This window comes from Chiloscyllium plagiosum, unplaced genomic scaffold (genome assembly GCF_037043375.1).
Source record: "Chiloscyllium plagiosum isolate Xiang-an unplaced genomic scaffold, Cpla_swu_hap1 HiC_scaffold_14, whole genome shotgun sequence".
Taxonomy (NCBI): Eukaryota; Metazoa; Chordata; class Chondrichthyes; order Orectolobiformes; family Hemiscylliidae; genus Chiloscyllium; species Chiloscyllium plagiosum.
The window spans coordinates 12841880-12913968 of record NW_028270152.1 but is presented as its reverse complement, the minus strand read 5'-3'; the positions used below and the strand labels follow the sequence as shown (position 1 = coordinate 12913968).

General features: G+C 41.5%; 1 protein-coding gene across 2 annotated transcripts; it reads left to right on the top strand.

The window, feature by feature from the left end:
- Window positions 1-28557: 28557 nt before the first annotated feature.
- Window positions 28558-62303, top strand: ip6k2b (inositol hexakisphosphate kinase 2b). Of its 2 annotated transcripts, XM_043707637.2 has the most exons (6): window positions 28558-28689; window positions 56271-56578; window positions 58791-59013; window positions 59552-59712; window positions 60131-60306; window positions 61531-62303. In XM_043707637.2, exons 2-6 carry the CDS (start codon window positions 56377-56379, stop codon window positions 62020-62022), a joined length of 1254 nt encoding a protein of 417 aa, XP_043563572.1. In that variant the 5' UTR covers window positions 28558-28689; window positions 56271-56376; the 3' UTR covers window positions 62023-62303. The 2 variants fall into 2 exon arrangements, with proteins under 2 accessions (XP_043563572.1, XP_043563571.1); XM_043707636.2 differs by lacking the exon at window positions 28558-28689 and having other exon boundaries at window positions 56146-56578.
- The last annotated feature ends 9786 nt before the right edge of the window (window positions 62304-72089 follow it).

The following is a 72089-nucleotide window of genomic DNA, read 5'->3' as shown; positions in this document are numbered from 1 at the left end:
TCTTCCGTGAAAACACTTGTTAATGACTAAAGACTGAAGAAGCTAATTGTCTGAGGAATGATTTCACTGTGAGCTCAGTGGTCAAGTGTTAGTGTTCCAAAAAAGTACTGGACCCTGTCAAGTTTGGAGCCTCCTGCTCCTTGACCTTACCATGTATAGTATAACAATAAATGTAGTTTAACAGTTACAAAATCTGGCCTGAAAGAATTTGTATCAGAACACAATCAAACATTCTTGTCTAAAGCTTAATGTCTCCATATGTTGCTCTGCGTCAGACTTTGTCTTTTAATGCTCCTGATTGCTGATGAAGGGCTTTTGCCCAAAACGCCAATTTTCCTGCTCCTCGATGCTGCCTGACCTGCTGTGCCTTTCCAGCACCACTCTAATCTAGACTTTTTTTTTAGTGCTCTTTTAAAGTGCCCTGGGTGATTCATGACATCAAAGGAATTGTATATTTCTCGGTGATTTTTGTGTGTAAATATAGGTCAGGGTCAACAGAAGAGTGGCCCTGCTGTTTTTTCTCTGCAGTATCTATAATGCTCATTAGGGAAAGGAAATACTTGAGTCTAATTTTTGTTTCTGGTGCAGAGTTGGGAGAAATCCTGTTTCTAACAAACCCAACCATTAAAACTCCGATTGGTAGCTGGAAGGAAGGGTCGGTCAGCGGGATGGAAGGGAGGAGGTGGGGCTCGAAAGGGAGTTGGGGGATGGGTGGCAAGATTATTGGAAATTGGAGAACTCATTGTTGAGTCCTCCGGCCTGTGGGATGCCTAAGTGGAAGATGAGGTGTTGTTGCTGCAATTTGCGGTCTGATTCACTTGGAAATGGAGGAGGCTGAGGATGGTCATGTTGGAGAGGGAGTGGGAAGGGGAATTTAAATGGGCGGTGACCAGGAGGTCAGGCTTGCCCTTATAGGCCCAGCTGAGATGCTGTTCGAAACATGCCCTTCGTTTACGCTTGGTTCCATCCCTCCGACCGATCCCTCCTTCCAGCTACCAACCGGATTCATTCCTCCTATCGACCTACCAGGTTGTACTCACTGTCTGTATTCAGCTATCATCACCTCACCACTCTACCCCTCGCCCCACCCATAACCCTTAACCCCCCTGCGCGCCCAGCCCTACTTTATCTGCAGCTCTCTTACCCACTTCCATCCTGAAGAGTTATCTCTGAAATATTGGACTTCTCCACCTCATGATGCTGCCTGGCTTGCTGTGTTCTTCCAGACTCCTGCTTGTCTACTTTGGATTCCTGCATCTGCAGATTTTTTTGTCTTTAAATAGATCCAGCTGCCGCATTCTGCAATATTTATCATGATGTGAGGAGTGTTAACTCCTATCACTGACTATGGAGATTGTGGTTTCTTCAAGGCTTGAGTTAGTAATCATGTCTGATGGAGTGCTACTGTGTCAGAGTATCTGTCTTTCAAACAAGATTTCAAACAATGGTGCAGTCTGTCCTCTTAATTGGATGTATAAGTTATCAAAGCATTGTATGAAGAATGTCCCTGGCTGATAATTATTACTGAAACAGACTGGTCGTTATGGCAATTTCTGTTAGATTACTGAGTGCAAATTAGATGCCACATTTCTTTCAGTTAGTTATTCAGGCTATGTAAATAGAAGAGAAGACAGATGCACTGCAGGTTTGAATATGCTCTGAAAATTATAATGGAATGCAATTTGAGAATGAATCATTGATCACTCAGCTTGCCAGATGATTATGTTACTATTTTTATCAAAGATAAAAGAGAGAGACATGTTTTCATCAGTATGACAACAACTTGCATTTATATAACACCACATCATTCAGTGAACTATTTCCAAAGCACTTCATGTGCGGGCAATATTGTTAATCAGACAACACAGCAAACACCAACATACTATAAACAATAATATGATTTATGATCATAATAAAAACATTTTTTTTAAATGGGCAGACAATGCCAGCCCATTGAAACTTGTTGGGTTGCACAAAGACCTCTCCTTCTATGGAATGAAATCCTAGTAGTGGCAGGAGAAATGAAATGACCATTATTTGGGAAATTAAGACCTCAGTCAGCCTCCTGTCTGCAGGGGGAACAGATTGGGACTGAAACCAGTAACTGGCACAGTGCTTAATTTGACAAGCCTACCCCATGTCCCATCCCAGGGAGACTGTAAAAGCCAGGCCTGGGATTTTTAAAAGCTCAATCAAGCTATCTCCAGAGAATAGTTTAACCTATCAGAATAATTCAGTTAAGTGCCTCAGTGTTACCTTATACTGTAGTAACTTGATTCTGTGTATCCACCTACATCTTGCCGTAAATATAACAGATCAGGAGGCTCCATAAATATCCCCATTCTCTATGATGGGGAAGCCCAGCACATCAGAGCAAAATACAAGGCTGAAACATTTGCAACATTTTCAGCCAGCAATACTGAATAGATGATCTATCCCACTCTCCTCCTGAGGTTATAGAGTCACAGAGATGTACAACATGGTAACATACCCATTCTGTCCAACTCATCCATACCGACCAGATATCCTAACCTAATCTAGCCCCATTTGCCAGGCCCATAACCCTCTAAACATTTCATATACCCATCCAGGTGCCTTTAAGATGTTGTCATTGCAGCAACATCCACATTGTTGGACTCCACCTCTTCCTCTCGCAGCTCATTCCATATACATTATACCCTCCAAGTGAAAAAGTTGCTTCTTAGGTCCATTTGAAATCTTTCCTCTCTCACCTGAAATCTCTGCCCTCTAGTTTTGGACTTCCCCACCCTGGGAAAAAGATCGTGTCTATTTACTCTATGCATGCCCCTCATGATTTTATAAACCTCTATAAGGTCACCTCAGCCTCTGACGCTCCAGGGAAAATATTCCCACCCTATTTAGCCTCCCCCCATAGCTCAAACCCTCCAATCCTGGCAGCATCCGTATTTTCTAAACCCTTTTAAGTTTCACAACGTCTTTCCTATAGCAAGGAGACCATAGCTGCACACAGTATTCCAAAAGTGGCCTCACCAATGTCCTGTACAACATGACCTCCCAACTCCTATACTGAATGTATTGACCAATAAAGATAAGCATGCAAAATGCCTATGCTGTCTACCCTGCGAGGTAAAAACAATGACTGCAGATGCTGGAAACCAGATTCTGGATCAGTGGTGCTGGAAGAGCACAGCAATTCAGGCAGCATCCGACGAGCAGCAAAATCGACGTTTCGGGCAAAAGCCCTTCATCAGGAATAAAGGCAGAGAGCCTGAAGCGTGGAGAGATAAGCTAGAGGAGGGTGGGGGTGGGGAGAAAGTAGCATAGAGTACAATAGGTGAGTGGGGGAGGAGATGAAGGTGATAGGTCAGGGAGGAGAGGGTGGAGTGGATAGGTGGAAAAGGAGCTAGGCAGGTCGGACAAGTCCAGACAAGTCAAGGGGACAGTGCGGAGCTGGAAGTTTCAAACTAGGATGAGGAGGGGGAAGGGGAAATGAGGAAGCTGTTGAAGTCCACATTGATGCCCTGGGGTTGAAGTGTTCCGAGGCGGAAGATGAGGCGTTCTTCCTTCAGGCGTCTGGTGGTGAGGGAGCGGCGGTGAAGGAGGCCCAGGACCTCCATGTCCTCGGCAGAGTGGGAGGGGGAGTTGAAATGTTGGGCCACGGGGTGGTTTGGTTGATTGGTGCGGGTGTCTCGGAGATGTTCCCTAAAGCGCTCTGCTAGGAGGCGCCCAGTCTCCCCAATGTAGAGGAGACCGCATCGGGAGCAACGGATACAATAAATGATATTAGTGGATGTGCAGGTAAAACTTTGATGGATGTGGAAGGCTCCTTTAGGGCCTTGGATAGAGGTGAGGGAGGAGGTGTGGGCACAGGTTTTACAGTTCCTGCGGTGGCAGGGGAAAGTGCCAGGATGGGAGGGTGGGTCGTAGAGGGGCGTGGACCTGACCATGTAGTCACGGAGGGAACGGTCTTTGCGGAAGGCGGAAAGGGGTGGGGAGGGAAATATATCTCTGGTGGTGAGGTCTTTTTGGAGGTCTTTTGGCGGAAATGTCGGCGAATGATGTGGTTTATGCGGAGGTTTGTAGGGTGGAAGGTGAGCACCAGGGGTGTTCTGTCCTTGTTACGGTTGGAGGGGTGGGGTCTGAGGGCGGAGGTGCGGGATGTGGACGAGATTCGTTGGAGGGCATCTTTAATCATGTGGGAAGGGAATTTGCGGTCTCTAAAGAAGGAGGCCATCTGGTGTGTTCTATGGTGGAACTGGTCCTCCTGGGAGCAGATACGGCGGAGGCGGAGGAATTGGGAATACCCTGCGACTCCACTTTGAAGGAGCTATGAACCTGCACTCCAGGGTCTCTTTGTTCAGCAACGCTCCCCAGGACCTTACAGGACCCACTCTGTACTACATCCTCAGGAGAATTCATACTCTCAACAAACAGTATTTCAATTCCATCTCAAACATCAAAAACTGTAAGTACAACAAACTTTTATCTACCCAGCTCCATAACCAGCGCTCCTTGAACATTCCAGAAGATTCCCCTGGCCTCGGAAACGCCATTAGCCATGCGGCTGATGCAGCTACCACCCCCATGCTGATTGATGATGTCACTTCTGCCCCCATCATGGCCACTCCCACAGCCACTTCTGGCCCTCACATCATCGCCGATGCCACACCCTCAGTGACTTCCGCCACCCCTACTGCCGTGTCTGCCACCACTTCCGCCCCCACCAGCGCCACTCACCTGCATTCTGCTGACACGCCCCCCACAGACGCCACTGTCACTATCCCCACCCCCCAGAACCCTGAGGGGAACACTACCCCTGCTCATGACTCTACCCCCATTCCCCCCACCATCACACCCACTCCAGGTACTGGCTCCGACCCCACTCCCAGCTCTACACCCACACCAGCTCCCAGCTCCCAGCCCTGCCGAGTTTTCACCATCCCCCCAGACCTCCCCCTCACTGAGGACGAACGATCAGTCCTCAGCAAAGGACTCACCTTCGTCCCCGTCCGTCCACGCATCAATGAATTTAATACACGCCGTGACATCGAACAATTCTTCCGTCGCCTCCGCCTCCGAGCTTACTTTCACAATCAGGACTCCCGCCCAGCTTCCGAGGACCCCTTCGCCCACCTCCAACACACTACATCCACCTGGACACCCCGCGCTGGCCTATTACCTGCCCTCGACCTCTTCATTTCCAACTGCCGCCGGGACATTAACCGCCTCAACCTGTCGACCCCCCTCCCCCACTCCAACCTCTCACCCTCACAACGCGCAGCCCTCCAATCCCTCTGCTCCAATCCTGACCTCACCATCAAGCCAGCGGACAAAGGGGGCGCAGTGGTAGTCTGGCGCACTGACCTCTACATCGCTGAAGCCAAACGCCAACTCGAGGACACCTCTTCCTACCGCCCCCTTGACCATGACCCCACCCCCCATCACCAAACCATCATCTCCCAGACCATACAGAACCTCATCACCTCAGGAGATCTCCCACCCACAGCTTCCAACCTCATAGTCCGGGAACCCCGCACTGCCCGGTTCTACCTCCTTCCCAAGATCCACAAGCCTGACCACCCTGGCCGACCCATTGTCTCAGCATGCTCCTGCCCCACTGAACTCATCTCTACCTACCTCGACACTGTCCTATCCCCCCTAGTCCAGGAACTCCCCACATACATTCGAGACACCACCCACGCCCTCCACCTCCTCCAAGACTTCCGTTTCCCCGGCCCCCAACACCTCATCTTCACCATGGATATCCAATCCCTCTACACCTCCATCCGCCATGACCAGGGCCTCCAAGCCCTCCGTTTTTTCCTCTCCAGACGTTCCCAACAGTACCCCTCCACCGACACTCTCATTCGTTTGGCCGAACTGGTCCTCACCCTTAACAATTTCTCCTTTGAATCCTCCCACTTCCTCCAGACCAAAGGGGTAGCCATGGGCACACGTATGGGCCCCAGCTATGCCTGTCTCTTTGTTGGCTACGTAGAGCAGTTGATCTTCCGTAATTACACCGGCACCACTCCCCACCTCTTCCTCCGCTACATTGATGACTGCATTGGCGCCACCTCGTGCTCCCGCGAGGAGGTTGAGCAATTCATCAACTTCACCAACACATTCCACCCTGACCTTAAATTTACCTGGACCATCTCTGACACCTCCCTCCCCTTCCTGGACCTCTCCATCTCCATCAGTGACGACCGACTTGACACTGACATCTTCTACAAACCCACCGACTCCCACAGCTACCTGGATTACACCTCTTCCCACCCTACCTCTTGCAAAAATGCCATCCCGTATTCCCAATTCCTCCGCCTCCGCCGTATCTGCTCCCAGGAGGAGCGGTTCCACCATAGAACACACCAGATGGCCTCCTTCTTTAGAGACCGCAATTTCCCTTCCCACGTGGTTAAAGATGCCCTCCAACGCATCTCATCCACATCCCGCACCTCCGCCCTCAGACCCAACCCCTCCAACCGCAACAAGGACAGAACGCCCCTGGTGCTCACCTTCCACCCTACCAACCTTCGCATAAACCAAATCATCCGCCGACATTTCCGCCACCTCCAAACAGACCCCACCACCAGGGATATATTTCCCTCCCCACCCCTCTCCGCCTTCCGCAAAGACCGTTCCCTCCGTGACTACCTGGTCAGGTCCACGCCCCCCTACGACCCACCCTCCCATCCTGGCACTTTCCCCTGCCACCGCAGGAACTGTAAAACCTGCGCCCACACCTCCTCCCTCACCTCCATCCAAGGCCCCAAAGGAGCTTTCCACATCCATCAAAGTTTTACTTGCACATCCACTAATATCATCTATTGTATCCGTTGCTCCCGATGCGGTCTCCTCTACATTGGGGAGACTGGACGCCTCCTAGCAGAGCGCTTTAGGGAACATCTCCGAGACACCCGCACCAATCAACCACATCGCCCAGTGGCTCAACATTTCAACTCCCCCTCCCACTCTGCCGAGGATATGGAGGTGCTGGGCCTCCTCCACCGCCGCTCCCTCACCACCAGACGCCTGGAGGAAGAACGCCTCATCTTCCGCCTCGGAACACTTCAACCCCAGGGCATCAATGTGGATTTTAACAGTTTCCTCATTTCCCCTTCCCCCACCTCATCCTAGCTTCTAACCTCCAGAAACTCGATCCCCTGACCTGTCCGGACTTGTCCGACCTGCCCAGCTCCTTTTCCACCTATCCACTCCACCCTCTCCTCCCTGACCTATCACCTTCATCTCCTTCCCCACTGACCTATTGTACTCTATGCCACTCTCTCCCACCCCCACCCTCCTCTAGCTTATCTCTCCATGCTTCAGGCTCTCTGCCTTTATTCCTGATGAAGGGCTTTTGCCCGAAACGTCGATTTTGCCTGTCCTCGGATGCTGCCTGAATTGCTGTGCTCTTCCAGCACCACTGATCCAGATCTGGTTTCCAGCATCTGCAGTCATTGTTTTTACCTCATTAAGTGTATTAGTCCTACCCTCATTTGCCTTTCCAAAACGTAGCACCTCACACTTATCTAAATTAAACTCCATCTGCCACTCCTTATCCATTGGCTCATCTGATCAAGATCCCGTTGTACTCCGAGATAACCTTCTTTGCTGTCCACTACACCTCCAATTTTGGTGTCATCTGCAAACTTACTAGCCATACCTCTGACATTCACATCCAGATCATCTCTATAAATGACAAAATGTCTGCAGTATCTGAAGCCAATTTGAATCCCTATATGGGGAAACAGCTGAAGACATCGCAAAGCCTAAGGGTCCGGAAAACATTCCAATAATTGTTTTGAAGACAACTGCTCTAGTTTTTGAACCTTTATGCCACACTCAGTCAAACACTACCTTGATATCAACTCTCACCTCACCCAAGAGTTCAGCGTGTCTTTTCATTTTTTCATCAAGGCTGTGATGAGGTCAGGCAACAAAATTCATAAAAATTGAATGATTTGTGGTAAAATTCAATCCAAAAGATATCTGTAGTTTGGGACATAATACATAGGGATTGATAGACAGTTGTCAGCACCTTGTTATCTTTGTGGTCACAGGAGATCAGTCAAGTCTCTTTGAAGTTTCTTTAAAATTCACACAACACCAAGTTACAATCCAACAGGTTGATTTGGAAGCACTAGTTTTCAGAGTGCTGCTCCTTCATCAGGTAGCTGTGGAGCAGAATTTGCTATAAATTCTGTGACTTATGATCCTGCTCCACAGCTACCTGATGATGGAGCAGCGCTCTGAAAGCTAGTGCTTCCAGATAAACCTATTGGACTATAACTTGGTGTTGTGTGATTTTTAACTTTGTCCAACGTGAGCACCTCCACATCATGAAGTTTCTTTGACATTTAAATGTTACATTCTCTCTCGCTCTCTCTCTCTCCCCAGAGAACCATTTAATTTAAATCCTAGCCATTAGCCAAATTGAAAATATCCACAGTACTTTGAGGGTCTGACCCCTCAATGTAAGAACAGCTTATAAACCTCATTTTGTAACAGTAAGTGCTATTTAAGTAGCCTGTCTCCCTGTTCTTTCAGCAATAACTTGTCCCTGTAACTAGCCAGTACTATCACCCTTGAGTTGGGAGATAATAGCAACAGAGCCAGGCCAAGAATTCAGGAGTGTTTTGTGGTGAGTTATATCTGGTAGCACTTATTTGACACATTATGTACTGTCTACTGCTTTTTCCAATTTTATCCCCTCTTCTTTTCAAAGCACTGACGAAATGCTGGTACTGATAGGTTGAAACCAGTGTCTGGTACTTTGCCAAGTTCTCATTCTTCAGCATCTTCTTTAATCTTAACTCAGTTGAGTTTAATTACTGACCCGTTTTCAGACAAGGAATGTGACACAGACTCATACCACAGGCTCTTTGACAGTCGCCATGGTGCAACAGCTGCCATTCTTTGCATCGTTTGGAAGTGAATCATGAACAGTCAATTCCTCACACATCGAGGAATTCTCTTCCCTTCTCTTTAACTACACTCCCTTCCAACTTCCGTGCCTTCTTTACAAAAGCCACTGGGCTTGTTTGGTGTAGGTTAAATAGATTTGACTCACCATTCATGACATATCCTAAAATTGGAATCAGGCCATTGAAATCAGGAAACACTGCTCTTGGTTTCACACAAAGGGCCATGTCGATCCCCCAAAAGCTGTGGAGCCCAGAGGACAATGGGAGTTTTCAAGATGGAGATAAATAAAATATCTTTGTTATCTAAGGGCTTTAAGTCATTGTGGGGCAAAGAGTCCCAAATAAAGCTGACAGAGAAATTATTCATGATCTAACTGGATGACACTTGAGGGACCACTAGGTCTATCCCTATATCTATGTTTCTCTCTCTTGTGCGTGTACTGAGCATGCAAAGCAACTTTTTTGTCAGGAGTAATGGTAGTGTCACTCACCATAGCGTAATACAGTGCAGTTACAGACCCTTCAGCCCAATTGTCTATGCCGACAGGGTTTCCTAAACTGAACTAGTTCTGTTTATCTGCATTTGGATCATCTCACTCTAAATCATTCCTTCCCAAATACTTGTCCAAATGTGTTTTAAATATCGTAATTGTACCAGCCTCCACTGTTTCCTCTGGCAGCTCATTCCATATATGCATCATCCTCTGTGTGAAAAAGTTACTTCTCAAGTCCCTTTTAAATCTTTCTCCTCTCACCTTAAACTTATGCCTTCTAGTTTTGGACACTGCTACCCCGGGGTAAAGACCTTGGCTATTCACCTTATCTATGCCTCTTGTGATTTTATAAACCTCCATAGGACCATCCCACAGCCTCCTCAGCTCTAGAAAAAGTCCAACCTGTCCAGGCTCTCCTTATGACTCAGACCTTCTAGTCTCAGCAACATCCTTGTAAATCTCTTTTGCACCCTTTCCAGTTTAATAACACCCTCTTAAAGCATGGTGACCAGAATTGCAATACTCTGAATGTGTCCTTACCAACGTCATGTACAGCTGTAATATGATGTCCCAACTCCTGTACTCCGTGCTCTGATCGATAAAGGCAAGCATGCTAAATGCCTTCTTCACCACCCTATCCACCTATGATGCCACTTTCAAGGAATTATGTACCTGCACCCCTAGGTCTCTGTGTTTGACAACACTCATCAGGGTCCTACCATTAACTGTGTAAGTCCTGCTTTGGTTTGTCTTACCAAAATGCAACACCTCACATTTGTCTGCATTAAACTCCTTCTACCATTTCTCGGGCCATTGGCCCAGTTGATCAAAATTGTATTGTACACTTAGATGACCTTCTTCACTGACCACTATACCACCAAATTTGGTGTCATCTGCAAACTTGTAAATCATGCCTCCTATATTCTCATCCAAATCATTTGTTTAAGTGATGATCAACAGTGGACCTAGCACTGATCTTTGTGTCACACTGCTGGAAATGGGCATTCAGCCTGAACGACAAACCTGGACCACAATCCTCTCAAATCTAGCATCACAGATTAGATCCAGGCTAAATTCTCACCAACCTGAATATAAAATATTCAATATATACTATGAGAAATGTATTGACTGAGAATATGTTGCACAGGTTATAATTTTACGATGAAATCATGTTATATAGTTTAGCTGAAACATGTCCACATTTTCTTCATCATATTTTTAGAGAGACTTTTGACTTAATATTTCATGTATGAAGTTAAGAACAACACCAACCACATTTATATAGTCTCTTTCACACAGGAGAACACTTGAAGGCTTTGCAGGCGTGTACCAAACAAAGATGGTCCCAAACAAGAGAGACTGGGGGGGGGGGGGCGTGGGGGGAAGAGGTGGGGAGTGGTGCCGCTGTAACTACGGAAGATGGACTGTTGATGTACATTGATGACTGCGTTAGTGACACCTCGTGCTCCTGCGAGGAGGTTGAGCAATTCATCAACTTCACCAACACATTCCACCCTGACCTTAAATTTACCTGGACCATCTCTGACACCTCCCTCCCCTTCCTGGACCTCTCCATTTCCATTAATGATGACCGACTTGACATTGACATTTTTTTACAAACCCACGGACTCCCACAGCTACCTGGATTACACCTCTTCCCACCCTACCTCCTGCAAAAATGCCATCCTGGATTCTCAATTCCTCCGCCTCCGCCATATCTGCTCCCAGAAGGACCAGTTCCACCACAGAACACACCAGATGGCCTCCTTCTTCAGAGACCGCAATTTCCTTTCCCACATGGTTCAAGATGCCCTCCAATGCAATCATACACATCCCGCATCTCTGCCCTCAAACCCCACCCCTCCAACCGTAACAAGGACAGACCCCCCCTGGTGCTCACCTTCCACCCTACCAACCTTTGCATAAACCACATCATCCAACGACATTTCTGCCACCTTCAAACGGACCCCACCACTAGGGATATATTCCCCTCCCCACCCCTTTCCGCAAAGACCATTCCCTCCATGACTACCTGGTCAGGTTCTCACCTGGCCTGCTGTGTTTTTCCAGCATCACATTTTTCAACTCTGGTCTCCAGCATCTGCAGTCCTCACTTTCTCCTAGTTGATCTTAACCGACTGCGAATCCTCTTGCAAGGATGCCCACCTTGAAGAAGCTCTCCTCCTCCTCTACAAGGATCTCAGTGAGTCCCTCTCTCACTGCACCCCCCAGGTCATCTTCCGCCTAGGAACCCTCCAACCACACGGGATGAATGTAGATTTCTCCAGCTTCCTCATTTCCCCTCCCCCCACCTTATCTCAGTCCCAACCCCTGGATACAGCACCGCCCTCTTGACCTGCAATCTTCTTCCCAACCTCTCCACCCCCACCCCTTCTCCAGCCTATCACCCTCACCCTCACCTCCTTCCACCTATCGTATTCCCAGCACCCCACCCCCAAATCCCCTCCCCCCCACCTTTTACCTCAGCCCGCCTGGCACACCAGCCTCATTCCTGAAGAAGGGCTTATGCCCGAAACGTCGATTCTCCTGCTCCTCGGATACTGCCTGATCTGCTGTGTTTTTCCAGCATCACATTTTTCAACTCAGGTTCTCACCTCCCAACAACCCACCCTCCCGTCCTGGCGCCTTCCCCTGCCACCGCAGGAATTACAAATCCTGCGCCCACACCTCCTCCCTCACCTCCATCCAAGGCCCCAAAGGAGACTTCCACATCCATCAAAGTTTTACCTGCACATCCACCAATATCATTTATTGTATCCGTTGCTCCCGATGCAGTCTCCCCTACAATGGGGAGACTCCACCACCGCTCCCTCACCACCCATCGCCTGGAGGAAGAACACCTCATCTTCCACCTCAAAGCACTTCAACCCCAGGGCATCAATGTGGACTTCAACAGTTTTCTCATTTCCCCATCCCCCACCTCACCCCAGTTCCAGCCTTCCAGCTCAGCACCGTCCCCATGACCTGTCCAAACTGCCTATCTTCCTCTCCAGCTATCCACTCCACCCTCCTCTCTGACTTATCACCTTCATCCCACCCCCATCCACCCATCGTACTCTTTGCTACCTTGCCCCACCCTCCTGTCTGACCTATCACCTCCATCCCCACCCCCATTCACCTATTGTACTCTATGCTACTTTCTCCCCACCACCACTCCCCTCTCATTTATCTCTCCACCTTGCAGGCACCCTGCCTCTATTCCTGATGAAGGGCTTTTGCCCAAAACGTCGATTTTCCTGCTCCTCAGATGCTGCCTGACCTGCTGTGCTTTTCCAGCACCACTCTAATCTAGACTCTGGTTTCCAGCATCGCAGCCCTTGCTTTTACCTATAAAGAATGGACACCAATAATAGAGTGGTGAAGGAGCAAGAAGCAAGACTTCGAGAAAAACAATATTCTCAGAGGTAGCATTCAAACTACATGGGGCTGACAAACAAATTCACCCTCTGGAAGGTGGGAAAGGTGGAGCTGAAAAGGCAGGAATTGCATCCTCTTCACTGCTTTTACACATGCTTGAGAGCAGTGAATGTCCCATGGTATTTATCTTGAGGGATTTCTGGAATGTGAGGATTGTCCTACAAGGACGGGATTTTGTAGTCTTGGCCTGCATCCCACATTTAGCAGCCGGAGAAGTGATTAAATTGAAACAAATAAAATTGAGTGGCTTGACAGGCCAGATTTTAAGAAAATATTTCCCCAGCTGGGGAATCTACAACAGGGTGGACGGGACTCTAAACATTTCTCTCAGATAAAACAGAAATTTATTTTTATTTCTTTCATTTCAGCTTACTATATGAGCTGCTCACAATTCAGTCTCCTCCACATTAGGGAAACCAAATGAAAATTGGAGATTACATTACTGAATGCCTGTTATTCAGTCGTCAAGGTGGACGCTGATCTTCCAGTAACGGCATTTTAATTTTCAATCTCACTCCTATTTTGATCTCTATAGGAAAGATATTGTTAAACTTGAAAGGGCACAGAAAAAAATTACAAGGATATTGCCAGGGTTTGAAATTAAAAGAGAGGCTGAATAAGTTGGGGCTATTTTCCCAGAGCACCAGAGACTGAGGAGTGATGTTATAGAGGTTTATAAAATCATGAGGGGCATGGATAGGGTAAATAGACAAGGTCTTTTTCCCAGGATAGGGGAGTCCAAAGCTAGAGGTTTAAGATGAGAAGGGAAAGATTTAAAAGGGACCTAAGGGGCCACGTTTTCACACAGAGGGTGTATGGAATGAGCTGTCAGAGGAAGTGGTGGAGGCTAGTACAATTACAACATTTAAAAGTACATGAATAGGAAGGGTTTAGAGGGATATGGGCCAAATGTTGGCAAATGGGACTAGATTAATTTAGGATACCTGGTCAGCATGGACGAATTGGACAGAAGAGTCTATATTTCTGTGCTGTATCACTCTATGACTATGTCTTCTCAGGATCCTAGACTATTTTCATGAGACTCAATAATGGACACTTCAGCGTTTGTTTGGTGAATGACCTACCATTAATTGTATTCAAGAGACCTTTGGGAGTTAAGAGAATAAATGCATACAGTATGTTTAGTCCATGGGCGTTGAGTCAGAGCAGTGTCAAACAGCTGATTAACCTAATGTGTTTTTTCATGCTTGTATTTATTTTTACTCATTCTAGCAAGGTAGCATTTATTGTTCCTTTCCTACTGTCCTTTGGATTGTTGGAGTGCACCTTATTTAAGACTGCTCCAGGCAATGTGCTGGAGATGCTCCCAAAGTTTTGTTAGGTAGGAGTTCCAAAACTTTGACCCAGCCACAAAGAAGGAAAGATGATTCATTTCAAATGAGCACACTGTGAGATTTGGAGGTACAGGTAATGGTATTCCCCTGCACCCACAGTCCTTGGCCTAAGAGATGCTGGAGGTCATGCATTTGCAAAATAGAGTCATAGAGGTGTAAGCATATAAACAGACCATTCAGTGCAACTCATCCATGTGGACCAGATATCCTAAACTAATCTAGTCCCATTTGCCATCATTTGGTCCATATCCTTCTAAACCTTTCTTATTCATATATCTATCCAGATGCCCTTTAAATGTTGTAATTGTACCAGCCTCCATCACTTCCACTGGCAGCTCATTTCACACATGCACCACTCTCTGCATGAAAACGTTGCCCCTTAGGTCCCCTTTAAATGTTTCCCATCTCATCTTAAACCTATGCCCTCTAGCTTTGGAATTGGACTCCCCCACCCCAGGAAAAAAAAACCTTGTCTATTCACCATATCCATGCTCCTATGACTTTATAAACCCCCATAAGGTCATCCCTCAGCCTCTGACGCTCCAGGGAAAACAGCCCCAGCCTATTCAGCCTCTCCCTATAGTTCCAACCCTGGCAACATCATTGTAAATCTTTTCTGAAGTGTTATTTAGGAAGGCATTGTTTTGTATGCTAAGACCAATCCTTTCTCAGTTCTCCATTGTCATTACAGCAGAATGTTCAAATAGTCTAAATGCCTAGATGAATTAGATCTCCACCACATACATTAAGTACTGACCATGTAATTGAGGAGAAGGTAATTAATTTACAGGTATAATAGAAGATTTTTCTACAATTAACCATCATAGTTATATAATTGCTGGTGGATGAGGCAGTGACTGCACCCAGCTGTGTTCTGTTCTAACATGCCTTTTGTGCGTTTTGAAAACATTGAGGTGAACTTCAAGATTGTAATAGCTTGTTTATTGTGAGTTAATCCAAAATAAGTACATTGTCACAGTCAAATCTCAGGAAATTGTGAATGATCTAGTCAATCATCTCTGAGCAGTATATCCATCATTGCATCTGTGGTCTGCATTTCTACTGACAAGAATCGGTTGGGCTGAAGACATTTCTTTTTATCTGTTTTTTCTTATTTTCTCTGAATACCAATGCAGCACAACATTATTGCCCAAATGAGCGAGTAAGCAAGACTACACTTGCACCCTGCATTCAAAGGACAGTAACAACAACAATGCATCACTTCTATTAATACAGCACTGGAGTGAGTCTCTTAAATGAGATACAAATGCTAGAAGTCAAACCAACTTAGTACCACAACATACTACTATTTGTCTTAAATTGCCTGTTCTACACTGAAAGCTGTTGGATATATATTTCATTTATTCAGAGAGTCCCTATAATGTGGATGTAGGCCAGTAGGCCCATCAAGTCCACACTAACTCCTCTGCAGAGCATCCCACCCAGACCCACGTCTCTACCCTATATTCCCCATAGCTAATCCACTTAGCCTACATATCCCTGGACATTATGGACAATTTAACATGATTAGTCCATCTAACATGCGCATCTTTGGATCGTGGAATGAAACCCGCATAGACATGGGGAGAACGTACAAACTCCATGCAAACAGTCACCCAAGGGTGGAATTGAACTCAGATCCCTGGCACTGTGAGGCAGTAGTGCTAACCACTGAGCCATACTAAACTGAGAGAGTGAGGACTGCAGATGCTGTAGATCAGAGTCTAAAAGTGTGGCTCTGGAAATGCATAGCCAGGCAACATTAAACTAAGTCCACATCGACTGTCTCTCTATATATATATATATTCGAGCCTTGTGTTCACAGTGCTAGATCAATACACTGAGGATGTGGGTTCAAATCCTGCTTTTTCAAGTTGCAAAACTGAATTCGATAAACCCAGTGTTTGTTTGCTGTAAAAAACTCTACACTCTGATCTACTGACGTCTTCTAGTTGATGTTAAACTGGAATTACTTTCAATTTATTCTTTCAAGGCATAGGAGCATTGTTGTCCAAACCAATTGCCCTTAATAATGTGATGGTGAGCTGCCTCCTGAAACAATTGCAGGCCATGTGGCCAAGGTTCATCCACAGTGCTGTTGCATTCATACTGGCATGAATGTGAGCTGGAACATATAGCATATATAAAGCACCTTTGATGCAGCAAAATCTCCTTAAGTGCTTCACAGTAGTGTTATCAGCAAAATCTGACAGTACCACATGAAGCAAAATTAGGTCAGAGAAATATATTTTAAGGAGCATATGAAAGAATAGAGAGGTGGAGAGAATTGGGGAGGGAATTCCAGATCTTAGGCTAGAACAGCTGGAGACATCAACCGCCAGTGGTGGGCTAAGGAAATTGGAATGTGTAAAGAACTGGAATTAAATAAACAGAGTTCCCAGAAGGTTGTCAGGCTAGAGGATGCGGTGGAGAGAAGTTGTGGGTGGAGCTACACCAGAAGGAAATTTAAACGCACATATAAAAATGTTACATTTGAAATGTTGCCAGATCAACAGGAATGGATGGTGAACAGAGCCTAATGTGAGTTAAGATATAAGCAGTACAATTTTGGATGAACTAAGGACATGAAGGATGGAGGTCAGCCTCCATCAGTCCAGGAGCAGTGTGATAATCAAAACTAAAGCTATCAGAAGTATATGTAAGGATTTCAACATCATATGGGCTGAAGAAAGGGTGAAACTGTAAAATTAAGGGGTTGGAAATGGGTTATTTTGATGATAGAGAGTATATTGAGCTAGTAGCAACTTGAGAATTAGAAACAATTTGTGGTCAAACAGATTGTACCGCATAAAATGAGCCTCAAATATTTAGACTGGATTCCATGAGCATATTTGTGGCCTCTACATTACGAAATCAATCTCCTTTTTCTCAGGACAAACTGTAGCTCCTGCTTCACAGCAAACAAACTTCAGAATCCAACTTAAGTCAGCACCACTATATTTATTGTGCGAGATTAGTTTCACATGTTACATAAAACAGTTCGCATCGAAACCAAAAACAATGTGATCACATGAAAATAGATTTTTTTGACAATGAAGAACATATAATAAATTTCCCCTTTTCAGACGAATATTGCTAGAAGACTTCTGATACTCTGACATAGTTGCAGTGGATTAGTTCCTGTGAATATGGTTCAGCTCATGTAGATGTTGTGCAGTGGTCAAAAGCATTGGCCAAACTCCTCCGTTTTCAATGAAATTAAAAGTAATACCAAGGTAGGATAAGAATAAGGGAGGTTTTGTGGTGCGGTGGTAATGTCTTTATGTCTGAGTTCAAGCTCCACTTACCCCAGAAGAGTCTCATGATAGATTTTTTAAACCAACCTTTTATGTTTAGATGACAGTCACTGGTGTAAAATGTTTTGGAGATGCTGGTGTTGAACTGGGGTGTACAAAGTTAAAAGCCACACAACACCAGGTTATTGTCCAACAGGTTTAATTGGAAGCACACTAGCTTTCGGAGCGACGCTCCTTCATCAGGTGATTGTGGAGGGCTCGATCGTAACACAGAATTTATAGCAAAAATTTGCAGTGTGATGTAACTGAAATTATACATTGAAAAATTGATTGTCTGTTAAGCCTTTCATCTGTTAGAATAATCTAACATTTTCTAACAGATGAAAGGCTTAACAGACAATCAATTTTTCAATGTATAATTTCAGTTACATCACACTGCAAATTTTTGCTATAAATTCTGTGTTACGATCGAGACCTCCACAATCACCTGATGAAGGAGCGTCGCTCCGAAAGCTAGTGTGCTTCCAATTAAACCTGTTGGACTATAACCTGGTGTTGTGTGATTTTTAATGGTGTAAAATGTTGACATTTAACAGAATGGTTTTAAAGATCAAACAAAAAAACTCCAGGAACTGCCCCTGATGGAATTCTGAAACAAAAACAGAAATTGCTGAAAAAGGGTCACTCTACATGATACATTGTTTTCTCGCCATAGATGTTACCAGACCTGCTGAGTTTCTCCAACAATTTCTGCTTTTGTTTTGGCTTTTAACAGCAGCTGTGTGCATCAGTAGGATTAGTCATATGGTTATGGTGAGTCATCCAAACTTCAGAAATAATCCACTATAGATAAACTTTAGAAAAGTGTCCAAAATTAAACTTAATTAACTGTTCATAACTTTTCCATGATTTCCTTTATATGACTGAAGTTTATCTCTTCATTCTTTTTAGAAGCGCTCCTTAGCCACACTACAATAAGACCCAGAAGAGCTGGATATCTTCTCCCTTAGACAATGCAATGATATGACTGGTAACCGTCAGGCAATACAGTGAGTCACGTTCCTTCATTCTTTTTCACTCATATAGTAACCGAAAATGACCTGGAGAAAACTTGGCTCAATGAGCAGCAGTCACATTTCCAGCCCCAATGTGTCTATTACAATCAAAACAACTTCCAGTGGTACTAGTCAACTACAAGCAGGGGAAGTGATGGTGATTTTATCACTAGATTGTTAATCCAGAGACTCAGGTAATATTTTGAGTTTGACGTGGACTCAAACCCTACCAGTCAAATTTAAAATCAGTCCAAAATAATTAAGATTTGATGATGAAAGAATCATCATGAAAAACCTATTTGGTTGCTCTAATTCCCTTTAGGAAATGAAACTGCTGTCCTTACCTGGGCTGGTCTACGTAGAACAGTATAGCACAGTACAGGCCCTTCGGCCCTTGATGTTGTGCCGACCTTTTATCATACTCTAAGATCAAACTCACCTACATACCCTTCATTTTATTATCATTCATATGGCTATCCAAGAGTCGCTTAAATGTCTCTAATATATTGAACTCTACTACCACTGCTGGCAATGCATTCCTCGCACCCACCACTTTCTATGGAAAGAATCAACCTCTGACATTTCCCCAAAACCTTCCTCCAAGTACCTTAAAATTATGCCCCCTTGTGATAGCCATTTCTGCCCTGGGAAAAAATATCTGACTATTCAATCTATCTATCCCTCTCATCATCTTGTACACCTCTATCAATTCGCCTCTCACCCTTCTACACTCCAGTAAGAAAACCCTTAGCTCCCTCAACCTTTCTTCATAAGACATGCCCTCCAGTCCAGGTAGCATCCTGGTAGATTTCTTTTGCAAACCCTCTAAAGCTTCCACATCCTTCCCATAATGAGCTGACCAGAACTGAACACAATATTTCAAGTGTGGTCGAACCAAAGCTCCATAGAGCTGCAGCACAACCTTGCAGCTCTTAAAATCAATCGCCCTGCTAATGAAAGCCAACAGACCGTACGCCTTCTTAACAACCCTATCAACTTGGGTGGCAGCTTTGAGGGATGTATGAACATGGACCCCAAGATTCCTCTGTTCCTCCACACTGCCAAGAAACCTGTCTTTAACCCTGTAATCTGCATTCAAATTCGACCTTCGAAAATGAATCACTTCATATTTTTCTAGGTTGAACTCCACCTGCCCATCTCTACACTGTCAATGTCCCGTTGCAACCTAAAACAGCTCTCCACACTATCCATCACTCCACCAACCTTCGTGTCATCGGCAAACTTACTAACCCACTCTTCCACTTCCCCATCCAAGTCATTTATAAAAATTAAAAAGAACAGAGGTCCCAGACAGATCCCTGCGGAACATCACTGGTCACCAAGCTCTAGGCTGAATACTTTCCGTCTATTACCACAAATGGGCCAGCTAATTCTGTATCCAGATGACCAAATTTCCCTGGATCCCATACCTCCTTACTTTCTGAATGAGCCTACCATGGAGAACCTGACCAAACACATTGCTAAAATCATATACACCACATCCCCTGCTCTACCTTCATCGATGTGTTTTGTCATATCCGCAAATAATTCATTAAGGCTTGAGGCATGACTATATTTGACTTCAGACTCACTGCAATCCCACTGAACAATAAATACTGGGCAAGACAGCAATGGCTACAATTCCATGAATGAATGAAAAGTCTGCCATGTGCTGAAGGGCAGGAATAATTAGGTGCAAAACAAAATGGACATAAGTAAAAATGAGCCCAATGGACTTGGTAACATGAAAAGGTATTATGGATAATTTGGCAAATCAAAGACAATGGCCATGGTGTTGGAATGTGGTTGAAAAGAAAACGTAGGTCAAACTTGGTAAAAGAATGATCTTGCATTTTTTTTAAAGAGCAGTTCAAGACACCTCAGATCAAGTGCTTTTGGAATCAAATCCTGCACTCCAGATGTCATTGTACATCAAGGGACATCCTGCCTCAGGTGCCAAAGGTTTCAGTGTTGAAAATTGGCCTGTTCATTCACATGAAGACCTCTGGCCGGTCTTGAATCAAGGAGCAGCTGATGATGTCTTTTGAAGTATAGTATTTTGTTAGTATAATCTCATTTTTCTAACAAGACCCCCATTTCTCACCTTACCAACCTCGATCCAGATTCTGAACGTTGAACATGCCTTCAAGGTCCTAAGCTCTTTCTCCTCAAATTTTCCCGAAATACCCATCTCTTCTGGGGTAGAGGTGACCTGTACAAAAAGGAGGGATTGTACCTAAGTGGAAGAGGGCTAATATACTGGCAGGGAGACTTGCTAGAACTGCTCGGGAGGATTAAAACTAGTAAGGTGCGGTTTGGGGGGGGGGGTGAATGGAGGTGGGACCCAGGGATTTGGTGAGGAAAGAGATCAATCTGAGACTTGCACAGTTGGGAAAAGAAGCGAGTCAAACAGTCAGGGCAGGCAGGAACAAAACAGAACAAGTTAGGACTGATACATTAAATTGCATTTACTTCAATGCAAGAGGCCTCACAGGGAAGACAGATGAACTCAGGGCATGGTTAGAAACATTTGACTGGGATATCATAGCAATTAGAGATACGTGGCTCAGGAATGGACAGGACTGGCAGCTCCGTGACTACCTGGTCAGGTCCACTACCCCCCCCGCCCCCCCCCCCCCCCCCCCCCTTACAACCCACCCGCCCATCTTGGCACCTTCCCCTGCCACCACAGGAATTGCAAAACCTGCGCCCACACCTCCATCCAAGGCCCCAAAGAAGCCTTCCACATCCATTAAAGGTTTACCGGCACATCCACCAATATCATTTATTGTATCCTTTGCTCCCAATGCGGTCTCCTCTACATTGGGGAGACTGGATGCCTCCTAGCAGAGCACTTTAGGGAACATCTCCGGGACACCCGCACCAATCAACCACACCGCCCTGTGGCCCAACATTTCAACTCCCCCTCCCACTCAGCCGAGGACATGGAGGTTCTGGGCCTCCTACACCGTCGCTCCCCCACCACCCGACACCTGGAGGAAGAACGCATCATCTTCCGCCTCAGAACACTTCAACCCCAGGGCATCAATGTGGACTTCACCAGTTTCCTCATTTCCCCTTCCCCCACCTTACCCCAGCTCCAAACTTCCAGCTCAGCACTGTCCCCATGACCTGTCCTACCTGCCCATCTTCCTTTCCACCTATCCACTCCACCCTCCTCCCTGACTTATCACCTTCATCCCCTCCCCCACTCACCTATTGTACTCTATGCTACTTTCTCCCCACCCCCACCCTCCTCTCATTTATCTCTCCATCTTTCAGGCACTCTGTCTGTATTCCTGATGAAGGGCTTTTGCCCGAAACGTTGATTTTACTGCTCCTCGGATGCTGCCTGAACTGCTGTGCTTTTCCAGCACCACTCTAATCTAAACTCTGGTTTCCAGCATCTGCAGTCATTGTTTTTACCTAGCTTAATGTTTGTATCCTGTTCTGGGATACAAATGCTATAGGAAGGATAGAAAGGAGACGCAATGTCGTTTTTGATAAAGGATAGCATTACTACTGTACTGAGGGAAGATATTCCTGGGAATACATCCAGGGAAGTTATTTGTGTGGAACTGAGAAATAAGGGGTGATCACCATATTGGGATTATATTATAGACCCCCTAATAGTCAGTGAGAAACAAATTTGAAAGGAGATTTCAGTTATCTGTAAGAATAATAGGGGGATTATGGTAAGGGATTTTAACCTTCCAAACATATACTGGGACTGCCATAGTGTTAAGGGTTTAGATGGAGAGGAATTTGTTAAGTGTGTACGAGAAAATTTTCTGATTCAGTATGTGGATGTACCTGCTAGAGAAGATGAAAAACTTGACCTACTCTTGGGAAATAAGGCAGTGCAGGTGACTGAGGTGTCAGTGGGGAAGCACTTTGAGGCCAGCAACCATAATTCTATTAGTTTTAAAATTGTGTTGGGCAAGGATAGACCAGATCTAAAAGTTGAAGTTCTAAATTGGATGAAGGTTAATTTTGACAGTATTTGGCAAGAATTTTCAAAAGCTGATTGAAGGCAGACGTTTGCAGGTAAAGGGATGGCTGGAATATGGGAAAGCTTCAAAATAAGATAATGAGAGTCCAGTATATTCCTGTTAGGGTAGGTGTAGGGAATGCTGGATGACTCAAGAAATTGAGGTTTTGGTTAAGAAAAAGAAGGAAGCATATGTAAGGTATAGACAGGAGAGATCGAATGAATCCTTAGAAGAGTATAAGGGTAGTAGAAAACTTAAGAGGGAAATCAGGAGGGCAAAAAAGGACATGAGATAGCTTTGGCAAATAGGGTTAAAGAAAATCCAAAGGGATTTTATAAATACATTAATGACAAAAGGGTAACTAGGGAGAGAATAAGGGCCCCTCAAAGACTGACTCCCACAGCCATCTACTACAAACCGACCGACTCCCACAGCCATCTACTACAAACCGACCGACTCCCACAGCTACCTGGACTACACCTCCTCCCACCCTGCCCCCTGTAAAAACGACATCCCATTCTCCCAATTCCTTCGTCTCCGCCGCATCTGCTCTCAGGAGGACCAGTTCCAAAAACGTACAACCCAGATGGCCTCCTTCTTCAAGGACCGCAATTTCCCCCCCCGACGTGGTCGACGATGCCCTCCACCGCATCTCTTCCACTTCCCGCTCCTTTGCCCTTGAGCCCCGCCCCTCCAACCGCCACCAGGACAGAACCCCACTGGTCCTCACCTACCACCCCACCAATCTCCATGTACAGCGCATCATCCGCCGTCATTTCCGCCACCTCCAAACAGACCCCACCACCAAGGATATATTTCCCTCCCCTCCCCTTTCAGCATTCCGTAAAGACCACTCCCTCCGTGACTCCCTCGTCAGATCCACACCCCCCACCAACCCAACCTCCACTCCCGGCACCTTCCCCTGCAACCGCAGCAGGTGCAAGACTTGCGCCCACACCTCCCCCCTCACCTCCCTCCAAGGCCCCAAAGGAAACTTCCATATCCACCACAGATTCACCTGCACCTCCACACACATCATCTATTGCATCCTCTGCACCCAATGTGGCCTCCTCTATATTGGGGAGACAGGCCGCCTACTTGCGGAGCTTTTCAGAGAACACCTCTGGGACACCCGGTCCAACCAACCCAACCACCCTGTGGCTCAACACTTCAACTCCCCCTCCCACTCCACCAAGGATATGCAGGTCTTTGGACTCCTCCATCGCCAGACCACAACAACACGATGGTTGGAGGAAGAGCGCCTCATCTTCCGCCTAGGAACCCTCCAACCACAAGGGATGAACTCGGATTTCACCAGTTTCCTCATTTCCCCTCCCCCCACCTTGTCTCAGTAAAATCCATCGAACTCAGCACCGCCTTCCTAACCTGCAATCTTCTTCCTGACCTCTCCGCCCCCACCCCAGTCTGACCTATCACCCTCACCTTGACCTCTTTCCACCTATCGCATTTCCGACACCCCTCCCCCAAGTCCCTCCTCCCTACCTTTTATCTTAGCCTGCTAGACAAACTTTCCTCATTCCTGAAGAAGGGCTTATGCGCAAAACGTCGATTCTCCTGTTCCCTGGATGCTGCCTGACCTGCTGCGCTTTTCCAGCAACACATTTTCAACTCTGATCTCCAGCATCTGCAGACCTCACTTTCTCCCCTCAAAGATCAGCAAAGCAACCAATGTGTGGAGCCACTAGAGATGGGGGAGATACTAAATGAGTGTTTACTGTGTAGAAGGACATGGAAGATATAGAATGTGGGGAAATAGATGGTGACATCTTGAAAAAGTCCATATTACAGAGGTGATGCTGGATGTCTTGAAACACACAAAAGTGGATAAATCCCTCAGAACCTGATCAGGTGTACCCGAGAACTTTGTGGGAAGATAGGGAAGTGATTGCTGGACCCCTTGCTGAGATACTTGTATCATCGATAGTCACATGTGAGGTGCTGAAAGACAGGAGGTTAGCTAATGAGGTACCAATATTTCAGAAAGTTGGTAAGGAAAAGCCAGGGAATTATAGACCAGTGAGCCTGACATTGTTGGTGGGCAAGTTGTTGGAGGGAATCCTGAGGGACAGATTTACATGTACAGTAACGCCTCGACATACGAACGACCCTGTTCACGAACAAATCGGTTTACGAACACAATTGTACGTAAAATTTTGCTTCAACGTACGTACAAAATTCAAGGTACGAATGCAAAATGCCCATGTGCGACCATGTGGTTTCATTGTTCTGCTTTGCTACGCGCGCTTTGAACGCAAAAGCTCTCGGGCCCCGGGTGATCTCATTTAGTTTGTCTTTGGCACGCGCGCTGTGAACATCGTTCATTGCTCACGTCCAAACATTCTCACGCTATCCGAACAATGGGAAAAATTGATTCAGTTCGCGAACTGGGTCCTGGAACGGATTAAGTTCGTAAGTCGAGGCGCTACTGTATTTGGAAAAGCAAGGACTGATTAGGGATAGACAGCATGGTTTTGTGCATGAGAAATCATATCACATGAACGTTGATTGGGTTTTTTGAAGAAGTAACAAAGCGGATCGATGAGGGCAGAGTGGTAGACATGATCTATATGGACTTCAATAAGGCATTCAACACAGTTCCCCATGGGAGACTGGCTAGTTAAATCTCATGGAATACAGGAAGAACTAGCCATTTGGATACAGAACTGGCTCGAATGTAGAAGACAGAGGGTGGTGGTGGAGGATTGCTTTTCAGTCTGGAGGCCTGTGATCAGTGATGTGCCATGAGGATTGGTGCCTAAACATGTGCTATAAATGCGGTGTCCTACAATCGTGTATTTCACAACCATCTGATGAAGGAGCAGAGCTCTGAAAGCTAGTGCTTCTAATTAAACCTGTTGGACTATAACCTGGTATTTTAACTTTTCTTTACTCCTTCAAGGTGCAACCCAAATCCAACCATTTTGCCTATGTTTTGCATCTGTTTGTGTGTTTTGGTGTCAGGTTTCGTTGAAAAACTCTCCTGTGAAGCATCTTGGGAGGCTTTGCTGTGCAATAGGTGCCAAATAGCTGCAGGTTGTAACAGGAAACAATTACACATTGTTTTGGCGTTCCATTTAATTTTAGGTTGCAGCTTGATATGAGGGGTTTTTGGAAGCTGCAACATGTAGCTCAGCAAAACCAGAGTGAGCACAAAGCACAGCAACTGGAAAGGAGAACGATTGTCAGTTGATATCTTATCACATCATGTGATATTGCCACAACTTCCTTCTTCAAGATAGTACTAGTTTATTTAATGCTAGAAAACTGTTGTTAGGAGTGAGATTAACTATCAAGAATTGAGACAAATTGTAAACCTGTTCAAACACTTAGAACTGTGATTATATCTACAAATGATGTTTAAGTAGGTTTTATAACGTCAATGAGCAATATTGACATCTCTGGTGCTATTTCTATAGAAAAACGAGGACAGACTGAATTTACACAGAATTTTACAGCATCCAAAAAGGCAATCTGGCCTAATGCTGCTGTTTATGTTCCATGGGTCCCCGAATTAATTTCTCATTAATTCACGATTAGATTTGTTAGTGATTATCTTATACTGTTGTCTGGTTTGAACTCCAAACAAGTTCAAACATCTGTCCATCTATTTTGTAAAACTTAATATAGCTTGGTTAACCTTTGTCACTATATTTATTGATTTGTATCTCTGTACCCCATTGTTACTTTTAAGTTCGAATTTTTGAAGGAGTAAGTGGACTCCTTAATCTGTTTAGCAAAATGTAAAAACTTGTACTTAGTCTAACATACCTATACTGAACCGGCACAGCAGAGACAATACAAATAGTGTTGTAAAGAATTTAAAATTGAGGCACTCAAAGACCCAGAAAAGATAGCCACATACAACCAGCTCCTCTCCACAAACTTAGCGACCTTTAGCAACATAGACAAAGTCTTTTCCCTGGGGTCGGGGAGTCCAGAACTAGAGGGCATAGGTTTAGGGTGAGAGGGGAAAGATATGAGAGAGACCTCAGGGGCAACTTTTTCAAGCAGAGGGTGGTACATGTATGGAATGAGCTGCCAGAGGATGTGAAGGAGGCTGGTACAATTGCAACATTTAAAAAGCATTTGGAAAGGTATATGAATATGACGAGTTTAGAAGGATATGGGCTGGGCGCTGGCAGGTGGGACTAGATTGGGTTGGGATATCTGGTTGGCATGGACAGGTTGGACTGAAGGGTCTGTTTCCACGCTGTACATCTCTATGACTCTATAACACCAAGTCACAGGATTTCAATATGTCTGCGTGGGTTTCGTCCGGGTGCTCCGGTTTCCTTCCACAGTCCAAAGATGTGCAGGGTCAGGTGAATTGGCCATACTAAATTGCCTGTAGTGCTAGGTAGGGGTAAATGTAGGGGTATGGATGGGTTTCGCTTCGGCAGGTCGGTGTGGACTTGTTGGGCCGAAGGGCCTGTTTCCACACTGTAATGTAATCTAATCTAATCTAATATCCTCTGGTCCACCCTTAAGGCCTCTATCATCAATGTCTGCAAAAACCTGGTCGGTCACTTAACCAGGAAACACAGAGACTGGTTTGATGAGAATGATCAGGAGATCCAAGAACTGATAAGCTGGAAGTGCATGGCATTTGTGAGTGTAAATCAGCAACTGCACTTGGATGAGAAAAGCCAGGCCTACAGGCAACTGAAGGCCTAAGTCCAACAATTAACCCAAGGATATAAAGAAAAGGTGGCAGTTGGAGAAAGCACTGGAGACTCAACAAATGGCCGACAACCACTATGTGCAGGATTTCTTCAGTGCTATCTCGCAAAAACAGTGCAAGGAGCACGCTTGCCAAACCTACACCTGACCCTTCTGTTCCCACAATCACCTACTGCCCAAAGTGTGGCAGAATCTACAGAAGCTGCATTGGGCTGTACAGCCACCTACAGACTCACCCAGAGAGTGGAAGAGTCAACCTCTTCTGCTAGGGACCACCAATGATGGTGACTCAATTGTGGTTGCTATGCATTAGGGTTTTAAAAATGTATTCCTTGCACAATAATAATCTAAATAGGAATCCATTTCGCTATATGATTGCTTTAACCACTCTTTCCATGTCTACACTTTGAAATTTTAAATGGTTACTAAATAATTCTCCTTCTATAAAATCACCCCCTAATTATAGTACAACGTCCATTCATTATAAATGAGAAATTGTTCTTTTGAGCACTGTCGAAGTACAAGTTGATGCTGAGGAGAGAGGTTTAAATTATGCATAAATTCAGCAAAATTAAACTGCAGATGTTGGAAATCCAAAGATATCGGTGTTTCTTATGCTAACATCATTATAATTGAGGCATTATGTCTTTTAATCTTATATAAATGCACGTCACTCTCGAGAAGAGTTGGGGAAAGGGCTTTAAATTATACCAAATACAACAAATAAACAAAAGCAAAATACTGCAGATGTTGAAAATCAGAGCATGTTGGTGTTTGTTCTGTTAATATCAAACAACATCTAAATGCAAGCTGTTTACATTATGCAGTAAAACAATATGTAAGCAAGCATAAAAGCAAAATGCTGCAGATATTGGTGTTAATATCACTATAAATTAAAAATGATGTGAAATGTTCTGAAGGGTCACTGGGCTTCAAACAATGACATTTTTTTGCCGCAAATGTTGCTCAATTTTTCCAGCAATATCTGAATTTACTGGTTTCAGACCTCCAGCTCCCAGAGCTTTTTATTTTAAGTTAAAAAGCATGCCCTTTAAAAGTGGAAATTGGAAAATTAGGAACCGACGTACAATTCTAAACTGACCTTCTGCTCTCTTCAATATGTGTGTTTGGGGGGGGGGGGTAATAAGGAAGTTTAAAAAAAGCTGATCATTTAAATAAACCGTTAACAGCAATGACGTCCTCGCTTTCCCGGATCAGCCAATAGTCACCGAGGTTGTTTCATCATCTACCAATCGGAGTGCAGTTGCTGGGGCGGGGTGCGGTAAATGGGTGAAAAGGCCACGCCCTCTCGGTCCTGTAAGCCAATGGGAAACGAGGGGGCGGAGATGATTCCGCCCCTCCCCTCCCCCATCTCCAGCTCAGGACTGTTGTTCGCGGGAAGAAGGCCGCCATTTTCTAACGTCAGAGAACAAAGAAAGAGCTGTCGAGACAGAGGAAAGAGAGAAAATAAAAAGCTTAGTCCGGGTAAGCAAATCATCTTTATTAAAACACCACATTGAACATGTTTATAAACACAAACCTTATCCCCGAATAACTAAATTCTACATTAAAAATTAATTCCTTATTTCCTGCAGCATCTTTGAGGTGAGGTTGTTTAGTAAATTGGGAGAAAAGGTTAAGAACACCTCTATCTCCGCTTGAATGTTGTTTCCCTTTATTCAATTCCTCAGTTAAAGTGATGAGGCTGGTTCATGTTTGTTTGTTGAATTAACAATGAATTCGAGTCTCATTTCCTACTTGTGCGACCGTGCCACTATCTTAAATGGTCAGAGATTTCCTCGTGGATTGTTTTAATAAAAACACTGATCCTTTCATTTTTGTAGCTTTTTAAAAAAAATACGAGTACCTAATTGGATGATCCAGTAAATTAGACTTGAGTAGACCCTTTCACCAGTTTGTATTTACTGGAAATATTTGATCTCCAATGAGTGTGTGGTGTTGCCTATTAGGAAGGCCAAGCTTTTGATAATTTCCTTTGAAAGCTGTCTTTAAGGGTAATTGAGAAACTAATGTATTGTTAAATATGTTTTAGTATAGAACCAGGTTCTACAATTTACTCATCAGAATAAGCAAACAAGTTCTTGATACAAATCTTTATTGCAATGAAATTTGCTTAAGTCTACACCAATTAATGCTGAGTTCATTTAGGATCTATTTTACTAATTTTCCCATTATGTTAAGGTGTGATAGTCCTAGCTGACCCAGCCAGTTTGGACAGCATAACTTCTTTGTAACAATTTAAATTTTAGTGTTTTGTTGCTTTGGCTAATGAATAATGCAACTCTCTTACAGAACTTATTGGTTTGTGACAGAAACTTTGTTACAGTAACAGGCCTCTATTATTTGCTTTGCTGAGCAAGTTTCTTTATTTATCGCCTACTGTGTATTTGCTTGAGAACCAGTGTGGGTCCACAGTCAGCAATCCAATTATTTTATGCTGGTTCTTTTAAAGATTTCCTAAATGCCCATTTTCAGTGGTTATTGAAGCGTACTAGACCTGAATTCTGCACTGTGTAGTTTTGATTTGACCAATCTTGACCTTTTGACATCTTCCTGATGAGTAAATATTTGTGTAATCCTTGTTGGAGTTTGTACACAATGGTCTTATGAAGAGCCCAAGTAATTAAATGACATGTAAAAATGGTGATCATGACCTGACCTTGTAGATTGTAAGAACATAATCAGATATCATGTTGTAAGTTTTCTGCTGGGTGGAAGTCACTACCTTGGGTCGCATGGTGGCTCAGTATTTTGCATTGCTGCCTTACAGCACCAGGGTCCCAGGTTCAATTCCAGCCTTGGTGACTGTCTGTGTGGAGTTTGCACATTCTCCCCGTGTCTATGTGGGTTTCCTTCGGGTGCCCTCATAATTCATCAGATTTGAGAGAGTCTATTTAGAGTCATAGAGATGTACAGCACAGAACAAACCCTTTGGTCCAACTGGTCCATGCCGACCAGGTCCTATTTGCCTGTACTTGGTCCAAATCCCTCTCAACCCTTCTAATTCATATACCCATCCAGATACTTTTTAAATACTGTATTGTACCAGCCTCCACCACTTCATCTGGCAGCTCATTCCATACATGCACCATCCCGTGTGAAAAAGCTACCACTGTGGTCTCTTAAATGTTTCCCCCCTCACCCTAAATTTATGTCCTCTAGTTCTGGACTACCCCATCCCAGGGAAATACTTTCTGGTAACATGGGCCCAATTTATCTATGCCTCTAAACTGTTGAGTAATTGAGTTTATTAAAGATTTCACTTGAATCTGGAAAAAATATGGGTTATAAGACCTGTGGCACATGTCATGTTAGTACAGTAAATTGAAGCCCTGTTTAAAGTTCTGCACTGTCTAATATAGAGCATCATTCCTCTATCTGCCAACAGCAATAAAAAGGGACCTGGATTATTAGATGCCTTTTTATATTTAAATTAAATATCTTTAGGACAGTTAGGGATAGTGAGCAGGTAGCAATGCTTAAATTCTGTGAAATAATCAAATAGTTATTGTTTGCCAACGCTTTGCCTAGAGTAATTCATTGGCTGTGCCCACACTTTTAAGACAAAATATGCAAATCTATAAAAGCAAATTCTTTATTCTTTATTAAAAAGCTTGCCAATGTTGGGCAAACGTGAGGACTGCAGATGCTGGAAATCAGTCTAGATTACAGTGGTGGTGGAAAAGCACAGCAGGTCAGGCAGCCTGCTCCTCGGATACTGCCTGACCTGCTGTGCTTTTCCAGCACCACTCTAATCTTGCCAATGTTATTGTCATCTTGAAAATGTCTTCCCAGCCTAGTGGCAGTGATGGTAAGATTTGAGTGCATTTATAAAACAAAATGTTTGTTGTGCAACTCTTAAGTACTGAACAGATGTTTTGTTCATCCTGCGATGCCTTGGTTAATTACATTTCCAGGACTGCTATAGTATGGGGGGCAAAGGTATTTTGTTTTTGAGACCTATAGGTCTGATCCTACCCATGCCATGGTGCTAGGGAAGTGTTCTTTCAGTCCCTAATTTGTAAGCTAATTTGAGATAGTCTGATGTATGAAATCTGACATACTAACTGTGGCTGAATATGACAACTATGAAACAGAAAATCTATCTGACCTTTGTTGCAGTAGGTATGATCTATCCAGTGTGGAATTACATTGGCAGTAACGGTGGAAGATTTAAAGCCACTTATCTTTTGCAGGGGGAGGGTGTTAAGGTAAGCTGAAAGTTGAAGAGGTAATATTGTAAACTCTAGCATGTGATGCCATATCATATTTTAGGGAACCTGAATTGTTAAATACTCAGTTGATTTAATTCATATTTTTAAACAAAACTTGTGCCAGTTATTTTTAAATGAACTTGCACACATTGAACGTGAAATGCTCTGTACAGAAAGATGTTGACTCGGAATCTTTTACATCTGAGCTGGTGAAGTTGGATGACTGCTCAATTTAATACCTCATCAAAAATACAACATATCTGACAATACAGTATTCGCGTTCAGTAGCGTCCAGTTAATATGTCTGAAAGACTAAAGCTGTTGTCTTGGTTGCCACTGCAAAAATCCCAATCCTCATCACTGATTCTATCTGTGTACGTCCCTTTTGTTTTAGAGTCGTTAGCTGGCCCAGCTCATCCCTGATTGCCTGTTGAGAATCAACCATTTAGCTCTTTGACAGATGTCCTTTTTTGCAGGGAAACAAGTGAATCCATGAATTTGTGGGTTTTTGCAACAATTAATATTAACAACATGGCTTTCATTAGGCCAGCTCTTCATCCCAGCTTTATCTAAACTCTGCTACTCCTACTCGCAGAGCACTTCAGAGAACATCTCTGGGACACCCGCACCAACCAACCCCACCACTCTGTGGCCGAACACTTTTAACTCCCCCTCCCACTCTGCCAAGGACATATGCAGGTCCTGGGCTGCCTCCGACACCTAGAGAAAGAACGCCTTATCTTCTGCCTGGGGACCCTCTAACCCTATGGCATCAATGTAGATTTCACCAATTTCCCCTCCTCCCACCTTATCCCAGTTCCAGTCTTCCAGCTCAGCACCATTCTCATGACATGTCCCATCTGTTCATCTTCCTTCCCACCTATAGGGTCCACCCTCCCCATCAACCTATCACCTTTATCCTCACCTTCATCCACCTATTGCTCTCCCAGCTACATCCCCTCTTCCATTCATCTCTCCACCCCTGAGGCTCCCAGTCTCATTCCTGATGAAGAGCTTTTGCCCGAAATGTCGATTTTCCTGCTCCGACGCTGCCTGATCTGCTGTGCTTTTCCAACACCACACTCTGCAGTACTCACTTTCGCCTACCCTGTTTACTTATCGAGTACCCTAAGTTTTCTTCAGTTGCTTCTGACCAATAAGTTGTCTTAGGCCATAAGAAATGGGAATAGAAGTAAACCATTAGTCCCCTCAAGCCCCACATAACCCATGATTCACATACTGATCAGGAATCTTTCTATCATACTTTTTTCAGGAGTAGTGTCCCTTAAGTATTCCAAATCAGGAAGACTGCATATAAAGTGTACGAGACCCAGGATCAGTTCCTTAAAAAGTCCTTTACTTAGCCATGTTAGGATCCATGCAGCTCTGTGCGAAGGAGTTCCAAAAACACTCTTCTGAGAGAAGAAATCTCTCCTCGTTTCAATCTTAAATTTGATGCCCCTTTATTCTGAAATTATGCTCTTGGAGCCTGGACACACTCAGGTAATGGAAACCTCCTCTCTGTTTTTTCCCCTATCAAGCCCCTTAAGGATTTTATTGGAGGCAATTCAGGGGTGGGTCACGAGGATTATTCCTAGTATGGAGGGATTGTCTCATACGCAAAGGCTGATGGATTTGGACTCTATTCACAGGAATTTATCTGAATGAGACACAATCTCCTTGAAACATAGGATTCTTAAGGGGCTTGTTTCAACGAGACTGTCTCATTCATCTAAATTCCTCTGAGTAGAGTCCTAATCTGTTAGCCTTTGCATATGAGACCATCCCTTCCTCCTAGGGATAGTCCTAATGAACCATCTCTGAACTGTCTCCAATAAAATGGCATTTTTCCTTTAAATAAGGGGCCCAAAACTGCTTTAAATAGTCGATGTAGTCTCACCAGCACCTTTATATTTGCAGTAAGACTTCCCAACCCTGATACTTAAACATCCTTGAAGTAAGGGCGAACATTCCAACCTGATTATCTGTTGCATCTATGTGCTAGCTTTCTAGGTTTTGTGCACAAGTCTGTGTTGCAGCTTTAAGTTTTTCTCCATTTAATTAATATTCTGCTCTTTCGCTTCCTGGTTCAAAGTGAGCAATTTTGCATTTTCCCACATAATGCCACTTTTACCTAACTTATCAAAATCTCTTTGCAAACTATTTGTTTCCTTCTCACAACCTGCTTTTTCACCTATTTTTGTCATCTGAAAATTTGGCTACAGTGCATTTAGTTCCTTCCTCCCAAGTCATTAATAGGTATTCAAAACTGTTGTGGACCCAGCACTGGGTATTAGTTGACAGTCTGAAAAAGAATCATGTTTCCTGCTAATAAGCCAATTATCTGTCCACACTACCCCCAACTACTTTGAATTTTGAAGTTTTCATTCTCTCGTTTAAATATTTTTGAATGCCTTCTGTATCCTATCTCTTTAATTTTTCTCCTTGAGACCATAGTATACTCCTCCATAGCCCCCACAAAAAGCTTATCTTTTCTGTTACTTAGTTCATTGGCAGCCATATTTTCATCTGTCTAGTCTCTTATCCACTGTTATTCCATAGTACCTGCACCTCCACATCACCAGGTCTTCTCTAAAGTGACATTTTATCAAGCTTTCAACAATCCTTAAAAGTTTCTGTTGGTTCAGAATTCAACTGTATTTGGTTATGCCTCCAGGGTCTTCAGCACTTTTTGCCTAAACAATTCGTTAAATTTTCTAGTCATATATTTTAAACCCCAAACTTCCTTTGTGTCAATGGTAAAATGTTAGGATGGATTTGTTCAAAATGCATGTGGGGGCATAATACTGTAACAGAAACAAGAGGCTTTTTGTGATTAATACTGGGGTCACTATTTACAATATATTTTGCAGATGACAAAGGTTGGGCACGGAAGTGGTTAAGTTTATGCAAACAGTTTGCAGAGTTAAAGACATGTTAAATGAGTGAGTAAAAGCTTGGCAGATTGAATATAATGTCAGAAAATGAGATTATGCACTTTGACAGGAAGAATAGAAAAGCTGAATATTATTAAAATGCAGAAAAATTGTTTTTCCTTGAGTGTCTAGCATTAGAAGGCATAATCTCAATAAGAATAAGAGGATGCACATTCAGACATTGGAAGAATTTTTTTCTGAGTGTAGTAAATCTGGAATTCTTGATCACAGAGGGCTGTTGGGAGGCTGGGTTATTAAGTATATTCAAGGTTGAGAGAGTTTTAATCAGTATGGGCATTGTGGTTTATGGGAAAAAGGCAGAGTGGAGTTCAGGCTTATTAGATCAGCCATGATCTCATTGAATGGTGGAGCAGACTGTTTGCTGAAAAGCCCAATTCTGCTCTTATAATTTACGTTATGCTGATTTCATCAGTCTGTTATAGAGTCAGAGAGATGTACAGCATGGAAACAGACCCTTTGGTCCAACCCGTCCATGTCGAACAGATATCCCAACTCAATCTAGTCCCACCTGCCAGCACCCAGCCCCAATATCCCTCCAAACCCTTCCTATTCATGTACCCATCCAAATGCCTTTTAAATGTTGCAATTGTACCAGCCTCCATCACTTCCTCTGGCAGCTCATTCCACACACTTACCATCTTCTGCGTGAAAAAGTTGCCCCTTAGGTCCCTTTTATGTCTTTCCCCTCTCACCCTAAACCTATGCCCTCTAGTTCCGGACTCCCCTCACCCCAGGGAAAAAACTTTGCCTATTTATCCTATCCATGCCCCTCATAATTTTGTAAACCTCTGTAAGGTCGCCCCAGCCTGTTCAACCTCCCCCGATAGCTCAAATCCTCCAACCGTGGCAATATCCTTGTTAAGTTTTTCTGAACCCTTTCAAGTTTCACAACATCTTCCTGATGGGAAGGAGACCAGAATTGCACGCAATATTCCAACAGTGGCCTAACCAATGTCCTGTACAGCTGCAATATGACCTTCCAACTCCTGTACTCAATAATCTGACCAATAAAGGAAGGCCTACCAAACGCCGCCTTCACTATCGTACCTACCTGTGACTCTACTTTCAAGGAGCTATGAACCCGCACTCCAAGGTCTCTTTGTTCAGCAACACTCGAGGTCCTTACCATTAAGTGTATAAGTCCTGCTAAGATTTGCTTTCCAAAATGCACTACCTCTCATTTATCTGAATTAAAGTCAACCTGCCATTTCTCGGCCCATTGGCCCATCTCATCAAGATCCTGTTGTAAACTGAGGTAACCTTCTTTGCTGTCCACTACACCTCCAATTTTGGTGTCATCTGCAAACTTATTAACTGTATCTCTTATGCTCGCATCCAAATCACTTATATAAATGACAAAAAGTAGAGGACCCAGCACCGATCCTTGTGCCACTCCATTGTTCACAAGCCTCCAGTCTGAAAAACAACCCTCCACCACCAGAGGTCTTCTACCTCTGAGCCAGTTCTGTATCCAAATGGCTAGTTCTAACCTTGCTAATCAGTCTCCCATGGAGAACCTTGTCGAACACCTTACTGAAGTCCATATAGATCACATCTACTGCTCTGCCCTCATCAATTCTCTTTGTTACCTCCTCAAAAACTCAATCAAGTTTGTGAGACATGATTTCCCACGCACAAAGCCATATTGACCAACCCTAATCAGTCCTTGCCTTTCCAAATACATGTACATCCTGTCCCTCAGGGTTCCCTCCAACAACTTGCCCACCACCAACGTCAGGCTCACTGGTCTACAGTTCCCTGGCTTCTCCTTACTACCCTTCTTAAACAGTGGCATCACGTTATCCAACCTCCAGTCTTCTGGCATCTCCCCTGTGACTATTGTTGATGCAAATATCTCAGCAAGAGGCCCAGTAATCACTTCTCTAGCTTCCCACAGAGTTCTCGGGTACACCTGATCAGGTCCTGGGAATTTATCCACCTTTACGCGTTTCAAGACATCCAGCACTTCCTCCTCTGTAATATGGACATTTTGCAAGGTGTTACCATCTATTTCGCTACTTTCTATATCTTCCATATCCTTTTTCACAGTATATACTGATGCAAAATACTCGTTTCGTATCTGTCCCATCTCCTGCGGCTTCTCTCACAGGCTGCCTTGAGGGGCCCTATTCTTTCCCAGTTACCATTTGGTCCTTAATGTATTTGTAAAAACCCTTTGGATTCTCCTTAGTTCTATTTGTCAAAGCTATCTTATGTCCCCTTTTTGCCCTCCTAATTTCCCTCTTAAGTATATTCCTATTGCCTTTATACTCTTTTAAGGATTCACTCGATCTATCCTGTCTATACCTTATGCTTCCTTCTTTTTCTTAACCAAACCCCTCAATTTCTTTAGTCACCCAGCATTCCCTATACCTACCAGCCTTTCCTTTCACCCTAACAGGAATATACTTTCTCTGGATTCTCGTTATCTCAATTTCTGAAAGCTTCTCATTTTCCAGCCATTCCTTTACCTGTGAACATCTGCCCTCAATCAGCTTTTGAATGTTCTTGCCTGATACCGTCAAAATTGGCCTATCTCCAATTTAGAACTTCAACTTTTAGATCTGATCTATCCTTTTCCATCACTATTTTAAATCTAATAGAATTATGGTTGCTGGCCCCAAAGTGCTCCCCCACTGACACCTCAGTCACCTGCCTTGCCTTATTTCCCAAGAGTAGGTCAAGTTTTGCACCTTCTCTAGTAGGTACATTCCCATACTGAATCAGAAAATTGTCTTGTACACACTTAACAAATTCCTCTCCATCTAATCCCTTAACACTATAGCACTCCCAGTCTGTTTGGAAAGTTAAAATACCCTACCATAACTACCCTATTATTCTTACAGATAGCTGAGATCTCCTTACAAGTTTGTTCCTCAATTTCCCTCTGACTATTATCGGGTCTATAATACAATCCCAATAAGGTGACCATCCCTTTCTTATTTCTCAGTTCCACCCAAATAACGTCCCTGGATGTATTTTTGGGAATATCCACCCTCGGCACAGCTATAATGCTATCCCTTATCATAAATGCCACTCGCCCTCCTCTCTCGCCTCCCTTTCTATCCTTCCTGTAGCATTTGTATCCTTGAACATTAAGCTGCCAGTCCTGCCCATCCCTGCGCCATGTTTCTGTAATTGCTATGATATCTCAGTCCCATGTTCCTAACCATGCCCTGAGTTCATCTGCCTTCCCTGTTGGGCCTCTTGCATTGAAATAAATGCAGTTTAATTTATTAGTCCTACCTTGTCCCTGCCTGCTCTGATTGTTTGACCCGCTTCTGTTCTCAACTGTATCAGTCTCAGATTGATCTCTTTCCTTGCTATCTCCCTGGGTCCCACCCCACCCCACCCTACTAGTTTAAATCCTTCCAAGCAGCTCTAGCAAATTTCCCTGCCAGTATATTAGCCTCCTTCCAACTTAGGTGCAATCCGTCCTTCTCGTACAGGTCACTTCTACCCCGAAAGAGATTCTAAAGATCCAAAAATATGAATCCTTCTCCCATACACCAGCTCCTTAGCTGTGCATTCATCTGCTCTATCCTCCTATTACTACTCTCGAGGACCTCCTTTTTAAATTCCTGCCTAACTCTCTCTAATCTTCATTCAGAATCTCAACCTTTCCTCTTCCAATGTCATTAGTTCCAATGTGGACAAAGACCTCTTGCTGGCCCATCTCCCCCTTGAAACATTCTGCACCCTCTCCTGAGACATCCTTGATCCTGGCACCAGGGAAGCAACACACCATTCTGATTTTTCGCTGCTGGCCACAGAAACATCTGTCTACACCTCTGGCTAGAGTCCCCTGACAATTGATCTCTTGGAACCTGATGTACCCCTCAATGCATTTGAGCCAGTCTCAATACCAGAAACCTGGCTGTTCGTGCTACGTTCCCCTGAGAATCCATCACCCCCTACATTTTCCAAAACACCATACTTGTTTGAAATGGGTATAGCCACAGAAGGCTCCTGCAATAGCTGCCTACCTCTCTCACCTTTCCTGGAAGTTAAGCATCTATGTGACTGTATCTGAGACTTTCCCCCCTTCCTATAACTGCCATCCATCACTTGCTGTTGCAAATTCCTCACTGGTTCTAACTGTCTCTCCAACCGATCCATTTGATCTGTTAAGATTCACAACTGACTGCATTTATTGCAGATATAATCCACATCAGTGGGCGGCACGGTGGCACAGTGGTTAGCACTGCTCCCTCACAGAGCCAGAGACCCGGGTTCAATTCCCGTCTCAGGTGACTGACTGTGTGGAGTTTGCACGTTCTCCCCGTGTCTGCGTGGGTTTCCTCTGGGTGCTCCGGTTTCCTCCCACAGTCCAAAGATGTGCAGGTCAGGTGAATTGGCCATGCTAAATTGCCCGTAGTGTTAGATAAGGGATAAATGTAGGGGTATGGGTGGGTTGCGCTTCGGCGGGGCGGTGTGGACTTGTTGGGCCGAAGGGCCTGTTTCCACACTGTAAGGAATCTAATATACAAAGTAATCTAATCTAATCTAATATCAGTTATAGTTGTCATCTGTTTCACATGCTCAACTAGAGATTTTAGATTTTTCCTTAAGTGACTATTTGTAATTCTAGCAATGTTTTAGCCAGTAATTTGCATGCTACAATATCTTAACCATATTTTCAAATTTGTACTCGATTCTTGCCCTTTTTGATAACTGGATTCCATCAAAATTGAGTTCAAGAACAAAAACATCTAAGTTTCTCTTTTCCTTTCCCCCAGCCTGCTTAAAATTAGTTGTTTAGCTTATTATGCTGAGCAATGAAAATGTCAATAACTAGTTAACACAGAAATCAGAATTTATAGAGGAGTAAAGGGATCAAGAAATTAAGACGTCTTGAAGTATGTCTTCTCTCTGCATTTTAAATTAACTAATTCTGCCTTTAAACCTGTGTGCCAGAATTCCACTAAATTGCATGTTTTATTAGTTGCTTTTGATTTATCTTTAAAATTTTTAAGTTTGAAACACTGGAAGCTTTTTGTCATTTGGGTACCCAAATCTTCTGTTGAGGATGGTGTAGAAATAAAAGTTCTATGGAGTCAATATGAGATCTTTGAAATCAATGGTCGTCTTTCCCTATCTGCTTGTATGTTCAATTTAGTACAGTGAAATTGCATTTAGCTCAGATATGTGTATATCCACCGTTAACAGTAAATTTATGAGACTGAAAACTATACAGCCTGAAATGCCAGATTTTAAACTTGGCAGCCAGACTGGTCTTGCCTTTTTGAAAGAAAACTTGAATGATCTAGTGGTGCCCTTAATGAATTTGTCTGAAGGTTACCCATTAAAATTGAGTTAGGAAATAACTTGATCTGACTATATGAATGTGGACAATATTAACTTCCATTTGTGCACAATATTAACTTCCATTGAAGTGCATAGTCACGTTTTCCAAATTGCAGCTGCTCTAGGTCCCGTTATTTAGTCAGGTATATGTCAGTTGGCTAAAACATTTCTGTATATGACTCTCCTTTGTTTTTCAGCTGTCATCTATAAAGTGAGATTTGAAGTAGTTCCTGGTGCTTGTTTTGATGACTTAAGTTGTTTGTGAAGAAACTAGTTGCTTGTTGGGACCAATTCATGACTAAAACTTTGCATTACCTATGATAGTAATTTACAATTGCACCTTTTGGTTTTGTAATCAACCTGTTCAGAGATGTTATCACACACCTGGAGCAGGGGCGTATTGAACCCGGACCTCTTGGTCAATGGGTAGGGATGCAACTACTGTGTCACGAGGGCCCCTTCCAAATGTACACTTAAAATTTTGTAAATTTGGAAACTTTTTTTTAAAAAAAAACTTTCTTGTCCACTCCAAATCTAGCTTAGAAAACTAAGGCATTTGGCAGCAAGAAGATCTACATTTGTCTGAAACAAAAGTGCGACTTCCATATTTCATTTGCAATCAATTTTTTGTTTTGCCTCAGCTGTTTGCTAGGCAGTTGGTTATGCTTTTTATGCTATGCTGGCATTGATGCAGAACACAATGCAATTTTTTTCAATTTTTAACTTTGAGCTAATTTAATAAATTATGGGGTCAGACTTTGTTTTTGGACATGCTTTCGGTGACTTGGGTTAAAAGTCTCAAAGCCAGACTGAGTACCTTTAAGTGTTTTCTTTTTAGGTATTTTGTTATATTTTACTGATATTCGAAATAACAGAATTTTTAATGGCATCATGAGGAGCAATTACATTTTGCATATGGGGGGTGATATATATTTTAATATATCCATGAATCCAATTTTAATTTCTTTTCAGAAAATTAATGATTAGGGACCTTGCTTTTATATGTGGGTATTTCTGATCCGAGAGGAAACTCCAAAGGATTTAAACTTTTTGGCATGAATTCCCTGTGGTGATTACTTTGGTCACCTTAACTTTTTACATTGAGGCCAACAAGACATGTTTGTTCATCTTGCTTAACCACCATCTTTAAAGACTTAGTCAAATATGTTATGGTATACTTTTTTAAAAAAAAATGTTATGTTCTTTTTGTTGAGAGTTGAAAAATGCGGTGCTGGAAAAACACAGCAGGCCAGGCAGCATCCGAGTGGCAGGAGAATCGATGTTTCGGGCATAAGCCCTTCTTCAGGAATGAGGCTGATGTGCCAAGTGGGCTGAAATAAAAGGTAGGGGAGAGGAAATTTGGGGGAGGGGCGCTGGGACTACGATAGGTGGAAGGAGGTGAAGGTGAGGGTGATAGGCCAGAGAAGTCGGGAAGAAGATTGCAGGTCAAGAGGGCGGTGTTGAATCTGGGGGTTGAGGCTGAGATAAGGTGGGGGGGGGAGGGGAAATGAGGAAGCTGGAGAAATCTACATTCATCCCATGTGATTGGAGGGTTCCTTGGCAGAAGATGAGGCGCTCTTCCTCCAGGCGTCGTGTGGTCAGGGTCTGGCGATGGAGGAGGCCAAGGACCTGCATGTCCTTGGCGGAGTGGGAGGGGGAGTTATTGTTCAGCCACGGGGCGGTTGGGTTGGTTGGTGCAGGTGTCCCAGAGGTGTTCCTTGAAACGTTCCGCAAAGTAGGACACTTGATGCAACTGCAATACGCCAACTTCTATGAACAGCTAAAATTTATTAAGTATGTACAAACGTTTTGGAAGAACCCTTAACACACTTCGCAGGCCTTGTGGAGCTGTGTCAAGAGATCTGTGAACAAGGGAACAGTCCTCTTTTACACATGATTTGGAGATGCTGGTGTTCGACTGGGGTGTACAAAGTTAAAAATCGCACAACACCAGATTATACTCCAACAGATTTAATTGGAAGCACACTAGCTTTCGGAGTGCCGCTCCTTCATTAGGTGGTTGTGTACCACTGATGAAGCTAGTGTACTTCCAATTAAACCTGTTGGATTATAATTTGGTGTTGTGTGATTTTTAACTCTTTTCCACAGGATTTTAAAGCACAATCACATGCCACCAAAGATGCAATGTAGTGATTTGTTTCTGGAAATAATCAATGTGGTTAAATTCTTAACTGCAGTGTTCTTATTCTTTCTTAACTGCAGGAGGTTGTTGTGTGAATTGATTCTGAATTGCAGGAGATGGCTATCTAAGTTTTTACATTCTGCCTGCGAGAGAGAGAGAGAGAGAACCCCCTGCCCCCTGGTCATCCAGTTTAATTTCTGTCAGAATTTTACAAGTCACCTGTTTGAGCCATAACAGAAAGCAATAGGCTTTGCCTATTTCGCGTTTTGTGTGTTTCATAACAATAACTGGTGTCAACACTATTATTAATTCCTTTGGTTCCAAATATACTACCACCATCTCAAAGGCAATTAGGGATGGTGAAAAAGGCTGACTTTGCCAATGACGTTTGTCGTCTCGTGAAAGTATTTAACAAAAGTTAAGCAATAGTGAAAGCTTGAAGGACAGAGAATGTTCCAGAATTGCGCAACTGGTAATTGCTGGATCTTGTTTTATTACAGGGCCACATGCTTTGAAAACTGAGATTAAAATATAATTTGAGTTAAACATTGCCCTGGACTGTAATATACAGTTGCCAATATTTATAGTATTGAGGGCAATTAAAATGATTAGGCAATTGTACTTATTCATCTGACCACGTAGTCACTTACAAATTATAACAGTTCCTAAACCAAATGATAGCACATGCTGGCAACTTATATTGAAGAGTCAGTTATAAATGCATTACTTTGATTTTAAGCAAGGATGTAAATTGCTTCTGTTGTTTAGTGGTCTGGAAAGTGAAATTAGTCTTTAATCACATCTAATCTGTAAGCTACCTTTAGCACTTGAAAAATAATATCTTGTTTCTTTAAAATTTTAGATTAGTTTGTAAGTATAATAACTATGTTTAGTTATGAAAATGTGGTGAGGACAGGGAAATTAAGCAATTATGGGTAGGAATGATTGAGCATTTGTTTAGTCTTGTTGTAAAATCAGCTCTTAAATACTAAGAGTGCGATTATTTGAGATAATATGAAAAGATACTGTTGAATTTAGATGCAGCATTAAGTGCTTAGGCATTAGTCTACTACTGGTCTCGACATGAATGAAAGACTTGCATTTATATGATTTATTTTTCTTGACCATGGATACTTCAGCGCAGTTTACTCCCAATTAATTACAGTATTTTTGAAGGGTACTAACTGCTGTTTGAAATACCCAACAGCCAATCTGACAGATAAGCATGGAAATTTGTGAAATTTTAAGTTTGACTTATCGTACCAATTTTTATTTCTAAAGTCAGTTTTCAGTTCCTTTTTTAGAATTTTGGGAAATTTATTTGCTTTAGTACTTGAGCGTCTGAGATTGTTACTTAAGGATTGCATTATATTTGTTCACTAAAGCATTGCAATCAAACTGTGAGCCACCCAGTACTACTGCGTTTGTCACTTCACCAATTAGATGCTCTATCTCTTCCATTCGCTGTTAGCTTGTCAAGTATGGCGGTTTTGTTTCTTCAAACTTCACAAACCAATACCTTGTGTGTACATGAGTGTGGAAGTTAAAACAATTCTTCATTTAACTGAGTGAACTGGCATTATTTCTGACAAATTTGTATGTTTGGCGCACATTGCTGAGTTTCAGCATTTGAGTTTGACAAAATGACTTTTTTGTTAGCAAGCCGGTGTAAACATCAGTCAAATATTCGTGTTGATTTATCAAATTCTGTATGAAATATTCTTTTAAAGGAAGTTAATAGGCAAATTGTTTAATGTTTTTATAGTTATTTTAAATGACTTGCAGTCTATATTTGTAAGCCATTTGAAAGAGTTGCGTTTTATTCTTTGCATTATTCAGCTGGCAGCAAAGCTAAATTCAGTACTGTTTTTTCCATTCGTCATGTGACTAACAAAAGGCCATAAGCATGCCACTTAGATCAATTATGATCTGAAAGCTATCTCGACACCATTTCGTCCCACTATTCCTGTATCCCTTGATTTCAATAGTATCCAGTGTTTGAGTTTCCACAGCCTTCCGTGGTAGATTGTTCCAAATATTCACCACCTCCTGAATGGGGAAAAAAAGGTTACCCTCACCTTGGTCCCCAATTGCCTGTCCATGATTCTGAACATCTGTGCTGTATTCCCTAGCTTTGACTCACCAGCCAAGGAAATCATCCTTCACTTCTGAATGAGATCATCTATCATTCTTTGAAACTCGAAGAATGCAGGGTCATATTCTTCAACCTCTGCTCATAAGACAATCCTGCCCATGCAGGCTTTTGTTTGGTGAATCTGTTACACTCTTTCCATGGCATGTGTATCCTTCTTTGGGTAATGAGACCATGACTGCGAAATATTCGCAAGTGCGATCTCACAAAGGTTCTATACAATTGCAGCAGGACATCTTTACTCCAGCACTCAAGTTCCATTGTGATGAAGGCTGATGTACTTTTTCCCATCCAATTTGCTTGCTGCACTTTTTTTTTTATTGATTCATGAGCAGGAATACCAAGATTGCTTTGGGCATAATCTTCAAATCTCTGCTCTTCTAAAGCTTACTATCTTTTTACCAAATTGGGTAACCTCATTTCTATTCAGCTTCTATGTACTTAACTGTTCACTTGGTCTTCAGGTCGTCTTGAAGATTCCTTTCATCCTCCTCACGACTCTCATTTTGTTGATTCAGCAAATTTGGAAATGGTATGTTTAGTCCCTGCATTAAGGTCATTTATGTGGATTATGAATAGCTTGAGGCCTAGCACTGATCATTATGGTACTCAACTCTTTCTTTCTGTAAACCAATTTTCAATCCATGACAGTAGATTAGATGCAATCAATGTGCTCCCGTTTTATTTTCCTAACCTCTGTGTGGGATCTTTAATGAAAGTCTTTTGAAAATGCAAATGCACACATCCCTCGAGTCTTGTTTATACTTGCTACAAGTAACAAGGTAAATATGATTTCCCTCTTATAGACCATGTTAACTCTGCTCGATCATGTTTATTTTCAAAATGTATAATTATCATGCTGTTTCTACCATTTTCCTTATCACTGACATCAAACTGTGTTTTCTTTCTTCCTCAAATCTTACCAGGGCTTGTACATTTATTGATAAGGTCCTAGGGAGAGTTGCTGAACAAAGAGGCCTTGGAGTGCAGGTTCATAGCTCCTTCAAAGTGGAGTCGCAGGTAGATAGGATAGTGAAGAAGGCATTAAGTATGCTTTCCTTTGAGTACAGGAGTGGAAGGTCATATTGTGGACATAGGTTAGACTACTTTTGGAATATTTTGTACAATTCTAGTCTCCTTCCTGTCTGAAGGATATTGTGAAATTTTGAAAGGGTTCAGAAAAGATTTACGAGGATGTTGTCAGGGTTGAAGGATTTGAGACGTTAAATAGGCTGGGGCTGTTTTCCCTGGAGCATTGGAGGCTGAGGGGTGATCTTATAGAGGTTTATAAAATCATGAGGGACATGGATAGGGTAAATAGACAAAGTCTTTTCCCTGGTGTGGGGGGGTCCAGAATTTGAGGGCATAGGTTAGGGTGAGAGGGGAAAGATATAAAAGAGACCTAAGGGCCAACGTTTTCATGTAGAAGGTGGTACGTGTATGGAGTAAGCTGCCAAAGGAAGTGGGGGTTGGTACAATTGCAACATTTAAAATTTAAAAGTTATCTGGATGGGTATATGAATAGAAGGGTTTCAAGGGATATAGGCAAGTGGGGCTAAATGAGGTTGGGATATTTGGTTGGCACGGACGAGTTAGACTGAAGGGTCTGTTTCTGTGCGGCACATGTCTATTACTCTTTTAAATAGTAGTTATATTTGCTACTTTCCATTCTGCATAATATTTCCAGAATATAGTATGTCTTGGAGATTTACTGTACCTTCCTCTGAAGATGGACACAAAGTAATAGTTTTACTTTTCTACTACTCTCTCTCTTCTCCTGTCTGAACTAACCTAACCTGTAATGAACTCACTGTCCTTGCTAATCTCTTCCTATTTGTATACCTAAAGATACCTTGATAGCCTTTGTTACTAGCTTAGATTAATATTCTCTCATTTAAAAAAAAATCAGTTTCTGGTCGTCCTATCCTGGATTCTGAATTGCTCCAAATCTTGGGCTTATTACTTTTTCTGGTCGCCTTTTCTAGTAACTCAAAGGAGTTACTTTCCTTGATCTCTGAAATTTTAACTTTTGTTAGCCATGGTTGATTCACCTTTTGTTTTGTTGAGATTTTTGTGTCTTGGAGTAATCTATATTTGCTCTAGACCATGCTTTAAATGAAACATTTCCTGTTTACCATCCAATACTTGAATGTATTTCCCCAATCCACCACAACCAACTTGCCCTTTTACCATTCGAAGTTTTTCATTTTGAAATGGATGCTAGTTAAGAATTGAGTTTTGTATCAATTTTGAAAGGTGTACAATTGCATTTTGGTCATGATTCCTGAAAGGCTTCTCTACAGCAAGATCATTACTCAGCCCTTTCTCATTGTGTAATGCTAAATGTAGTTAATCTAAATTAATAACTAATTGATTCATTAAAATGCTGAAGAAACCATCTTGTGTACACTCCAGGAAGTCATCCTCCCAATGCATTAATTACTAACTAGTCTGTATGTAAATTAAGTTACTGTAATTGTGCATGTTGCAACTCATTTAAGAAAGTTTAGGTGTGAGGGCACTGCTATTTAATGGGAAAAGTAAATTGGGGTTCTGATGCTAGGTGCACAAAGATCATCTAATTAAATACATTATTGTGGATTTTTGAAAATGAGCAACCCAATTCAATGCAACTTGAATTTTTAAAATCACTGGTCTAGTAATCCAGAAGCCCAGGCTAATGTTCTGAGGGCATTGGTTCAAAAGGTGGAACTTGAATTCCCAATAAAGTTAGTCTCGGCAATGGTCATCATGGTAACCATCATCAGTTAAAAATTTGTCTGGTTCGTTGTCATGTTCGGGAATAAAATTGGCTATCCTTGCCTGGTGTAGCCTACAGTTGATTCCAGACCCACCACAATGTGGTTTGGCTTTCATCTCCCTTCTGAAATAGCCCTAGCTAGCCATTTATTCCTAGGAAAATTAGAAATGGGTAACAAACGCTGGTCTTGTCAGCAATCAAAGCGTGCTGTGAAAGAGTAAAGAAAATGATGGTCACTAAAAGTCTTTGAAAAAGCTGAGAGACAAATTTTAAATGTATTGAGAAATGAATGTGAGTTAAACTTTAGTACCTGACTGTCCCTTGACTTGAACCTACTAATATCATTTTGATCATCTAATTTGTAAGTAGCCTTCTGTAAATGTATACTTAGTCATAGAATCATAAAGATGTACAGCACAGAAACAGACCCTTCCTTCCAACTCATCCATGCTGAATAGATATCCCAACCCAATCTAGTCCCACCTGACAGCACCCTATTCTGAGGCTATTTGTCAGTTCTTTGGGATGCTCCTTTAAAGCAATGCAGAGTAACATCAATACTTGCACCATTTGATGTTACAATGAAGGTCTTGTCTGTCAGTCAGTTAGGTAATGTTGAGGCCTGCTAAGACTAGTGCATGCGTGAATTGGGTGAGAACGGTCAGGTCGGGTTGGGGGAGGAGAGAGTTGAGTCAGATTGGATTTATTGAGGGGGTTTGGGTAAGGTTTGTCAGGTGGTTGATGTAACCAAGGGGTGGTTTAGTTATGAGTTGGGACCATTTTAATTGTTACCCAGGAGTTTTAGTAATTAATACCTGTGACTTTTCCTGAGTAATCATTAAACAGGTCAGTCGGATATCTCAAATGTCTCTGACTCTTAAGTCAAGTTGTGGACTTTCTCAGGGTATCAAATGCCGAGTGATTAACTATTGAAGTTTCAACTTCCTGGGCAATTCAGATTGAAACTTTTACATGATCTTGAAATGCAACTCCTTTTTATGTTGCTAATAATTGTTTTCCTTCAAGATCTATGGCAGTGCTCGGTTAGAAGTTTACATCCAAATTATTGAACACTTAATACATTGACATTTTTAGGTTTTGTTGTACTCATCCAAAGAGGTTACGATTAATCTAAAAATAAGTGTAAATCCTAATGAAACAATGCCATTAAAGATGTACTTTATGTTGAATTATGTTACTTACATTAATTGTATAATGCACCCTAATTACTTGCTCTCGGATGGACTCTGCAGAAAAGTGTACTTGGTAATCCATACAAAATACACAATGTGTATATATGCAACTTGTAACTTTTTCTCCCTGACCATAATTGGTATCTTCCCTCTGATTATAATTTATATCCAGTTTGAAGAATTAAATTCTTGGAAGAATTGCCTATATATGGTTTGTACGGTTTATATTTCTAGAAATCTTGCATCAGCAACTTTTACATTTTGTGATATATGCCATTGCACGTTGAGAATAATAGTTCCATTCACCCAGTGCTGCTGAGAGTGGGCACCATTTGTTAGCCATGTTTTTTTTGCTCTCTCTGTCTCTGGGTCTGTCTCTTGGTCTCGGTCTGTCTCTTCTCTTCTCTTTCCCCCCCCCCCCCCCCGAATTTTATCTGCTTAATCCCAGAGAATATATTTTTGTCAGGACTGTTTGTGGGAATAGTATAAAATCAATATTATAAATAAGTGTAAATTGGCATAACTTAGGAGCTCACAGCTTTTGCCAGCTGTATTTGTTAATATCTCCCACTGGATGGAAGAAGTCATTTGTTCACTTTTAGAAGCTTGTGTCCATTCTTTTTGAAAGAGACTTGATAATTTAATAAAACAAAGCCTTTTATACCCATATCCTTTGGCAGAATTAATATACAAAAATTACAATTGTGTTTTCAACTGCTAAGTTATGGTCAGGTCGACAGCAATGCAACGAGAACCAAACAGATATCCTAAATTAATCTACCTCCATTTGGCCATATCCCTCTAAACCCTTCCTATTCAGATGCCTTTTAAATGTTGTAATTGTACCAACCTCCCCCATTTCATCTCAGTCCAGCTCATTCTATACCACACCACCCTCTGAATGAAAAGTTGCCCTTTCAAATCTTTCCCCCTTCACCTTAAACCTATGCCCTCTAGTTTTGGACTATCCTACCGGGGTTAAAGACTTTGACTATTCACCGTTATCTCTGCCCCTCCATAATTTTATAAATCTCCTTAAGGTCACCTTCAGCCTCTAACACTCCAGGGGAAACAGCCCCAACCTATTCAGCCTCTCCTTATAGCTCAAACCCTCCAACCTTGACAACATCCTTGTTAAACTTTTCTGAGCCCTGTGCATTTTGGTTTCTGTGTGTGGGAAATGGGGAGATTCAAAACTGATGGAGCAGCTAAAGTGTTGTATCTTAACACTTTTTTTTTGGAAACAGAAATTCATAATTATCCCAGAATTCAACCTGTGGTTTTTGGTGATGTCTGAATTCTACAGTTGTTAATTAAACATGTACCTGAGAATCTGGTTGGGTAAATTGGCTGGGTGACTTAGAAACAAACTGAAGTTACAATTTTAAGAAATGGTTGCTGTAGTAAATGTTCTCTATCAACTAAAAGATGAGTCATTTTATTTCAGGGTATCTTGACTGTCTCAAGAAGATGGAAACTGATTGTATAAATTGTTTGTACAAATATCTGGGTGGGGGTAGAGAAATAAGCGTATCTGGATCTAAAAGGGGTAATAATCTTAGCTCAATACATAGATTATTCCGATAAGTTATTTTTCCTGACTAGGCTCTGAATTTAATTTTTGGTTGCTTGCCAGTTATTTGACTTGCATTTTTATCAAAATGGTAGCTGTGAAGTGGTAAAACAATCCTGTTTGGAATTAAATATTGAGGGCAGACGTTATAACTTTCAGTTATAAACCAACCATGTGAAAAATTGTGCAAGTGTTACAGGCTGTCTGATTGTACCTGACTCACTATTTTTACCATTTCCAAATAATGGAAGGTATATTTTGGTTTCTAAACAAAAATATTCCTGTCTGCATTGTGGAAGTATAAATGATAATTGGTAAATATTTGGCTGGTAATGGAAGGCATGTGGTTAGCACTGCTGCCTTGCTGTTTCAGGGACCTGAGTTTGATTCCAGCCTTGGCAACTGTCTTTGTGGAGCTTGCATGTTCTCCCCATGTCTGTGTGGGTTTCCGCTGGGTGCTCCGGTTTCCTCCCACAATCCAAAGATGTGCAGGTTAGGTGAATTTACCATGCTGGCCATGCTAAATTGCCCATAGTGTTCAGGGAAATATAGGTGAGATGCATTAGTTGGGGTAAATGTAGAGTTATAGGGTAGGGGAGTGGGTCTGGGTGGGTTACTCTTCAGAGGATCAGTATGGACTTGTTGGGCCAAATGGCCTGTTTCTACACTGTAGGAATCCTGTGATCTATGATGTTATTAGGCTAATAATCCAGATACCCATGCACTGGGGACATTGATTCATAAGTATCTCAGTATGAATTTAACTTTAGTTAACAAATCTGGAATATAAAATTGATTATTTATTGCCATGATAACTATTATAGATCTATTATAAGTACCCCATCTGCTTCACTGATGTCCTTGAGGAAAGGAAATCTGCAATTCTTGCCTCATCTGGTGAAATGTCACTCTGGATCTACTGCAAGGTGATAACTTAAATACTGTCTGACTTTCTAGGTCATTTCAATCATCGCAATTAGGGGTGGTAACAAGTACTGACTTTGCCAGCAACATTTCCAAAAAAGAATAGAGATGATTTGGGAGAAAGCATATTTGAGATAATGAAGAATCTTGTAGAATTACTGTGATATGTGTTTGCAACAATTCCATTAACTGAAGAGATACTTACTGGAAAATGTATATTAAAAATATTTGCAAAATTGAATCTGCATTAATCATTTGTAATCTATTTCAAACAGCAGAATTGTGTATTTGGTTTTTCTTCAGTGATTTTTTTTTAGTAGATTGGATAAATATTATCCACAAGTTAGGGCTTGCTTTTTGCTACTTTGCTTTTTCTTTTCCTGTTTTGAGTCTTGCTGTTCAAGTTTTCTCATTGGCCAAATGAAATTGGTTTAACCTTTTTCCAGAATGATTGATTGCAAACCAGAGTTGTCTGAAAGTTCTTTTAACAGTTGTGCTTCCACTGCATCGAGCAAGTCTAATGTTTTTTAAACTTTTGTTAGCTGGTTTGTCTGCAGTTTTAGTTTAACTGTTAACAACCAACAGCACCCATCCATTTATTAAAACACATGCATATATAAAAATAGTATGCAATTCAGAGTACATATGAAAGGAACTTCCTGTCGTTGCATGAATAAATCTGACAGATGATTGAGCAGGTGATAAACATTGATCTGAGTTTCCTAAAGCTTGTTTACATTTCAGATTCCTTCTGGACAGTTTTAAAATGGTTCTGTCAGTTATTGGTCCACTTTTTCATTAGCATCCTGTTCTTGTTTTCCATTGCAGGTAAATACTAAATTCTAGATATAAAAGAAATGCCATATTCAATGCTTTTAAAAAAAATTCAAGATTCAAAGTATTGTCACAAGCTGTCCCATCAATGTTTTAAGTGGAAAATTATTTTTTTAAATATTTATTTGCTCAATATTTTCAATTACTTGAGCCCATTTATAGCTACCTGTATTTAAAAATACCCAAATGTTAAATCTCTTGCAGTTTTCAAACAGTTAAATTCCCAACTAATGCTTAGACCTACTCTTCACATTTAATTTGATGCATCATTCTTTTGTTTTCTTTGACTGACTTTTCTGCTCCAACACTTGCATATGTGCTGACTGTGTTGTATGTTCAGTGAAAAATTCAGAACTCAACTGCATGAAATTGTTAGGTAGAAATATTTAATACAAAAGTAAGATATTCTATAAATATAAAATAAAACATAGTACATGCTCAAAATACTCAGTGGTTTGAATTGAGTATGACTCTTACAGCTGAGTCAAATATGACTTTTCCTCAATGTTTACTTTTGATCTGGTTTTCCTGCTGGCTAGGCAGTCACTGTTGCAGTGTGGCTAGTGGTTTTGTATGGGACCTCATGGAATCGCTGTTGTAGTACATTGCCTGGGAAATTTTTTTATGGACAATTCCTGTAAACCTGGAACCCTCAAAGTCTTTGACATACATTAGGACGTCTGAAGGCTCCAATGAGATTCAGTAAAGTAGTTACTCAGGAAACGTTAAACTGTTAAATACATAGCTTAACTCTTGAGTAGCTATTCAACACATCCCACCCTTATCTCTCCAGATCTTCATCAGACAGCCCTCATGCCTATCCTGACTGAATTCTCTTTCTTCACTTCCCACCCTAACCAAGTATAAACACTGCATCACTTACCTTGCACCTTCATTCCCTACCCCCTTACTCATCTAGCATCCTATCGCTGGAACCTTGCTCCCTCCCCATCTGACTCCTTACTTAACTAGCTCCCTATCTTCTCCTCATCTAGCTTTCTACCACTGGCACCCTACCTAGTGTACTTCCTCCCTAGCACACTATTCACCCACCACTCTGATGTCATGCTTTCCTTAAGTTTTGACATAAGCTGTTAAAGTGGCTGTCAGGATCTGAGTTTCAGAATATGGCGGCTTACTGCTATGAAAACTGGTATGTTTGCCTTCTGCTGACAGTTTTGCACTACAGAAGAACTGTCAGATTGGAAGTATAGCTCTGCATTTCTTAGGGAGCCAACATTGCCATTCATTGGAAAATCTGACCTTTTATTTCCCTCTTCACAGATGTTCCTCGACCTACTGAGTATTTCCAGCAACTAATAATTGTGATCAGTGACAAGTAGATTTGAGACTCATTTAAAAAATTTTATCACAGAATTTCTTGCTTCAGAATAATTGTCTCTGGTGTAAATTAAAAACAAAAATTTCAAATGTGTCCAAATTCCATAGTTCTATTTCCAGATATTCCATTTTGAAATATCAAAATTTAATTCTAGCTCATTCAAAGTTTAGTTGTGTAGTGCATCATTAAAATGTTTGTGAACTTGAACCTCATGCCAATAGCACAAAACATAACTTTAGAATGCAATTTGTTGTTTGGAATTTTGAGGTTTTCAGATGTCATACTTCAGACATAATGGAAGTCGTGATTTTTGAGAAGATTTGTAGCTCAGGTTGAGGTTCTGGATGTTGGTTTGCTCGCTGAGCTAAAAGGTTCATTTCCAGCTGTTTCATCACCCTACTAGGTAACATTTTCAGTGGGCCTCCGGGTGAAGTACTGCTGATAATTCCTGCTTTCTATTTATATGGTCCGGTTGTCCAACCAGAACTCTATCAACAAACACATTGGGTTAGACCCCATCTACCACCCCTTAAGAAAAAGAACAGGAAATGACATCACCAACCCAAAGAAACCCGAACACAAATACAAAGCAGGAATCATCAGCAGTGCTTCACTTGGAGGCCCACTGAAGATGTTACCTTAGTAGGGTGATGAAACGGCTGGAAATTAACCTTCCAGTTCAGCGAGCAAACCTACATCCAGCATGGCTAGTGTGTGCTCACTTCACACTTGTATGCTATTTCATTTGGATTTCCGTCTGTATAATTGTGCATTTAATATATTTCAAATTTAAAGGAAATGTTCATTTCAAATCAAATGATTGTAGGATTGGAAGATTAAGGGTAAACTTAAGGCGTTTCAGTATTTCTGTTAGGAACGCTTGGCTGTTAAATGATGGTGACAGAAGATTTGCTCAGATGAAATAAGTGTTTTCTTTCATATTTTGTTTTTGTCAGTTATCACATGGGCAACTCATTACTTCAGAGGTGCCTATTCTGCTTTGGCACTGGAGTCTTCTGTATTGCACCACAGGTTTCAGCTAACTAAAATAATGCTTTATGCATTCATTATTTGTAATATTGTTAACCTTATGGAATGTTCTATTCAATTTTGAAGCTATGACCTGCAAACATTTAGCATCTGTATAAAATTGTTCTAATATTAGCTTTGACAACTAAATGCTGTGGCTCTGCAAATAAAATTAAGTTTTGTGTAAACTGAGTTGCTGTATATTCATATTCATGCAGCATGGCGTAATTTCCTGTGCATATTTATGTAGTTCTTTTAAAGTCAATATATTGTGAATTTCCTCATATCCTGTTTAACTCCCTAGTGTTGCATAATTATCCTCACCTTTTCTACCCACTCAATGGCTCTTCTTGCAATAATAACAGCAAGCTAATGTTATGAATTGAGTGAGCACCTCATGTTGATTGTGCTTGAAGGTAACTTGAGGTACGATTAGAAGTGGAAGGAGCAGCTAGGTAGATGTTTAGATTTCATGTGTATGAAAGGAAATGTACTAGAGGGCAACTAGTAATATTTATGCTGTTGCCAAGTTGTAGTAATGTTTATAGGGCATCAGAAACTATCAGTGATAAACTAATATTGTACCCCCTCACATGAAATTTATGGACTTTTGACATGTAATACTTCGTAGGATGTTGGGTTTATTTATGTACACCTGTACTTTATTAATAAGAGTTATACCAATGCAAAAATCCTTAATATTCTTTGATTAATGGCTTTTTGAAATTTATCAAAGCAAGATTAGTAAAAATCTGAAGAGAAGATTTATGTAAAATTATTATTTGATGAAGGGGGGGTGATTGGTAAAGGACTTAAATGGCAGAAGTTTGATTTATTGTCTTGCTAATATACAAATTAATGCAGAAATATAATCTGCACCTGTTGGTATCAACGCATATGGTATAACTAAGCACTTGTTTCTATCTAAAAGGTCTTTTCACAAATCTTCCATGAAAAGATCTACTAAATCTTTGGTATAAGTTGGTTCGATTTTTGTATCTAAAGAATACCTACAACTAAAACTTACCAAGCATGTGAAATTTTGAAATGTTTCTGATAATATGCAAATATATTGAATAAAAATTTAGTAAAATGTTGCATCGTTGCAATCCCCAGTAAATACTTTCAACAAGCTGTATATATTATTCGGCAGTAATGGAGCCATTTGGTCATACATTTTGTCAACGAGATTAATGGGTACAAGTATGTGGTTACATTAGTTTCATCATTGAGGCATGGGTGTAACCTGACTTGTTTTCTTGCTGCGAGGGCGTGTTTTTAGCCAGAGCTGTGGCCTTCGGCATTCATTATAATTAGCATTCAGCAATCGGGTTCATTAGCTTGTGACTCAGATGGCACCACTTGTTTGTGCCTAGAATGAAATTTATGAAATCCTTTGTCTTGCTGTGAGCTGAATCCGAATTCTAAAAGCGGTTATTGTATTTATTCCAAGTGGAATATTAGCTCTTTGCACTTTGCGCTCTCTGCCCTGCCAAAAAAAATTACATAATTTTAAGAGTAAATAAACTGTAAGGTAGGTGTGTAACTGAACACAATAGCTGAATTTTTGCTTGTTGAGTTATCCTGAGATTTTGTGCTTTTTTTCTAAATTATAATCCTGGGGGAGGGTTATCTTTTCTGAACCTTATGTAAAGCCTAGAAATTACTGAGTTTTGCTTTGGTAATTTTGTGAAACAAAATGCGGCTACACAATGCTAGTTATGAAATTGTCGAATTTGTTCTGCAAAAGACAATGGCACAAATGCATGTCTCCTGACTTGACACCCAGTTAATAAAGTAACTTGAAACAAATATTTGGTTACTCTAAATGTACAATTATTGGGGATTGATCAAAATGGCTAACAATCTGACAGTAATGGGCATTTTCTTTTAACAATTTATTTCCCTCTTTTTTTTTTATGTTGAAATGTTAAGAGTTAATGAGATTCTGCAGTTGTTATAAATTATGTAACCATCCAGCAGCTATGACAGTGAAACATCTAGACACTCAGCTTGACAAGCAGTGTTAATTTAATTTTTTTTCGGACCATAAAGAGCTCCATTGTATATTACTAAAGAGTTAAGTTTCAATGTGCTTATTGGTCTGACCTGTATTTAAGAAACCAAGTTTAATTTCTACTTTTAATGATTGTTTAGCCTTTTACTAAACTTTGCTTCTTTTTTAAAAAAAAAGGACTTGCGGCAATTGCCTTTTTAAGGATAGCTTTGAATTATGCAATTGGATTTATGTTGTACTTTGATCCTTTATGGTAATGGAGTACTATGCAATAGATAGAAACCAGCTGAGGGCAGCATTGTTCTGAATTTTCTTTTCTGACCCAGCTCCTTCCCTGTTTGACACATTGCCATTGCCTTCCCACTGAAAGTAAGTGGTTGTCAATTGGTCGCACTTTGTGACGTAGGTGGAATATAATTGGATCAACTATTTTTGTGTGTAACCTCACAGCTCAGTATTTCATTGCTCTTCCCAGCGTTTCGTTGAGTCACAACTCAAGAAATTGTTTACTGAAATGTTTGGCGTTCATCAAGAGCTGATTCCATATAGGTTATAGAGCTGAGAAAACCTAAACTTTGGGAATTTAATTGTTGTTGCAGGATCTTGGCAGTGTATTGACCACCTGAGGGAGAAGAATCTCCAGCTGGGTTATAGTCACAGTCTTCATACAGCCTGCTGTACTTGTTTGTCTAATGTGCTTTAAGGATGAGCCCAGCACTAGGAGCAATGGAAGTGGAGAACTATGCAAAAGGAGTCCTCCTAGAGCCATTTGTTCACCAGGTTGGAGGACATTCGTGTGTCCTCCGCTTTAATGACAAGACCATTTGTAAACCCCTCATTCAACGGGAACACCAGTTTTATGAAACACTGCCACCAGAGATGTGCCGGTTTACACCACAGTATAAAGGTAAGTACAAAACCCTTTTTTTTTAGTCTGACAACATGTATGTGTTCTGTGTTTTCCTTCCTCCTTGTTCTTGTACAAAGTCGAACTGGTGTTGGGCTGTCTTGGGAGGGTGGGGAGAAGAATATTTGTCTCTTGTTTTTGTTTCAAGTTTATCAGATGAAAGCCGTGGTTGCCAACTAGATCGCAGTGTAGTTGCGTGACGCTTGAGTAGCCTGTATTCTGCTATGCTTTAGTGGGCCTGCTGATGGAGGTAAGTTCACCCAAGAAGGATAAAATGTAAAGTATTTGTAAAGTTTTTTTTAGGTTTTAATCTTGAACATGAACTAGATTTAATAAGTAGTTTATAAAGACTTGCCAATGTGCAAAATTGTATGTTTTTATTAAAGTGTAAATGAAACCGCTGGAGCTTTTCTCTCTCTAACGATTTCAGTAGGCTTTAGCAGGCTTTTTAAAGTTGAGGTAAGAGCTGGAAAAGCAGCAATCAGAGCCTGACGCCCTACACCTAGAGGGAACGGGATCGACTGGAACAACTAGCTCCACCAGGGTGTGAGAGTCAGCCAGTTCTGTTGTAGACTAGTTGGGAAAGTTCGTAGTACAGTAAGTGACGACATTTGGACATTGCAATCTCACATGCATTTTTTATTTAAGAGGGAAGAAAGTAATGTGCACAAATTGTAGAGGAAATATGTTAACAGATTTAGTTTCTATCAATATTTAAGCAATAAAGTTTTGTAAAATTAATAGGTTAACTACTTCAGTATTGGGTTATGGGCGTAGTTTTTAATTCCTTAATTTATGCCAATCATATAACATTCATTGGAATGCTTTAATGTGAAAGATTAATTTGTATATATTCAGAAAAGTAAGCATTTAATCTTGTATTGTAATTATTTTTAGATAGAATTTTGTGAAATGAAATATTTAGACGAGACTAATTTAGGTTAATATGTAAAGCATGTATTTGATGTAAATTTAGAATTCTTTTCAGGGATGTGTTGTCTTGTGCTTTGGGGAAGGTTGGGACTCATGTCTCCTCTTCGTCCCCTCATGTTTTTTTTCCAGGATAAATCCCTAGCCCTTGTCCTAGCTTCCCATGGTTAACCCTGTCTGTCTGAAGGACAACCTGGGTTCTGCCACCCCCCTGGTTAGATCAATTCTTGATGTTTACTCCATGGCCAGCTGCTGAGTGCACCAATCTGAACTACAGGTTCCTTCATCCAGAATGCTCTGTCTGGCAGTCGTGCAGGATGACAAAAGACCCATTCAGACTGCTGTTGGACTGTTGAGAAAAAAGACGAAGTTAGGATTGAAGCAGCAGTCAACCAACAGCTGAACTAAATTCTTTGTAAACTCATTAAGCCAAACCAAAGACTGGCCTCAGATATACTTGCAGACCTCTTCAATGAATTTGCAAAGCAGCAAGCACAGGTCATTGACTGCGTGATGGGTGAGGGGGGAATGCACTACATTTGCAATGAATTGCAAAACAGTAAATGGAATTATGAATTGGTGTTTTTTTACATAGCAAAAAAATTGGAATGTAATACCTATTTTAACCTTGTAATTGTTTGTATGTAGAGCTTATGGGAGATTATGTGCTGGCTTGTGTGTCTCATAATTGGTTTATCTTGGTTTTAACAAAGCTTTACAGGATTCTGTATTTCACTGTGTCAGAATGTTGCAACAAGCTTTGTATTCACTATTCTGCATCAGCCTTTTTACCATTTGGCTTTATGAATTGCATTGCTATGCTGTTTCATAATTGGAGAATTATGGTGCATTGGCTTCCAAGATTTGGATGAAGTGGTGTTTTCCATGTTGCTCTATTGCATACATTTTCTCAATAAGTTGCACAAAAATAACTTCAGTTCCAATAAACAACTTCCTCAAGTCTATTTGTCTCACTTGTTTTATTGACTCCTATTTCATTATATGCTGATGTATGTGCAGTGTTTGGGCTGGGGAGGATTGTTTTGTATAAATTGGAAGTTTTTTTTCCAGATTATAGAAGTGTCTTTGTCTAGTTTTTTTTTTGATTTGTTAGGTTGAAAGCCGACACAACTGCATAAAAACTGAAGGCTTGGGTAAGCAAACAGGCTGTTTTTTGTTGTCACTGTTACTTGTGCAATCAAGTGACTAATTTAGTTGCTAAGGTTTTTATGTCTGCTTTCTACCTACCTGACAATTATTTCCTTTTCTGTTCTTCTTGTAGGAGTCGTTTCTGTAAGTTTTGAAGAAGATGAAGAAGGAAATCTATGCTTAATTGCCTACCCATTATCAGGGGACCAAGCTGATTTGGAAAATGTAGATAATTCTGAATGTGAACCTAAAAATAAGCTAATAAAATGGAGTAATAAGAAACCTGTGTTACTAGAAAATGACAATTACGGAAAAGAACGGGTCAGGCAAAATAGGAAAGAAGAGAAAATAAAAAGGTTGGTCTCTGAAGTGATGGGCTAGTTGTATGATGTGCTCATCTCTTAGTATGTATGCACCATAGTTGAATACTTTTGTCTTTTCAATGTTTATTAGTTTAAAGTTAACACAGCCTTTTGGACCTTCAGTTTTCAATATTTGTTTTCTAAATAAATATCGTCCTCTGTTCTGACCCAAATAATTTTCTGAACAGCACTTGTTTTGAGTTCAACAAGCCAGTTGTGATTCCCCCTCACATACTGTTCACTTATTTATTATGCTCTCATTAAATGAGAGGTTTTGGCTTGTTCCAATCTGCTGCTTAAGTACCGTAATTGCAATTTAATTCCTTATTAATGAAAAATACACCTTTTTAATTTTAACTACAAAACTGTGCCCGTGTATTTACAATCAATAGGGAGATACAGACTTTGGAATTCATTTTTGTGGTGTATAGATAAAATGATTTATTCCTTTAAAATTAAATCATCATGTATGCCATAAAATTTTCAGAACAGACTGAAGTTAAAAATTAAACTGTTGACTCTGTTTTTACAGCCATAAACTAGATGAAGAATTTGAATCTAAGAAGTCAGAGGTATTGTATTATAGTATTGAGAAGAAGTCTGGAAAAGTAAAACATAACCCTTGGAGCATGAAGTGTCACCAGCAACAACTGAAACATATGAAGGATAATGCAAAGCACAGAAACCAATACAGTATCCTTTTCACTGTAGTATATAGATATATATAGAACCGTGCAGATATGTTTGGTTTTGTTTTGTGATTGAAGGTAGGTGGGAAGGCTGAGAGTTCTGCATGCAATCAGTTGTCTTTTGGTACAGTTGCTCTTCATCATTGATGTGGTTTGACCGGAGTGAACCACCTGAATGAGCCCAGACTGACTTTGGTACTTGCACATTACCATTACATTATGACTGAGCATGACTGACTTTGATTGTCGTATGACCCAGTTGTGCTGTGGTCTTTGGCAATATGAGACATTTGTTTTGCCTCTGAAGAGATTTGGAGATGCAAGATTTTGTCTTTTGGCTTCAAGATTTGCTTTTCTATTCAGATCTTAACTAACTTTTTTTTTGTCTCCCATTCCTGTGAATTCCTTAACGTTATTATCAGAATTTATTTTACTGGAGAATTTAACGTGCCGTTATGAAGTCCCTTGTGTTTTAGACTTGAAAATGGGAACACGCCAGCATGGAGATGATGCATCTGAGGAAAAGAAAGCTAATCAAATCCGTAAATGTCAGCAGAGTACATCAGCTGTTATTGGTGTTCGGGTCTGTGGGATGCAGGTGTGTATGATAATAGTTATGTCAAAGTTTTTTCTAAGCGGAAAGTAATTGTACCTTTTTCTTAATAGTGTATAGGCCCTTTAATTTTTTTTTCGCTCCATGTGTGCGAACTTAAGACATGCACACACTTTGGTCTCTTATGTGAGAATGTTCTGGTTGCTGAAGAAGTTTTTAGCAAGGAAAATTATTAGGTGGATGTGTTTGGTCTTTTCCAAAACAGTTGCATTGAATGTAGCAGATTAAATGTTGGAGTTTGAGAATTTGGTGCTGGAGTAGACAGTGTGCATATTTTTAGCTTGCTCTGCTATTCAGTAATGTTGCAACTAAACCTTGATGTCACCTCTATGTTCTGTCCAATCCCATATTAACTAGGCTGTGCAACTTTACAGGTAGCCTTTGAGTAGCAAATTTAATTGCTTAAAACAAGTTATAAGGGAGTAGTACAATTATTGCCAAATTTAATGATTTGAGGATAGTGGGACTGACTGACTGACGATTGTTTTTGCTGGAGTTCAGATGAATGAGGTGGGGGGGGGGATCTCCATAGAGACTTATAAAATTCTAACCGGGTAGATGCAGGGAGGATGTTCCCATGCTGAGCGTGTCTACGGCCAGGGGTCACAGTCTGAGGATTCAGGGTATTCCTTTAAGGATGGAGATGAGACATTTTTTTCATCTAATGAGTGGTGGGCCTGTAGAATTCATTGCCGCAGGAAGTAGTTGATTCCAAAACATTGAAGAGGCAGCTAGATATAGCACTTGGGATAAATGGGACCGAACGTTAAGGGGAGAAAGCAGCACTGGGCTCTTGAGTTGGATCAGTGATTGAGCAATGATAGTGATGACCAGTGGGGTAGGTTCGAAGGGCTGAATGACCGCCGCCTCCTCGCTTCAGTGTTTCTAATGATCCTGTTGTATTCAGTGTTGAATATTCTTGTTCAGCATTCTGGACTAGGGATCTTTGTGCAGTACTCACTTTGCCACTTTTAAGTAGCAACGTTTGGGTTGATTATGCACATATTTGAAGAGATAGACAGACAGACAGACAGACAGACAGTAATGTCCCAACAGTTCTGCTTTCTTTAAAAGTAGAATTTTCAGCTGTTCAGTGGCAGTTGCTGATTTGACATACAGCATGATGACTGATAAACTTGATGCTATTTCTGTCAAATGTAGACCAGCTTGTACAATATTTTGATTTTAATGTTATATTTTCTCTCCTAGGTATATCAAGTAGACTCTGGCCAACTCATGTTCATGAATAAATATCATGGAAGGAAGCTTTCTGTACAAGGGTTTAAAGAAGCACTTTACCAGTTTTTAAATAATGGAAAGTATTTACGCAGGGACCTTTTTGAACCTGTTCTTAAGAAACTGTCTGAACTAAAATCTGTTTTGGAGAAACAGGAGTCGTACCGTTTTTACTCCAGTTCCCTGCTCATAATTTATGATGGCAAAGAGTCCACTTCAGATTCAGATTCAGAATATTCTGAAGACCTTTCTGAAGAGTCAGCTGATGAATCTGCAGGAGCATATGCCTACTCCAACTCCAGCAGCAGCATGGTTGATGTCCGTGTGATTGACTTTGCTCACACAACGTGCAAGTATTTTGGTGAAGACAGCGTGGTCCATGAAGGACAGGACACTGGCTATATCTTTGGACTTCAAAATTTAATAACTATTATTAAAGAAATAAGAGATGACAACAATGAATAAACTAGAAAAGCATAACACTATTGTGAATGGGTTTTATTTGTAGTCAGATTATCAACTGACCAATCTCAAGGTCTTGATATTCGTGGACCTGGTGGTTGACATTCATCGGCAGGAGACTTAAAAGAATGGGCATTTCCTACGTCGGTGCTGGAAAAAGGCACTTACAGATATCTATTTATTTTAAATATTTCATGAACATTCCATATTATTTGAGATGTCAAATACCTCTGTATTTCTGTGTGTAACTGTTCATAAATAAAATCTTGTTTTGTGGTAAAAAATCTCTCATGCCTTTGTTTTCATTGGCAGTTTTTAGAACTGTAATTTATGGGTGGGTTCTGCTGCTAATGGGTGTATTAACAAGCCCTAGTATCTAGACTGATGTGTGAGAATCCTCCTCCCCGTGGTTTCCCAATTTGCTAATTACAAAGAACTATCATTTGTAATCCTTTTTTGCATCAACGGGTGTCTCAGTTGCTGGGCATACTGACGTCCATCTCTTGGCAACCAGTTAGTGCAGATATGATTATTCAGCCTGAGTTTGTTTGCAGTTGTTTATGTCCCATGGTTCTGATGTGGGACAACAGTAGTGACCACAGCTACCTCCCAGCACTGGGTGCAATTCCAACCTTGGGTGACTGTGTGAAGTTGGTGCATTCTCTGTGTCTGCATTACCTCCAGGTGCTCTGGTTTCCTCCAAAAATGTAAAGGTTAGGTGGATTGGCCAGGGGGCTGGGGGGAGAGAGGAGGAGGACAGTGTGTCTGGATGCGATGCTGTTTGGAGGGCCCATGCAGTCTTGATGAACTAAATGGCCTCTTTGCATTATAGGGATTGTATGATTCTATGTAAGGCTGTCCTACAACTCATGACGAATCCAAAGTTGTCAGGAATGTCTGGGTTTTTTCCTTATCAAAGAAGAGTTAGTTGTGGGGGAAACTGGATGGTGGTTAGTGTTTCTACAGTGCAAAACCAGGAGCCAGCAATCTAGCTTCCTAATCAATATAAAAGTAGCTTATCAGAGATGAATAACCAAATTAGTTACTTCCATTGGCTCCTTAGACTTTTACAAATGATTTGAAATGTAATTCTGTTTAAAGTCATTGCTTCACTTATGTCCTAACTCTCACCAAAGCCAGCAAATCGTATCTGCTGTGTTGGCAGCACATTCATTGACATTTAACAGTACAGGATATTGACTTAGATTTTTGCGTAGATGTCTCTGATGGGCCCAGAATCAACTTTGGGAACAAAATGCTATAAATGAACCCAAACTGCTGAGGTTTTTCAGCATTTGTCATTTTTGCAGACCTTAACTTTTTTGGCTAAAAGAGGTTAGAAGCCAAGGTTTCTAATGATAGGTGGCTCATAAAGGTAAAGCGATAACTTTGTACCCTTCTATCCTTTTCTGAATCTTGGTAACACATTTGTTTCCCAGCATGTTTATATAGAATTGAGTCATTTTTATAGGGAAATTTTTGGGTATGTGTTCCAAATGTGCAAGCTTGTTTGGCATTCTGGATTACATTAATGTAGGTTGAAATTTCAATGCATTACTGAGGAAGCACTATGCTTTTTTTAAATAAAGCTCTTGTTTTTTTTTAAAATAAAGATAATTTAATCTGCCTGTTTCAGTTGGACATAAAAGATACCCTGATGACCTTTGAAGAAAGTTTGTCTCAATATACTGACACTGAAAATAATTAAGTACTCATATTCTGAGGGACCATAGGCATCTCTGTCTGTTGGAGAGAAATGTAGCTATGGGATGCCACTGCCCGCATAGCACATGAAATAAATTAAGGAAAGGCGCCTTATACAATTGCAACTGATTAAAGGATTTAACCAATTCTTTGTGCCAACTCTCTGCAAAACACTAACTGCATTTGCTGTTTGGGACGATGTTATATTTAACCTCATAAGAAATGATGTGTGGAAGGTAACTCAGCCAAGACATTGTTGGAAGCCAAATTTGAATAAACAGTTATGTTGACACTTGATTGTTTCAGTATTATTCTGAATCAGTTGTTGAACCAAAGCCTCATAAATTTACAGGTGAGCTTAATAGATCCCATGGCAGTGGAAGAACTCTGTCAAACTTAAATCATTCCAGGCGGGTTCTCCCAGATTCCTGATTAATACTTATTTCTCAACTGATTATAACGAACACCGATTATCTGATTATTACCTCATTATTGTTTGAGAGATCTTTCCATGTACAAGTTGTTTCCTACATGATTACTATAATTTTGGATTTTTTGGGATGGAGAGGGGAGCTGGAGAGGACCTTGGAGTGGGATCCAGTTGTCATCATCCATGTCTGTACTAATGACATTGAAACCACTAGAAAAGTTCTGCTGAAAGAATTTGAACATTTAGGAGCTAAATTGAATATTCAACCTCTGGATTATTACCTGAGAAAAAGCATAGGGTAAATAAAATCAAGGAATTAAATGTGTAGCTCAAATATTGGTATGGGTTGAATGAGTTTCAGTTGATAGGGCACTAGCACCAGTACAGTGGCAAAAGGGAGCTGTTCCAATGGGACAGACTTACTTAAAGCATGCTGTGACCAGTGCCCTGTTGAAGTGATTACCTTGGCTGGAGAGAGGGTTTAGATAGGAGAAATGTAAGCTTACAAAGTAAAAGGATATCTCAGCGTTGCAGGGCAGGTTTTTGGATAATACTGCCCAGAGTATACAAATATGCAGAGTCAAATGGGAGAGAAAAGAATAAATGTCAAAATGAATGCTTCTTTACTTGGATGTACATAGTATTTGGAATAAAATAAGTGGATTAATGGCACAAATAGAGATGAATGGGTATGAGTTAATGTCATTGCACAGGCAGATTTACAAGGATATCAAAGCTGGGCATTAAATAAACAAGGGCGTGTGACTTTTGAAAAGACGAGAAGGAACACTAATAGGGTAGCTTTATTCCTACAGGATGGAATATGTGCAATAGCAAAATATGATCTTGAATCGGCTGATGTAGAATCCGTATGGATGGAGAAAGAAATACATGAGGAAAAAGACACTGGTGGGAGTAGTCTATAGGCTTGCTGAAGGCTTTACTATAAGACAATAAGCTAGGAGGTAGAGGACGTGGGGGGGGAATAAAAGGCGAAGGCAGTACGTTAATAACAGATGACTTGTAACTTGATGTAAATTGTGAAAATCAAATCTGAAGAGACAGCCGTGAGAAAGAGTTCATAATTTTCCAGAGCAGCATTTTATGGATCCAGCCAGGAATTGAGCGGTTTTGGATATGTTAATGTAAATTGGAAGGTTAATAAATGATCTTAGAATAATGATTTGCTGGGAAGCAGAGAGTGAGCACCTTAGCTTGGAAACAACTGTGCTGAACTTGAGAGCAATTACAAAGAGATGAGGGTAGAGATACCTGCAGTGGATGGGGAAAGCAATGCTGAGCCACAATTACTTGCTCTATATTTATTTACAACATTTATTGGTTTGTTTAATAAGGACATATTACTGAAGGATGTGACTATTGTAACCAAGTTTACAGATGACCTAAACAGGTGGGAAGGCAAGTGCTGAAGATGGCACAGTCTGGAGAGGGATTTGGCAAGTTCTGAGTAGGCAAATATTTGGTAAATATAATGTGGGAAAATGTGAGGTAATGCACTTTGCTATGAAGAATAAAGTAGCTGAATTTAATTTGCACAGAGGCTGTATTTTTAAAAAGAAAACCTACAGCATGGATGAGTTTGGGGGGGTCATTCTGCATTGGTTGCAAAAAACATCCATACATGTTCAACAGGTTGTAATAAATGTAACTCGAATGTTGACCTTTATTTCAAAAGGAGTGAAGTATAAAAATAGGGAGACCTTGCGATAACTATATAAGGTAATAATTTTCTCAGCATGATTTAAGTATGTGCTGTTGGTTTTCTCTGAAAATTATCAAGTTAGAGCATTCTGTTATTTGATGACTTTGAATAGCATAAATTGACTTAGCTGATATTTATCACACACATGGGCAGGATAGCTCATGGAACGTCCAGACAGGTAAATTATATCTATTTTAATGCAAGGAGCTTGACTGATAAGATGCTGTTTGTTATATATTTTAATGACTTGGATATGAATGTAGAAGATTTAATTAATAAGTTTGCATGATGATGACGACATGAAAACTGGGTTAAAAATCTCACAACACCAGGTTATAGTCCAACAGGTTTAATTGGAAGCACACTAGCTTTCAGAGCGACGCTCCTTTATCAGGTGATTGTGGAGGGCTCAATCGTAACACAGAATTTATAGCAAAAATTTGCAGTGTGATGTAACTGAAATTCTACATTGGAAAAATTGAGTGTCTGTTAAGGACGGACACCTCAGCACCACACCCTACCACAAACCCACAGACAACCTCACAATGCTACACTTCTCCAGCTTCCACCCAAAACATATTAAAACAGCCATTCCCTATGGACAAGCCCTACGCAAACACCGGATCTGCTCAGATGAGGAGGAACGTGACAGACACCTGGAAGTACTCAAGGATGCCCTCACAAGAATGGTGTACGATGCTCAACTCATCGACCACTAGTTCCGACGTGCCACAGCAAGGAACCGTAATGACCTCCTCAGGAGACAGACACGTGCTGCAACTGACAGGGTACCCTTCGTTGTTCAGTACTTTCCAGGGGCTGAAGAATTACGCCATGTTCTTCGTGACCTGCAACACATTATCAATGAGGATGAGCACCTCACCAAGACCTTTCCCACACCTCCACTACTTGCCTTTAAACAACCGCCAAATCTCAAACCGATCATTGTTTGTAGCAAACTGCCCAGCTCTCAGGACAACTCCATACAACCCTGCCACGGTGGATGCTGCAAGACATGTCAGATTGTAGACATAGATACCACTATTACGCCTGGGAACGCCTCCCACCTTGTACATGGCAGGTACTCATGTGACTCAGTCAACGTTGTCTATCTTATACGTTGCAGGCAAGGATGCCCGGAGGCATGGTACATTGGGGAAACCGAGCAAAGGCTACGACAACGGATGAATGGGTACCGCACAACAATCAACAGACAGGAGGGTTCCCTCCCAGTTGGGGAACACTTCAGTGGTCCAGGACATTCAGCTTCAGACCTTCGGGTGACCATCCTCCAAGGTGGACTTCGGGACAGGCAGCAGAGGAAAGTGGCCGAGCAGAGGCTGATAGCTAAGTTTGGTACCCATAGGGAGGGCCTCAACTGGGACCTTGGGTTCATGTCACATTACAGGTGATCACCATTGCACTACACACACACACACAGATATTCCTACACACACACACTCACGCATACACATAGACACAGGTACACACAGACATGCACGCAGATACCCACACACACTCCCACACTCTCACGTGCACCCCCTTACAGACTTAAGACACTCTGCACTCAGTACACACACACACACACACTTTCTCACACTCTCAACCCCCACCCCAGATAGACACACACACACACACACACAGACAGACAAAGACCCACATACACACATATATTTTGTGTGGTGAATTTGTACTTGCAGAGTTACATTGCACTTTGCTCAAAAACTGCATACATTCATGTAGAACTGTGAGCTCAAAAACTGCAGGAATTTATGTAAAACTCTGTTATCTCACTTTTTAGATTAGAATCAATCTAAACATCAGGTCATAGACAGAGAACACAGGGGGCTAACACCTTCAACATATTGTCTAGCTATCACCATTGTTAACAGCTAACCCGAGAATGCAACTTTTTAAAAAAAAAAGGGTTTTGTGATTTACACATGAAAGAAATGAAACTATCACTGTATTCTAACGGATGAAAGGCTTAACAGACAATCAATTTTTCAAAGTATTATTTCAGTTACATCACACTGCAAATTTTTGCTATAAATTCTGTGTTAGGATTGAGCCACCACAATCACCTGGTGAAGGAGTGTTGTTCCTAAAACTAGTGTGCTTCCAATTAAACCTGTTGGACTATAACCTGGTGTTGTGTGATTTTTAACTTTGTACACCCCAGTCCAACACCGGCATCGCCAAATCATGAAAACTGGGAGTATTGTTGATAGTGGGGAGAATGTTATCTGATTTGATTAGCTGGTAATTTGGGTAGAGCAACAGCAGATGGAATTTAATCCCAAAAAGTGTGGGGTGATGCATTTTGGTAGGTCTAACAAGGGAAGGATATATATAATGAAGGGAGGGTTCCTAGGGTGTAGTGGAGAACAAAAGGACCCTGTTGTTCAGGGACAAGTCCATAGATCCCTGAAAGTGTCAGTATAAGTGGATAGGGAGGTGAAGAAGACATACACGTATTTCCCTTCATGAGTCAGGGCATAGAATATAAGAGGAGAAAGTGAGGACTGCAGATGCTGGAGATCAGAGCTGAAAATGTGTTGCTGGAAAAGCGCTCACTTTCCTCATTCCTGAAGAATGGCTCATGCCCGAAACGTCGATTCTCCAGCTCCTTGGATGCTGCCTGACCTAAAAAGCGCTTTTCCAGCAACACATTTTCAGCATAGAATATAAGAGCAAGGAAATTTTGTTACAACTTTGGTTAGGCCACAGACGGATTACAGTGTGCTGACCAGAGCTGCACACAATCAGAAAGACATGACTGCACTGGAGAGGGTGCAAAAGAAAGTTACTAGGATTTGCCTGGGGTGGAAAATCATTCTCAGTTATGAAGAGAGATTGGATAGGCTGGGTTTGTTTTCCTTGGAGCAGAGATTGTCGATGGTTGGATCTGATTGAGATTTGCAAAATAACGAAAGGCAAAGACAGAGTAGATCATGAAAATCTTTTTCCCACTGCAATTTAGGGCAGCACAGTGGTTAGCACTGCTGCCTCACAGCACCAGGGTCCCAGGTGCGATTCCCATCTTGGGTGACTGTCTATGTGGAGTTTGCACATTCTCCTCGTGTGTGCGTGGGTTTCCTCTGGGTGCTCCCATTTCCTCCCACAGTCCAAAGATGTGCAGATCAGATGAATTGACCATGTTAAATTGCCCATAGGTGCATTAGTCAGAGGGAAATGAAAGTTACTCTTCGGAGGGTCGGTGTGGACTGGTTGGGCCGAAGGGCCTGTTTCCACACTGTAGAGAATCTAATCTAAAAAATGTCTCAGACCAGAGTGTATAAGTTTAAGGTGAAGAACAAGTGGTTTAGAGGAGAGCTGAAAAAATATTCGCCCAGAGGGTGGTAGAAATATGGAGCGCGCTGATTGAGAGGGTGGTGGAGGCAGATACTCTTGCAACATTTAAGAAACATTTGGATGAACACTTAAAATGCTAGGGTAAAATAGGCTATGGATGAAGTGTAGATAAATAGGATTAGTGTAGTTTGGTGTTCTATGATGTTCTCTACTCTGGACTTAACCAACATCACTATCTCAAATTATCTGATCATGTCATATCCGTTCGTATGAATGAGTAAAAGATCGCATGCAGCATCCTTATAATTAACAGTAATATGGAATCTTATTCGTAAGAATGAGAGTTTGTAAATCAGGGACCACCTGGATATGGCGATATCTTCGTCCCCGTGCTTGTGATTTTATCATATGCACTTGATAGACAAGGTATTTCTGTCAGTGAGTCATTCAGTATTAGGACCATGAGACGTGCAACTGCCAGGAAACTGGTATTTTTTTAATCTTTCTGACCAACTGCATTTCAGTGGGTTGTCACAACATCCAGGAAATATGCTTCACTGCTGACAGAAATTGCTGCATGTTAATACCTGACCAGAGTGTGACTCATTCTGTTTATGATGTTGTAATCGTGTCCGGTAAGACATCTGTCTCTGGACAGTGTCTTTCTCTCCACTTGCTGAGTCTGCAGAATTGCAGAAATGCTGTAACAATTTGAAAAAAATGTATATGGAATTCGCATAATTCTAAGAATTAATGACAACGGTCAGCTGGGAAAATAATTTAACAAATTTTTTTTTCTGTTTCTTTGCCTCTTTTTTTGCTGCCCTGAACGATTCTCTGATCGAGATACTATAGCAAAAGGCACAGTCATCTTGCTCAACTTTATCATTAAAATGCAAAATTTGGAGCAATGCACAAATGTATTCTTGTAATCTGCGTTTTCTTGGTTTAACAAGTCTAAAAATCCTATTATGGGCTCTTAAATATTATTCAGCAGTAAAGTGAGAACAGTGATATGCTTTCTGATTAAATAAGATTATTGGGCTATCAACAATGACAATAACTTATTGTATACTGCTCTTAACATTGTAAAATGCATTTCACACCAGTGTTATGAAACAAATTGTGACTCTAATCCACACAGATTAAGGCACATGACCAACAATTTGGTTAAAGATATAAGTTTTACATCTTAAAGGAAGAAAATCATGTATTGGCACTTTGGTGCTAGTATGAGGGGAGCACTCTGCTTTTGAAGGTGAAATTAATTAATTCCCAATCTAATATTTTTGTCTATTTTCATACAAAGCTAATGAGATCACTGTTTCCCATGTGCCCTCTTATCACTCACTTAGCCTACTTCATTATCCAAATTTAGATCGAGTGTTGAGTTCTTCTTTATTTGACAAGCAGTCGCAGAAAGCAATCCAGAACGCATTCCAGTTTAACTGTTTTCAGTAGGAGTGTGCACACTGCAATGAAAATGCCAGGTGAAAGTAGGAGCAAAGGAAAGTTGTGGAACTGCATATCTGTGTCCGGTTATATTCTAACTCCAAATGTTTCTCTGGGGTGCTGAGTATTGCATAGGAACTGGAAGAGATCATCGAGCCTGCTCTACCGTTCATCGTGTGGGTTGCTACAAGCTCAAAGTGGTCTTGTGTGAATGAGGATAGCCATGCTTCTGGTCTGAGAAGAGTTGAATTGATGAGTATACAATGTGAATTATATTGCATTGCAGAAACTATTTGTGGAATACTTGAATATGACCCACATTATTTCAGAGACTGCTGGGGCACAATAGCCTTAGGTCTTCCTTTGAAAGGTTCCTCCCTTACTCTACCAAAAGGCATATTCCCTGTGGATGGTGATTATTTGTTCAATCAAGTATTAATCATTTCACATCTGTTTACCACACTGAACCCATCCAAATTCATTGGCATGATCCTTAATCTTAGAGTCAAGATGTGTTGCAGCATGGAAAAAGACCCTTTGGCCCATTGTGTCTGTGTTCGTCATCAAGCACCTATTTACTTTAATTCCCTTTCCCTGCACTTGGCCCACAGCTCTCTATTCTATGGCATTTCAAACATTCCATCAAAATACTACTTAAATGTTGTAATGGTTCCTGTTCTCCACTGCCTTTTCAGGCAGTGAGTTCTACACAACCACCAGCTCTGTGTAATAAAAGATTTCCTTAAATGCCCTCTAAACATCCTGCCCCTTACATATCTGGTAATTGACTGCTCTAATTAGAGCAAACACTTAGTCCTTTCAGTGGTGCTGGAAGAGCACAGCAATTCAGGCAGCATCCGAGGACAGGCAAAATCGACGTTTCGGGCAAAAGCCCGATGAAGGGCTTTTGCCCGAAACGTCGATTTTGCCTGTCCTCGGATGCTGCCTGAATTGCTGTGCTCTTCCAGCACCACTGATCCAGAATCTGGTTTCCAGCATCTGCAGTCATTGTTTTTACCTCACTTAGTCCTTTCAGTCAAGACTGTGGTGCTGGAAAAGCACAGCAGGTCAGGCAGCATCCGAGGAGCAGGAGAAACGATGTTCGGGCAAAAGCCCTTCATCATTTAGTCCTTTCATCCTGCCTATGCCTCTCTAATTTTGCACACCTCAGTCATGTCCCCCCTCAACCTTCTCTGCTCCAAGGAAAACAATCCTAGCCTCTGTAGTCTCTCTTCATAGCTGAACATAATCCAGTCCAGGTAACATCCTGGTGTATCTCTTCTGCCCTCTCGTCAGTGCAAACATATTCTTCCCATGGTGTGGTGAATAGAGCTATACATAATCCTCCAGCTGTGGCCTAACTAGCATTATTTACAGCTCCATCATGACCTCCCGGCTCCTAAACTCAATGCCTTAATCAATAAAGGCAAAAAAATCCCAGATGCT

Excerpts from the sequence above, each read along its gene's own strand:
- ip6k2b (XM_043707637.2), top strand. The coding sequence starts at position 56,377 with ATGAGCCCAGCACTAGGAGCAATGGAAGTGGAGAACTATGCAAAAGGA. Across the intron at positions 59,014-59,551 it reads AAAGAAGAGAAAATAAAAAG|CCATAAACTAGATGAAGAAT; the intron begins GTTGGTCTCTGA and ends CTGTTTTTACAG. Across the intron at positions 59,713-60,130 it reads AAAGCACAGAAACCAATACA|AATTTATTTTACTGGAGAAT; the intron begins GTATCCTTTTCA and ends CGTTATTATCAG.